At 46.8% G+C, this 72,089-nt stretch overlaps 2 protein-coding genes across 2 annotated transcripts; one reads left to right on the top strand and one right to left on the bottom strand.

The window, feature by feature from the left end:
* The first annotated feature begins 32,426 nt into the window (after positions 1-32,426).
* LOC124687787 (outer envelope pore protein 37, chloroplastic-like) lies at positions 32,427-36,137 on the top strand. The gene is made up of 6 exons (XM_047221534.1): positions 32,427-32,980; positions 33,201-33,290; positions 33,933-34,103; positions 34,187-34,281; positions 34,824-34,944; positions 35,639-36,137. Exons 1-6 carry the CDS (start codon positions 32,495-32,497, stop codon positions 35,768-35,770), a joined length of 1,095 nt encoding a protein of 364 aa, XP_047077490.1. The 5' UTR covers positions 32,427-32,494; the 3' UTR covers positions 35,771-36,137.
* A 528-nt stretch (positions 36,138-36,665) lies between these two features.
* Positions 36,666-37,814, bottom strand: LOC124690346 (cyclin-F2-2-like). Its single transcript, XM_047223738.1, has one exon. The coding sequence runs from the start codon at positions 37,812-37,814 to the stop codon at positions 36,666-36,668; it is 1,149 nt and encodes a 382-aa protein (XP_047079694.1).
* Between the last annotated feature and the right edge of the window lie 34,275 nt (positions 37,815-72,089).

Here is a 72,089-nt window from a genome sequence, read left to right as displayed (position 1 = left end):
AGAAAAGGTTGGAAGGAGTGTCACCCAAAAATAAAAATTTCATGGGAGCCGCTCTTTGAAAGTCTGTCTGGCAAGGGGGTTAGAGTGCCCACTACCATTCGTTGACAACAACAAACACCTCTCAAAATTTTACTTTTATGCTCTCTTTATGATTTCAAAACTTGAAAATCTCTAGCACATGATTTATCCCTGCTTCCCTCTGCGAAGGGCCATTCTTTTACTTTTATGTTGAGTCAGTTTACCCACTTCTTTCTATCTTCGAAGGAAACACTTGTGTCAACTGTGTGCATTGATTCTTACATGTTTACCTATTGCACTTGTTATATTGCTTTATGATGACAACTATCCATGAGATATACATGTTACAAGTTGAAAGCAACTGCTGAAACTTAAATCTTCCTTTGTGTTGCTTCAATGCCTTTACTTTGAATTTATTGCTTTATGAGTTAACTCTTATGCAAGACTTATTGATGCTTGTCTTGAAAGTACTATTCATGAAAAGTCTTTGCTATATGATTAAGTTGTTTAATCATTGTATTTACCATTGCTTTGAATCACTTCATTCATCTCATATGCTTTACAATAGTATGATCAAGATTATGATATCATGTCACTTAAGAAATTATCTTTGTTACCGTTTACCTACTCGAGGACGAGTAGGAACTAAGCTTGGGGATGCTGATACGTCTCCAACGTATCTGTAATTTCTTATGTTCCATGCTACTTTTATGATGATACACACATGTTGTATACATACTTTATGTCATTATTATGCATTTTCCGGAACTAACCTATTGACAAGATGCCGATGTGCCAGTTCCTGTTTTCTGCTGTTTTTGGTTTCAGAAATCCTAGTAAGGAAATATTCTCGAAATTGGACGAAATCAAAGCCCAATATCTTATATTTCACGGAAGCTTCCAGAGAGCCAGAGAGGGACCAGAGGGGAGCCCTGGGGCCCCACACATGGTGGCGGCGCGGCCAGAGGGGGGGGCGCGCCCCCCTGGTGTGTGGCTCCCCCGTGGCCCTTCCGACTCCGACTCTTCGCCTATAAAAGCCTCCCTGACCTAAATCTTCGATACGAATAAGCCACGGTACGAGAAACCTTCCAGAGCCGCCGCCATCGCGAAGCTAAGATTTGGGGGACAGAAGTCTCTGTTCCGGCACGCCGCCGGGACGGGGAATTGCCCCCGGAAGGCATCTCCATCGACACCACCGCCATCTTCATCACCGCTGCTATCTCCCATGAAGAGGGAGTATTTCTCCATCGAGGCTAAGGGCTCTACCGGTAGCTATGTGGTTCATCTCTCTCCCATGTACTTCAATACAATGATCTCATGAGCTGCCTTACATGATTGAGATCCATATGATGAGCTTTGTAATCTAGATGTCGTTATGCTATTCAAGTGGATTTTACTTATGTGATCTCCGGAGACTCCTTGTCCCACGTGTGTAAAGGTGACAGTGTGTGCACCGTGTGGGTCTCTTAGGCTATATTTCACAGAATACTTGTTCACTGAGTTATGATTTGAGTTGGATGTCTCTATGAAATTGTGGTGTGTTAGTACCTCCTATGAATGCTCACAGTGACAGCGTGGGGTGTTTATTAGTACTTGGGAATACATCTTTAAGGTTTGCCTACATGATGAATTAGAGTTCGTTATCTTGCCAGAGAGTAATTCAGAATAGCATAGTGAAGTGCTTATTTATATTCCATTATGATTGCAATGTTGAGAGTGTCCACTAGTGAAAGTATGATCCCTAGGCCTTGTTTCCGAACATCGAATCTCCGTTTATTTACTGTTCGGTTGCATGTTTACTCGTTGCCATATTTATTTCAGATTGCTATTACCACTCATATCCATCCATATTACTTGTATTTCACTATCTCTTCGCCGAACTAGTGCACCTATACATCTGACAAGTGTATTAGGTGTGTTGGGGACACAAGAGACTTCTTGTATCGTGATTGCAGGGTTGCTTGAGAGGGATATCTTTGACCTCTTCCTCCCTGAGTTCGATAAACCTTGGGTGATTCACTTAAGGGAACTTGCTGCTGTTCTACAAACCTCTGCTCTTGGAGGCCCAACACTGTCTACAGGAAAAGAAGCCAACAGTAGACAGCACCTTCCTCCTCAGCGCGGTGTCGACCGCCATTCTTGATAGCGCGCGGCGCCAACCACCTCACTCGTTTCCCATCGGCCGCCGGCTGCCATCCTCGTTTCCCACATGCCAACTCTTAGCCTTCTAAGAATCTGATTTTGCATCTAGGTCTAGGTGCGCTTCTTCATTTCAAGATAAATCGGGAAAACCTGGACTCGAATTTTTGGGCACCTGAATTTTCAGGTTTCGATAATTTAGGGCACATGTCAGGTGTTACATCTTGAAACCCCAACTATTAAACCCCGAAAAATCCGACCTGAAAATTCGAATGCCCACCGTGGGGTGTTATATCTTGAAACTCCAACTGTAAAAAACCCTAAAACTCCATCCGAGAATTCGAATGCCGAATCCTTCACAACACCGGAGAAAAACACCCTGCCCCCGCGTCGCTCCCGCTGGGGCGACTCGGGCGGCGCCCAAACCCTAGCGCTACCAGGCCCCTCCTCCCACCTTTCCCCCTCCCTTGCCGCCACCTGAGGTGACCGCCAGAAAGCCGCACGGCTGCTGAGGACGGTGGCGGCAAGGATCTCGTCGCTCTGCTTCGTTGCGGAGGACTTCAGGACCGAGGCGGCGGCCCTTCAGGCGAGGCGACGACACGCGCGGCAGGCATCGGCGTGGGCGACGACGCGCGCGGCAGGCATCGGCGTGGGCGACTCTAGCCGTTGGCCGTGACCTCTTGGGAGGTTGGACCGCGGTGGGTGGCGGCTGCGGCATGGGGGCCCCCTCCCCATCAGATCGAGGTTGTTCCCCTCTTCTCTCTCTCTCTCCTCCCTGATTTCGGCTTTACGGCGGCTTGCTGCTCGCTCTGGAATGTGGAGGGAGCTGGTGTGTGGCTCGAGACCGGGTGAATCCCTAGGTTGGCTGGCCCAGCCCAGCGGCGGCGGCGCCTGCGGGCGCCGTTCTTCCTCCTTGGAGGCGTGGCTGAGGTCCCCTGTCTCCACCCCGACCAACCTCCCAGGTGAATGCCCAAAATCTCTCATATTGGGCGGTGTCGACGTGTTGCATGCCGTATCCTCCTTGGAGGCGTCGCCTGGGGAGTGCGATGCTCTGTGAGGTTGAAGGTGGAAACTTTGGTCTCGTGCAGTTGCTCCTGGTGGCTTTCCTGCTTCTCTTTGGGCGTCCTTAGGCCGCGGCGGTTTGGTCGGTGTGGTGTGCTCCCCCTTTCCTGGTGGTCGTGTTCTGGGGCTGCCTCGGAGCTCAAGTTCAACACTTCCCTAGCTCTCGGGTGAGCTTTTCCCATGACCGATGGTTCGACGCCTTCGAGCCAAGGCGAGAGGGTAGGGGCCCTCTTCGGTGTGGGAACCGGAATGTGTCTTGGTGCTTGCAGTTAAGGGGGCCTTCCTCGCTCATGAATCTCCATCCCGCTCGTTGGCAGTGCCTCATCGCGCCTTCGCTGCTCGTTGCCCTCGGTGTCGAAGAGTTGTAGTCTTCGCTTTGCAAGTCCCTTTGGTGCTTGCTTGTAGTGTTGAGTTGTAAGCCTTTCACGGTGTGCATTTGTATCGTTCGGCCGTTGTGTTGTGTGGTGTGGTGTTGTGTGTGAGTGTGTGTTCTTGTGTAATCTCTGGCCGGTTGATGGCTTTGTTAATTCAAAGCTGGGCTCCTAGCGAGCCTACTGTTTTAAAAAAAAGAATTTGAATGTCCGCCGTGACTCCGTGATGTAGTTTTAAAAACTGGACCGGACCGGCGGTCCGACCGGAAAAAACCGGAACCAACACCTTCACCGGTCTGTTAGGCGCATTGGACCGAACAAGGAAGCGAACCGAAAATTTTGCGGTCTAACCAATGGTTTTCATCTGAACCGAAGCAAACCGGAGGCAAGTCCAACCGGTCAGAAGACACTATTTTTTAGATAAAAGGCCAGATGTGGCCCGACTTTAACTTAATAAAGCCAGATAGGTTCCCAGTAGCATACAAACGGCTGCGGCATACAGCTTAGCCAAAAGTGCGAAAGACATAAGACACACACCCTGGGGGCGGCACCCCACAAAGACCGCTCTAAGAATGGCTGGAAGAATTACGCCGCGGTCCTGGGCTTTGACTTCTTGGTCTCACGGACGCGTAGAGCTCCCTCATCTCGCTTGTCAGCCGTCTGAGATCCTCCCTGTCTCCTGGTTTTGCCTTGACGGTCCAGAGCTGCAGGAATATACAAATTTTGAAAATCAGGTTAGCGGGGTTGTTTAACAGCTTCTTCTCAATGGTAAGCTTATTGCGCACAGTCCAAAGTGCCCAAGACTGAGCAAGGAAGAGGATCCAGAGAAGTCTCCTGGCCCTCCCAGAGAAACTAGAGAGGATAGCATGGAATTGTGAAAAATTGGCAGGGCACCAATTGCAGCCCAAAACATTGCGCAGCGCGCTCCAAGAAAATCTTGCCAATGAACAGGAAAAGAGGATGTGGGACGAGTCCTCCGGGGCGCCGCAGAGTGCACACGCCCCCGAAGCGGGACCGTTTCTGCCCGCCACCAAGGTACTGGAGGGGAGCCTGTCAAGGATGAGCAGCCAGGCAAAGATCTTGATTTTGAGCGGAACTCTGGCCTCCCACACGTCCTTGTGATAAGCAACTGTCTCCCCTTGCGAAAGTTTGTGGTACATGGATTGGACGGAGTAGAGACCAGAAGGGGACATGTGCCAAATCACCCTGTCATGCACTTCAGAGGCAGAGAAAGACTGAAGTTGGGCGGTGAGCAAGTTCCATTGATTCATACCCTCTCGGTCCAAGGAGCGACGGAACCTGATGTGTGGCCCACCCGGGGCACATACGGAGGCAACCAATTGGTTTGTGTCCTCGCAGACAGAGAATAAGTAAGGGAAGGAGTCTTTCAGGGGTTCCCGCCCTATCCACCAGTCAGACCAGAAGCGAGTGCGGCGGCCATTGCCAACAGCATGCTTGGCTCCGAGCTTGAAGTAGTGCTTGATCTTGTGGATACTCTTCCAGAACTGGGAGCCACCTTGGCCCGAGCCTGAGAAGAGGTCATACGCATCCGGATACTTGGCCTTGATGATTTTGGACCAGATAGTGTCGTCCTCGTTGTACAGCTTCCAGACCCATTTGAGGAGCAGCGCAATGTTCATTTTCCTCGTACTGAGGAGGCCCAAGCCCCCCATGGCCTTGGGCCGGCACACCGTGGGCCAGTTAGCCAGGTGATACTTGCGCTTTGCCCCTGAGCCTTCCCAGAAGAACTTGGAGCGATGGGAGTCGAAGCGGGCGTGGATCCCCTCGTGAAGGAGAAACAGGCCCATGGCAAAGATAGGCGTGTTGTCAAGGCAGGCATTGGAAAGGATAAGTCTCCCACCTGAGGTGAGTAATCTGCTCATCCAGGGTTCTATCCGGTCAGCCAACTTTCTTACAAGATAGAGCCATTGTTCGAGGCGCAGTTTCCGATCAGAGATGGGCAAACCAAGGTAGAGGAAGGGGAAGGACCCCAGCTTGCAGTTCAACTTGTTGGCGACTCTGATCTTTTCATCTCTAGGTTGGCCCATGACTATGACTTCACTTTTGTGGTAATTAATCTTGAGACCAGACATGTCTTCAAAGCACATCAGAAGGAACTTGAGGTTGGCAATGTCTTCGTCCGTGTTTTGGATCAGGATGAGGGTGTCGTCCGCATATTGGAGGTGAGAGATGCCTCCAGGAAGTAAATGAGGGACAACTCCGTGGATGTGGCCCGCCACGCCAGCAGCAGAAAGAATGCCGGACAGTGCCTCCCCAATGAGGTTGAACAGTAGCGGCGAGAGAGGGTCCCCTTGACGCACACCTCGTTTGTTTCTAAAGTACGGACCGATCACCCCGTTGATAGAAATCGCAGTCTGGCCTCCGGACACAAGCTGCAAGATCCTGTGAATATAACCTTGATTGAAGCCTTTGGCGCGGAGCACTTCCTCAAGGAAGCCCCAGTTGACCCTGTCGTATGCTTTCTCGAAATCTAGCTTGAGCAAAATCCCTCCAAGCTTTTTGACCCGCAGCTCATGGACAATCTCAATAAGGGCGAGCGGGCCTTCCAGAATATTCCTTCCCCGAATGAAGGCCGTCTGGAAAGGGCTTATGATTTTGTTGGCGACGGGATCAAGGCGGGAAGCGTAGGCTTTGGAGACTATCTTGAACACCACGTTGATGAGAGCGATAGGGCGGAACTGGGACACCAAATCAGCACCAGGGACCTTGGGGATCAGCGCAAGGATCCCGAAGTTGAGTCTAGAGATGTCAATGCGCCCCAGCACAAAGTCATTAAGGATGTGGAGGACTCCAAGCTTGAGCCAAGGCCACATGCGCTTGAAGAAGATAGGAGGGAAACCGTCTGGGCCCGGGGCCATGTTGGATTTCATGTCAGCCACAATGTCCTGGAGCTCCTTCTCCGAGAAGGTTAACATGAGCTGCTCGTTGTCCATGGCAGAAACCTTGGCCGCCTCTCCCCAAACATTTGGGGCCACAGAGCACACCCTCTGAGATGAGGAGCCCAACAACTCGCGGTAGAAATCATAGATCACTTGTTGGATGATAATGGGATCCGAGGTAGGGCCTGATGGGGTGATAATAGTGGAGATGGTGCACTTGCGTCTCCTACCGTTGGCGACGGCGTGGAAATATGCAGTGTTGGCGTCCCCCTGGAGCGCCCACCTTGTCCTACCCCTTTGCTGCCAGTAATCCTCTTCCTCGCGGACGATGTGAAGGAGCTGTTCTTCAAGGGTGTACCTTTCAGCCCATTCCTCCTCTTCCAGGCCAGCGGAGTCCGCTCTAGCATCCAGCTGCTCAATCTGGGCAAGGAGCGTAGATTTTTCACGTCTCGTAGCCGCTCCCTGATTACGGCTCCAACCACGGAGATACTGTCTGAGCCCCGCGCTCATGTGGTGCCACCAATCAATGATGTCTCTACCCCTTGCATGAGAGGCCAGGTCAAACCAAAGCTGAGACAACATGGGACAAAAGTCGGGTCTCTCAAACCATCCAGACTCGAAGAAGAACCGGTTAGTGCGAGGCGGGAGCTCGTCGCCGGAGTCAAACACCAGAGGCGTATGGTCAGAACCAAGGGTGGTTTCCGCCACGAGGGAGCACAGCGGGAAGAACCCTTCAAGCTCAGGAGAGATGAACACCCTGTCCAACACCGAGCGGACCGGGTTAAGCTGTCGGTTCGTCCAGGTATACCTCGCCCCAGTGCGAGGTATTTCACGAAGGGCCCAAGAGGCCACATGCTCATTGAAGAGATTGATAAGGGGCCAGCTAAGATTGTCATTGTTCTTGTCTTCAGCAGAGCGGATGAGGTTGAAGTCTCCCCCTAGAAACAACGGTCGAGTGGCGCGGGCAACCTTAGCAGAAATCTCCTCCAGGAAGGTGCGGGATCTGCTGTGATCAGCGGGGCCGTAGATGGCCACCACCTCAAAGATACGCTTAGACGCCCTGTGAAGGATGGACATGCTTATGAAAAATTGGCCCATGTCAATTTCTCCCACCTCGAAGGAGCTGTCTTTGGCACCAATGAGCATTCCCCCAGAGTGCCCATTGGCCGGGAGCCAATGCCAAAAAAACTTGTCCCCATATTCAAGACTGCGGAGCTCAGCATCAGAGAAATCCTGCTTAATAGTTTCTTGGAGGAGGACTACGTCAATCTTGTGTTCACGGAGATAGTCCTTGAGAAGGGTGCGACGCCCCTTGTGCCCGAACCCTCTTATGTTCCAGATGAGACACTTCATTGGGAAACCATGGATAAAGCCCGTGCTCGGCGGGTGAGGGGTCTCGACCCCACAGTGGGCTGCAGCTTCTTCTTGTACGTCCTAGGTTTTTTCTTGGGGATGGGAGCTCCAGCCTCCTCCGGCACAGGCCCTTCCTGTGCTGAGGCAGTCTCCCTCTCCGCATCAGCTTTCTCCTTGGCAGCCTCCTGCTCAACCCTGAATCTGGCCACTGCCAAGTCAGCCTGTGCCAGTTCTTTCGCTTGGATAAGGGAGATGATTTCCTCGGGCGCCCCCGCCGCAGAGGGGAAAATGACACAACTATCTTGGGCCACACGCAGAAGCTTTTGCGCCGGAACATCTTGGAAGGCAGTAAAGGCAGAGAGGGAGGAGGGAGAAGAACGGACGGTACCTGGAGTGCTTGAGGAGGGCGCGTCCTTGTCGTTGGCGAGGCGCATCGCGCGGTCCAGCACCGAACCCTCCGTGCAGCCCGAACCCCTTGCGCTCTTGCGATGTGCCTCAGATGGAGTAGCACTCCTGCTTCGAGGGGCCCGGGTGACTGGAGCTCCCAGCGCAGGGATAGGGTCTTCTTCCGCCAGCGGGACGACAGAGGAGTTGTCCAGGATGGCCGGCGCTAGATGAAGGCCCAGAGCAGTGAGGTGTCTTCTTTCCTTTCTTCGGCCGGCTCGAACTGGAGCTGGGTTGCCAATTCCTTGGCCAGAATCCTGGAGGGACGATCCTGGTTGCTTTTGCTTCTCTTTTCTCGCGCGCGGAGCTCCTCCGAGGTGTCCGACGTCGCCGAGGGCGGGCTCTTCCACCCGATGGCCCGCCTGTCCTCTTCACCAAGATTCAGAGCTTTCCCAGGGGTCACGAAAGGCGTATCTTCTATGTTCGAGTCTCCAGGGGACAGGACAGAGGGCGAGAGACACTCGGTTTCCTCCAAGGGAGGGGAGGGGTGCGGGGACTTTGTGGAAACGTGCACAAACTTAGCCACAATGGGGAAAATATCACCCCGTTCAGTAAGGTTGGAGCCATATTGAGAGATGGCCGAGGCAGGCAGGAGTAGGGGTTGGAGTGGCGCATCTTGTCCAGCAGCAGCAGCCTTATGTGCGGGTCCTGCCTTGCCCCGGCCGGAGCCGAGTGCGAGGTAGTGCGTTCTTTGTGTGGGTGGCGGCCCCTGCGGCAATCCCACCTATCCTCGTCGGTTTCCTCCAGATCCTCATCTTTTTCTTCTTCTTTGTCATGAGAAGGGGGCGGGGCGTGCGGCGGTGACTCGACAGCATTGTTGGCCTCCGGGACCACCTGGATTTTGAAACCCTCCATGTTGACAAAGATCGTGATGGAGGATGGGATGAGAGCAGGGTCACGACAGCCGAAGGACATGCGGATAGGGTTGGAGGGGTGGGAGAGCGAGTCGACATCCACCCCAATAGGGCGCCCAATCTCTCTGGTGCTCAAGAGGAGTCTGTCCGCATGTCGGAGGGGCGGGGGAACCCCATGGAGGTGAACCCAGGTCTCTTGGAGGCGCTCGGAAGCCGTGGGATCACCCGTGGGAACAGTGACAATGGCCTTGATCTTGCACGCCGGGAGAGTGATGCCTCCTCCCCGGATCGCCATGCGGAGGCTTTCCTTAGAGGGAAAAACCACCGAAAAGTCCGACTCGTTGAGCTTGCAGACTTGCCACGCCCAGGTCTCATCCACTAAGTCTTTGAGCTCCTCTTCTAACTGATCTTCCTGCAAGCCGCCCTTTTCCAGGATGATGAGAGCAGCATTGGCGACAGGCTGGTACAGTTCTTCCTCCGGCACTTCACAGCAAAAGAAGCCTTGTTGTTGACCACCAAAACCGGCCCAGTAGGGGTCTGGCCCTTTGGAGAACAGCGCACACATCGCCGTGGGGTGGCCCGCTTTGTTGCACTTGACGCAGAAGGCTTCAGACTTGCACTCCGATTGCATGTGGCCTTGGTTCCCACAGTTGTAGCAGGTGATGCGCGCCGCCTCCGCCCCGACGGAGGCGGTGGAGTTTGCCGCGGTGGCGTTGGCGCCCTGAATGGATGGTCCCGCACCCAGCAGAGACCTGGACGCCCTGGAGGAGTACTTTTTGTGCGCTCCCCGGCCCTGGTCGCGCCCTCGCGGAGCCGGGGGAGGGGGAGGAGGGCGGGGAGGGTGTTGGTCGTCCCCATGACGCCAGCCAGAGGAGCTTGCTCGTTCACGGTCGTAGTAGCGCTGTTGACGATGCTGCTCGGCTTGCTCCTTATCGAGCCGCTGGCGGAGATCCGCGTCGCGATCTCTGGCGTGGCTGCCGTCCATGTCGCCAAAGGGGCGCTTGTTGCGGCTGGAGCGGTCGCGGTCGCGGTCCATGGGCAGCAGGTGGCGGCGAGACTCGCCGGAGGTGGGGTCGGTGGAGAGGGACAGGAGCTTCGCGTGCTTGCGGTAACGGCGGATGTCGCGGGGAGGCGCAGGAAACCCTAACTCTGGATCTAGGATTCCAGAGGGGATCCACAGCCACTTAAAAGGCGGCGGCTGGAGGGTAGAAACGTCCGAGGCAGCCCTTTCCCCGAAACCCTCCATCGTGGCCGTCACACTTTGCCCCTGGGCCACGTGGCGCCCATCCAGGAGAGGGGAGACCGAAACGGGTCGCGGCCCACCAGGCCCGTCCTGGGCCAGACCGAAAAGGCCCGGTGGGACCTGGCCCATCAGGCCCACCGAGGGAGCGGGCGAGGAGCACGCAAACCCTACCCCCGATGACCCCTTGTTCGCCGGCGGCGGCGCAGGGACGGCGGCCGGAAGAGGGACAACCAGCACTCCCACCAACACTCCACCCTGAGGAGGTTGGGGAGGCCGCGCCGCGGCGGAGGAGGCGCAGATCTGGACTCCCGCGCACCCTCGCGACGGGAGCAGAGGGAAGGCCTCGGGTCCCCAGATCGGAGGAGCAGATCTTGCCGGAGAAGGAGCCGGAGATTTTGCCGAGGGCTCCGGACGGCACTGCGAGGCGCGAAGAGCACCAGCGCAAGCACGGTCGAGAAAGGAGGCAAACAGCACCGGAGAGAGGGAGGGGGAGGGGGAGGGGGAGGGGAGCGGGGTCGGAGGAGAAGGCACCTGCGGGTCGACGGAGGATTCTTCTCCGTCGGAGGCTTCGTCTTCGAGGGCGGAGAGCACAGCAAAGCGATTCCTAGCGGTCCATGACGAGGGCACCCCGGCGCGCCGGGCACGGAGGCGCTCCGCCGGGCGCAGGATGCGACGCGCGGCGGCGGCCCCGACGTCGCCTTCGCCCGAGGGGCACGGGCGTCTAGCCGTTAGACACATCCTCGATCGTCGTTTTCAGCTCCTAGCGGTTCCTAGCGGTCAGAAGACACTATTATGCTTGCGAGGGGAAAAAGAAAGTGCTCACGCTGGGAATCGAACCAACCACTCCAAGCTACTTTTGTGATTATAACATGGAATTCATCCTATTTGATGGTATTTCTCTGTTATATTACTAAAAATAACAATTGATATTTAATTACCGGTCTAACTATTGAATCGAGCGAACCAACGGTTGGACCAGTGAACCGTGAACCGGATTCCCAGCGTGGCAGAAAACTTGCCCGTGACTGCACAGCGATGGGTGCGCGACTGCGCGGGCAAAGCCGCGTCCTCGTACGCGGTTCATGGATTCCTCGCAAGCACCGCTAAGGTGGGATTTGCGAACACTGTCGACGAGACCACGGCGAGGTTTCCAGTTTCCAAAACGCGAGCATGTCCCTCTCCATATATCAGCCAGCAATGGATTTAGATGCCTCCACCTCCGACCTCGTTTCTGCTCCTCCACTCGTCGGCCCCTTCTCAGGCTGCGCCGCCGCCCACCAGACCGAGTTTGACGACGACTACCTCCGGGCCATCAGCGCACGGCCTCCGGCGTCTCGCTAGCTGTCCGCCGCCGCCCTCGGCGCGCACGTTACCCAGCCCGCCGTCAGGTGTCCGTGCAGCAGCGAGGCTGAAACCCGCGTCGCTCGACATCGCCTCGCCACCACAAAGAATTCAGCCAAGCCGCGCCCGCGGCGCTCGCCGGCCGGACAACCTGAAGACGGTGCAAGCAAGGAGGTCGGATGGACCACCAGACGCGCGCCAGCCTCGTGTCCTGGATGGACGGCTTCACCCGGCGCTTCGGCTTGGCGCCCGGCACGCCTCGCCGCGCCGCCTCCTACGTCGACCGCGTCATGTCGGCGCGAACCCTGTCAACCACTCCTCTCAGCGACTACGAGCTCGGCCTGCTGGGCGCAGCCGCCGTCTTCGCCGCTGCCAAGTACGAGGACGGGAGCACTGTCTCCAAGCTCAACGCCGCGGGCATCGCCAGTTACTGCGGGTTCGCCACGAGCAAAGAGGTGATCCGCGCGGAGCGCGAGATGTTGGCGGCCCTCCGGTACGAGCTCGGCGGCCCCACGGCCTGCTACACCGTCACCCCGGACAACGAAGGAGAGCCGCAGGACTTGGAGATTCAGAAGCTGGCACCTCAGGCTCAGGTCGCTGAAGATTCACAAGTTGGCACCTCGCTCTTCGACGACGGATTCCTGCTGCAGCTCATGCCGTCCGCCGTGGCGGCCTCAGCGGTCTTCTTCGCCATATGCGTCGTTTTTGCATTATTTTCGGAGTGTATTTCTATGGAAAATCTTGTGTTTCAGCTTTGAATCATCATTCTAAAGTGCAGAGAATTTATACTTACGTCGGAGCAAATTTCTATGTAAGATCAATCTTGTGTCTGAACTCTGAATTATTCGAAAATGCATAGTCCCTGCTGTCTGTGGGCGATTTGTACCACTATTTTTACAACTGACCACCTTTCCCAGCATGACACTCAACCGGACGGCAATGTGAGTATGCACTACCATTGTTAACTGATGCAAGGTGCTCCCTCGTGAAATTACCGGAATTCTGTTTTGACATTCTCGCTTAAGTTAAGAGTAGCTGCGATGTAAATATGCAAGGTGCTTTCGGGAGTTTGCAATTCATCGGCTGAGCGTTTAGCAGAACATTTCAGCAAAACTTTACTTATCGGCAAATCTAAAAATTAAGTGGCTAGGGGCTTCTTCCAATGCGAAAGGCAAGTCGCGTGGTACACGCGATAAGCTACTCTCGGACAAACAATGCTAAAGGCAAGAACCAAATTTTGAATTTTTTATCCCATCGCATGAACCGGCCACTTGATCACCAGGGACAGGGAAGGAGAACAAGACTTGGAGATTCAGAAGCTGCTGCCTCAGCTCGCCGAAGATTCAGAGGTTGGCACCTAGCTCTTCGACGGGTGATACCTGCTGCAAGCTCATGCCATCCGCCGTGGCAGCGTCAACGGTCTTCTTCGCGTTGTGCATCATTTTTGCACTGTTTGCGGAGTATACTTCTATCGAAAATCTTGTGTTTGAGCTTTGAATCATTCTAAAATGAATAGAATTTATACTTTGGAGCATATTTCTGTGTAAAATCTTGTGCCTGAACTCTGAATTATTCTGAAATGCAGAGTCCCTTTGGAGAACACGATATCTGCTCTTTTGTGGGCGATTTATTCCGATATATTTACAACTGATCAACTTTTCCAGCATGACACTCAGCTGGACTGCTATGTAAACATGCAGTACCATTGTTAACTGATGCAAGGTGCAACCGGACTGCAATATAAACATCGAGGAATTCAGTTTTGCCATCCTCGGTTGAGTTGAGAGTAGCTGCAATGTCAATATGCAAGGTGCTTTTACAGTTTGTAGTCATCAGCTGTGACCCTTAGAGCATCTCTAGCAGAGCCGTAAACGGGCCAAAATCGAAAAATAATCACCAGTTTACAGGTTCGGGCTGAAAAGTGGCGCCGATCAGTGACCCTAAAGGAAGCGAAAAACTTTTTTCGGGTCGAGACCGACAACCCAAAACGGCCTGTATTTGCAAGGTCGCTCGAGCGAACCGAATGCTCGATCCCTATCTAGGGCGCGCTGAAATTTCACCTGACGCAACCGCTCGCTCTCTCCCTCCCCACGCCGCCACCACACTCCGCCGCCGCCGCACCGCCTAGTTCGCCGGAGCCCCGCATCCCGGAGTTAGCGCAGGTCGCCCCGCATCCTGGAGTTAGCGCAGGTCGCCCCGCACGCTGTTTCTCGCCCAACTCCGGGTGCCGCCCCCGCCGCCGCGCCGTCCGAATCGAGGATGAGCTCGGGCGACGAGTTCGTCGATGTCGATCTGTCGGATTCGTCGAGCTCGGACGATTCCAACCTCGACGAGCTGCTACAGGACGAACAGATGGAGGCCACCATGCTCCTCCTCTCCGTCAAGGAGCTGGAGGACCGCGCGAAGCTGCTGAATCGGAGGCGTGGATCCGTGTTGGGGCGGAACCACATCCAGCGGAAGGTTTGCAAGCAAGGTTTGCCATTGTTCGTGGCCCTGCCCGATTTTGGGACAAGAAAACTCTTGTCAACATCATGACATGTTAGTGTGATTCTTCACAACATGATCATCGAGGATGAAAGAGAGTTGAGCTTGCCCTGCTTCTATGACAATGTTGGCACCCGAGTAGAACCCCAACGCAAGCTTTCCTTGAAACTCATCGGCAGATTGAGAATGCAGTACCCATGCCCAGCTCATCTGTCGCCTTTGATCCTACCAGTCCATTCATTTGTTTGTCACATGTATCATTGTTGAGATATTTGTTCATTTGTTCAATTTTCCGAGAGTTGTTGTAATTTGGTTGAGACATTTTTCATTTGTTCAATTTTCCCAAAACTGTTGTAATAATTCGGTTTAGACTATTGTTTATGTGTTGTAATAATTTGGATGATTGTTTGATTAATTTATGATCGATTGTTGTATGTGTTGCATATGAATTCTATGAAGAACCATGCCTTTACGGGTTTGAAATCCGTTGGCGCAGAACAGAGCCCGTAAACCAAAACTGAAAAACAAAATATTCTATTTTTCAGTTTTGATTATAGGCTCTGTTCTGCGCCAGCCATTTTCCGGCCCGTAAACATGAGTTCGGTGCACTGAATTCCGGGTTTCCAGTTCGCGTTTTTACGGGCTCTGCTAGAGATGCTCTTAAGAGCATATCCCAAAAACCGCAAACCCCATATCCGGCTATCCAGGCCACCCCAAACGCGATTTGGGGTAAAAAAATGGCCGCGCAGACCAGACGCGCCAAACATGGCCCGCATAAATGATGCGGGCCATGTTTGGCGCGTCTGGTCTGCGTGGCTTTTTTTCGGCCCGCAAACAAAGCCGGATACAAAAGGGTTTTGCAAAATAACACAATCTAAATTATTACACAAATTGATATGACAAATACAACAATAATCTGACTTACTACACGAACAATATGAATCAAATGATACAACAATAAGTGGTACAACAACAAATGAAGCAAATAACAAATTGGAACACAAATAAATCCTAGGTGTCGTGCCTTTGCCAATGGTGGTGAACAAGATCTTCCTGGAGCTGTGTTGAATCCTTGTCATTCTCAATCTGACGATATGATTCAAAGAATGCTTGCACAGTATCAAAGAAAAATGACAAGTTCAAACCCCTCTCATCCTCAGTGAACATATTATGTAGAACGACACATGTGGTCATGATGTCCTTCAGTGTGTCCATATCCCAAAATCGGGCAGGTCCTCGAACTATTGCAAATCTAGCTTGCAAAACACCGAAAGCTCGTTCTATATCTTTTCGAGCTGTCTCTTGTGCTTTTGCAAACTCAGTTTCAGCTCTGTTCCCGGGCTCTCGGATGGTTTTCACAAATGTGGCCCAATCTGGTTATATACCGTCAGCAAGGTAGTACCCCATTGTGTACTCCCTCCCGTTGACGGTGTAGTTGCAAGCCGGGCATCACCTTTAGCAAGCCGGGAAAGAAGATGGGATCGATGCAAGACATTGATGTCATTGAGTGAACCGGGCAAACCAAAAAAACTGTGCCAAATCCAAAGATCCTGTGATGCAACGGCCTCAAGAACAATTGTTGTATCACCGCTCCGGCCACAATACAAACCTTGCCAAGCTTTTGGACAATTTTTCTATGTCCAATGCATACAATCTATGCTTCCTAGCATGCCCGGCCACTCCCGTTGTTTGTTCTCCACCATTAATCTTGCGGTGTCTTCGTCATTGGGAGCTCGAAGATATATCCGCCCATACACGCGCATCATAACCTTGCAAAAACTCTGGACGGACTCCAACGTCGTATCCTCGCCTATGCGAAGATACTCATCGGCATAGTCCGCCGGAATACCGTATGCAAAGGTGCGCATGATGGAGAATAGTTTTTGATGCGCGCTAAATCCCAAGAGGCTGATGGCGTGTATTTCACACGTTCGTTGGGCAACCCCAAGAGGAAGGTATGATGCGCACAGCAGCAAGTTTTCCCTCAGAAAGAAACCAAGGTTTATCGAACCAGGAGGAGCCAAGAAGCACGTTGAAGGTTGATGGCGGCGGGATGTAGTGCGGCGCAACACCAGGGATTCCGGCGCCAACGTGGAACCCGCACAACACAAGCAAAGTACTTTGCCCCAACGAAACAGATGAGGTTGTCAATCTCACCGGCTTGCTGTAACAAAGAGTTAACCGTATTGTGTGGAAGATGATTGTTTGCAGAAAACAAGTAGAACAAGTATTGCGATAGATTGTATTTCAAGTAAAGAGAATTGGACCGGGGTCCACAGTTCACTAGAGGTGTCTCTCCCATAAGACGAACAGCATGTTGGGTGAACAAATTACAGTTGGGCAATTGACAAATAAAGAGAGCATGACAATGCACATACATATCATGATGAGTATAGTGAGATTTAATTGGGCATTACGACAAAGTACATAGACCGCCATCCAACTCGCATCTATGCCTAAAAAGTCCACCTTCAGAGTTATCATCCGAACCCCTTCCAGTATTAAGTTGCTAACAACGGACAATTGCATTAAGTATGGTGCGTAATGTAACTAGTGACTACATCCTTGAACATAGCACTAATGTTTTATCCCTAGTGGCAACAAGCACAACACAACCTTAGAACTTTCTCGTCACTGTCCCGGTGTCAATGCAGGCATGAACCCACTATCGAGCATAAGTACTCCCTCTTGGAGTTACAAGCATCTACTTGGCCAGAGCATCTACTAGTAACTGGAGAGCATGCAAGATCATAAACAACACATAGCATAACTTTGATAATCAACATAACAAGTATTCTCTATTCATCGGATCCCAACAAACGCAACATATAGAATTACGGATAGACGATCTTGATCATGTTAGGCAGCTCACAAGATCCGACAATGATAGCACAATGGGGAGAAGACAACCATCTAGCTACCGCTATGGACCCATAGTCCAGGGGTAGACTACTCACACATCACACCGGAGGCGACCATGGCGGCGTAGAGTCCTCCGGGAGATGATTCCCTCTCCCGGCGAGGGTGCCGGAGGCGATCTCCCGGATCCCCCGAGATGGGATCGGCGGCGGCGGCGTCTCCGGAAGGTTTTCCGTATCGTGGTTCTCGGTACCGGGGTTTTCGTCACGGAGACTTTTATAGGCGGAAGGGCAGAGTCAAGAGGCGGCACGGGGGCCCCACACCACAGGGCCGCGCGGCCAAGGGGGGGGGCCGCGCCGCCCTATGGTGTGGCCCCTCCGTGGCCCCTCTTCGTCTCTCCTTCGGACTTCTGGAAGCTTCGTGAGAAAATAGGCCCCTGGGCTTTGATTTCGTCCAATTCCGAGAATATTTCCTTACTAGGATTTCTGAAACCAAAAACAGCAGAAAACAAGAATCGGCACTTCGGCATCTTGTTAATAGGTTAGTTCCGTAAAATGCACGAATATGACATAAAGTGTGCATAAAACATGTAGATAACATCAATAATGTGGCATGGAACATAAGAAATTATCGATACGTCGGAGACATATCAGCATCCCCAAGCTTAGTTCTGCTCGTCCCGAGCAGGTAAAACGATAACACAGATAATTTCGGAGTGACATGCCATCATAATCTTGATCATACTATTTGTAAAGCATATGTAGTGAATGCAGCGATCAAAACAATGTATATGACATGAGTAAACAAGTGAATCATATAGCAAAGACTTTTCATGAATAGCACTTCAAGACAAGCATCAATAAGTCTTGCATAAGAGTTAACTCATAAAGCAATAATTCAAAGTAAAGGCATTGAAGCAACACAAAAGAAGATTAAGTTTCAGTGGTTGCTTTCAACTTGTAACATGTATATCTCATGGATATTGTCAACATAGAGTAATATAATAAGTGCAATAAGCAAGTATGTAGGAATCAATGCACAGTTCACACAAGTGTTTGCTTCTTGAGGTGGAGAGAAATAGGTGAACCGACTCAACATTGAAAGTAAAAGAATGGTCCTCATAGAGGAAAAGCATCGATTGCTATATTTGTGCTAGAGCTTTGATTTTGAAAACATGAAACAATTTTGTCAACGGTAGTAATAAAGCATATGCATCATGTAAATTATATCTTATAAGTTGCAAGCCTCATGCATAGTGTACCAATAGTGCCCGCACCTTGTCCTAATTAGCTTGGACTACCTGGATTATCACCGCAATACATATGCTTTAACCAAGTATCACAAAGGGGTACCTCTATGCCGCTCTGTACAAAGGTCTAAGGAGAAAGCTCGCATTTGGATTTCTCGCTTTTGATTATTCTCAACTTAGACATCCATACCGGGACAACATAGACAACAGATAATGGACTCCTCTTTTAATGCTTTAAGCATTCAACAACAATTAATTCTTTTCTCATTAGAGATTTGAGGATGTTTGTCCAAAACTGAAACTTCCACCATGGATCATGGCTTTAGTTAGCGGCCCAATGTTCTTCTCTCACAATATGCATGCTCAAACCATTCAACTCAGTGTAGATCGCCCTTACTTCAGACAAGACGAACATGCATAGCAACTCACATGAAATTCAACCAATGAATAGTTGATGGCGTCCCCAGTGAACATGGTTATCGCACAACAAGCAACTTAATAAGAGATAAAGTGCATAATTACATATTCAATACCACAATAGTTTTTAAGCTATTTGTCCCATGAGCTATATATTGCATAGGTGAATGATGGAATTTTAAAGGTAGCACTCAAGCAATTTACTTTGGAATGGCGGAAAAATACCATGTAGTAGGTAGGTATGGTGGACACAAATGGCATAGTGGTTGGCTCAAGTATTTTGGATGCATGAGAAGTATTCCCTCTCGATACAAGGTTTAGGCTAGCAAGGCTTATTTGAAACAAACACAAGGATGAACCGGTGCAGCAAAACTCACATAAAAGACATATTGAAAACATTATAAGACTCTACACCGTCTTCCTTGTTGTTCAAACTCAATACTAGAAATTATCTAGACCTTAGAGAAACCAAATATGCAAACCAAATTTTAGCATGCTCTATGTATTTCTTCATTAATGGGTGCAAAGCATATGATGCAAGAGCTTAAACATGAGCACAACAATTGCCAAGTATCACATTACCCAAAACATTTATAGCAATTACTACATGTATCATTTTCCAATTCCAACCATATAACAATTTAACGAAGAAGAAACTTCGCCATGAATACTATGAGTAGAAACCAAGGACATACTTGTCCATATGCTACAGCGGAGCGTGTCTCTCTCCCATAAAGTGAATGCTAGGATCCATTTTATTCAAACAAAACAAAAAACAAAAACAAACCGACGCTCCAAGAAAAAGCACATAAGATGTGATGGAATAAAAATATAGTTTCGGGGAGGAACCTGATAATGTTGTCGATGAAGAAGGGGATGCCTTGGGCATCCCCAAGCTTAGACGCTTGAGTCTTCTTAGAATATGCAGGGGTGAACCACCGGGGCATCCCCAAGCTTAGAGCTTTCACTCTCCTTGATCATGTTGCATCATACTCCTCTCTTGATCCTTGAAAACTTCCTCCACACCAAACTCGAAACAACTCATTAGAGGGTTAGTGCACAATATAAATTGACATATTCAGAGGTGACACAATCATTCTTAACACTTCTGGACATTGCATAATGCTACTGGACATTAGTGGATCAAAGAAATTCATCCAACATAGCGAAAGAGGCAATGCGAAATAAAAGGCAGAATCTGTCAAAACAGAACAGTTCGTATTGACGAATTTTAAAATGGCACCAGACTTGCTCAAATGAAAATGCTCAAATTGAATGAAAGTTGCGTACATATCTGAGGATCATGCACATAAATTGGCTTAATTTTCTGAGCTACCTACAGGGAGGTGGACCCAGATTCGTGACAGCAAAGAAATCTGGAACTGTGCAGTAATCCAAATCTAGTACTTACTTTTCTATCAACGGCTTAACTTGGCACAACAAAACACAAAACTAAGATAAGGAGAGGTTGCTACAGTAGTAAACAACTTCCAAGACACAAAATAAAAACAAAGTACCGTAGGTAAAAACATGGGTTGTCTCCCATAAGCGCTTTTCTTTATAGCCATTAAGATGGGCTCAGCAGTTTTGATGATGCACTCGCAAGAAATAGTATTTGAAGCAAAGGAGAGCTTCAAGAGGCAAATTCAAAACACATTTAAGTCTAACATGCTTCCTATGAAGAGGAATCTTGTAAATAAACAAGTTCAAGAAGCATAATGCAACAAGCGTAGAAAGATAAAACGAGTGTAGCTTCAAAAATTTCAGCACATAGAGAGGTGTTTTAGTAACATGAAAATTTCTACAACCATATTTTCCTCTCTCATAATAATTTTCAGTAGCATCATGAGCAAACTCAACAATGTAACTATCACATAAAGCATTCTTATCATGAGTCTCATGCATAAAATTATTACTCTCCACGTAAGCATAATCAATTTTATTAGTTGTGGTGGGAGCAAATTCAACAAAGTGGCTATCATCATATATAGGAGGCATATTGTAATCATAAAAGAAAATTTTATCCTCAATGCTTGGGGGACTAAAAAGATCATGCTCATCGGAGCCAGCTTTCCCAAGCTTAGAATTTTCCATAGCATTAGCAACAATGGTGTTCAAAGCATCCATAGTAATAACATTCCCATTAGCATGCATATAAAGTTCCATGGGTTTTTTAATTCTCTCTTCAAACACATCATGTCCTAATTCAAGATAAAGTTCATAAAGATCTCTCATATTTTTGTTGTTTTCCATTATGCTTAACTAGTGAAATAAAAACATGCATGATATTAAGTAAAGTAAAACAAGTAACTAATTTTTTTGTGTTTTTGATATAGCAAACAAGATAGCAAATAAAGTAAAACTAGCAACTAATTTTTTTGTATTTTGATTTAGTGCAGCAAACAAAGTAGTAAATAAAACTAAGCAAGACAAAAACAAAGTAAAGAGATTGAGAAGTGGAGACTCCCCTTGCAGCGTGTCTTGATCTCCCCGGCAACGGCGCCGTAAAAAGAGCTTGATGGCGTGTATTTCACACGTTCGTTGGGCAACCCCAAGAGGAAGGTATGATGCGCACAGCAGCAAGTTTTCCCTCAGAAAGAAACCAAGGTTTATCGAACCAGGAGGAGCCAAGAAGCACGTTGAAGGTTGATGGCGGCGGGATGTAGTGCGGCGCAACACCAGGGATTCCGGCGCCAACGTGGAACCTGCACAACACAAGCAAAGTACTTTGCCCCAACGAAACAGTGAGGTTGTCAATCTCACCGGCTTGCTGTAACAAAGAGTTAACCGTATTGTGTGGAAGATGATTGTTTGCAGAAAACAGTAGAACAAGTATTGTAGTAGATTGTATTTCAGTAAAGAGAATTGGACCGGGGTCCACAGTTCACTAGAGGTGTCTCTCCCATAAGACGAACAGCATGTTGGGTGAACAAATTACAGTTGGGCAATTGACAAATAAAGAGAGCATGACAATGCACATACATATCATGATGAGTATAGTGAGATTTAATTGGGCATTACGACAAAGTACATAGACCGCCATCCAACTCGCATCTATGCCTAAAAAGTCCACCTTCGAGGTTATCATCCGAACCCCTTCCAGTATTAAGTTGCTAACAACGGACAATTGCATTAAGTATGGTGCGTAATGTAACTAGTGACTACATCCTTGAACATAGCACTAATGTTTTATCCCTAGTGGCAACAGACACAACACAACCTTAGAACTTTCTCGTCATCGTCCCAGGTGTCAATGCAGGCATGAACCCACTATCGAGCATAAGTACTCCCTCTTGGAGTTACAAGCATCTACTTGGCCAGAGCATCTACTAGTAACGGAGAGCATGCAAGATCATAAACAACACATAGCATAACTTTGATAATCAACATAACAAGTATTCTCTATTCATCGGATCCCAACAAACGCAACATATAGAATTACAGATAGACGATCTTGATCATGTTAGGCAGCTCACAAGATCCGACAATGATAGCACAATGGGGAGAAGACAACCATCTAGCTACTGCTATGGACCCATAGTCCAGGGGTAGACTACTCACACATCACACCGGAGGCGACCATGGCGGCGTAGAGTCCTCCGGGAGATGATTCCCCTCTCCGGCAGGGTGCCGGGGGCGATCTCCTGGATCCCCCGAGATGGGATCGGCGGCGGCGGCGTCTCTGGAAGGTTTTCCGTATCGTGGTTCTCGGTACTGGGGTTTTCGTCACGGAGACTTTTTATAGGCGGAAGGGCAGGTCAAGAGGCGGCACGGGGGCCCCACACCACAGGGCCGCGCGGCCAAGGGGGGGGCCGCGCCGCCCTATGGTGTGGCCCCTCCGTGGCCCCTCTTCGTCTCTCCTTCGGACTTATGGAAGCTTCGTGAGAAAATAGGCCCCTGGGCTTTGATTTCGTCCAATTCCGAGAATATTTCCTTACTAGGATTTCTGAAACCAAAAACAGCGAGAAAACGAGCAATCGGCACTTCGGCATCTTGTTAATAGGTTAGTTCCAGAAAATGCACGAATATGACATAAAGTGTGCATAAAACATGTAGATAACATCAATAATGTGGCATGGAACATAAGAAATTATCGATACGTCGGAGACGTATCAGAGGCCGACGACATTCCTTTTGCGCTTGAAGTAGCGCGTGTTGTCCTCACGCATTGCGATGATTTTTTTGAACAAAGATCGCCGCATTCGGTACCGGCGGCGAAAAAGATGGGGCGGGTATGTCGGTACCTCGGCGAAGTAGTCGCGCATGAGCAAGGTGTGGCCGAGAGCGCGATTCCGCGGGATGCACATCCGCCCCATGGTCGAGCCCTTCCTCTTCCCCGGCCGCACGCCCGTGGCCGCTGCGAGTATCACCGTCGTCTGCTCGAGGTCGTCGTCGAGCAGCTCCTCCAAGTCGGAGTCATCGGAGGAGGACGAATCCTCCAACAAAAACAGCACGCACGGGTCCATCTGCAAAGGCGCTACAACCACAGCGAACAATTAGAGCTACGGCGGCAGACCCGCGGTTGCGATGAGCTTGGGAGAAGCTTACCGGCAAGGCGGGCGCGGCGGCGTCGATTCCATCCGATTGGTGCCCGATTCGCGCACGCTGGTGGGCGGAGCGAAGGCGGCGGGGCCGCGCGCGTGCTTCTACCAGCCGAATTCGGAGGGGAAGGGCGGGGAAGGCCGGGATCTGCGAGGGCGCGCGGCGGCGGCGGTTGGCAGGAGGAAGAGGGGAAGGGGAGAATTGAAACCTCCTTCGCGCCAAGGGGCGGAAATGGATGGAGGCCAGCCAGCCTCGCACAGCCCCTCCGGCCCGGGAACTTGGGGGTCGTGCGGCGCGAATCGGGACGGCCCGGATTTTTTTTGGAAATGGGGTCTGATACGGGATGTGAACGATGCGTTTTTTGCTCTCCGAACCGGAAATCGGCGGTTATTATGCGGATGGGGGTCGGATGGAGGATCTGCTAGAGATGCTCTAAGCAGAACACTTGAGCATAACTCTGCTTATCGGTGAATCTAAAACTCACATGGCTAGCTACGAGTCGCTTCTTCCCGTGCGAAACGCAAGAACCAACATTCGACATTTTGTTGTTTGTAAGGGCATCTCCAACGGGGCGACGCATGTCGGATGACGAAAGTGGTCGCGCACGTCCGTTTTCATCGCCCCGCGGACACGAAAATAGTCAGCTTTTGACCGCGTGTTCGTTTACGCCTGGTGGTGCCTCTAGCGGGACACCGCATTTGGCCCGTGGATATTAATTTGGATGTTCAAACAACAAAATAAATAGGTTTAAAGTAGTCAGTTATTACATCCAAATTTTTGAAAGTCTAAATGAAAATGCGGTGATATTGATAACTACACCATGTCTTCATGGTCAGTCAATGTCCACTGATGCTCAATCAAATCCATCTATAGGCGTTTGGATATGTTCTCCTCAGTGACTTTAACATTCATATTCATTCAGGATGATGCCCCAGGAATTGACACGACCAACTCACCCTGGAAATCCCATAGGTGCTCATTGTGGCCATCAGGACGCTCGTTCTCAACGATCATGTTGATAGATGCTATCAACAAGATAATATGGCTTGTCATATTCATTTTCATTGATCTCGTAGCTTGCCTGAGGAGCTTTGCCTTGCATAAGCATGTTGAAAACCGGTGATCGATGCAACACATTGATGTCATTGTTGGAACGACCATGCCAAAAAATAAATGCCAAATACATAAATCTTGAGATATCACCGCTTCAGGAATGCCAGTGCATCCCTCCGCATGGCCGCTGTACTGACCCTGCCATCCAAATGGACAATTCTTCCAATTCTTGTGCATGCAATCTATGATCTGAATGCATGCGCTCGGAGTGGATGCAATCTATGCTGCCAATCATGCCTAGGAACCCTCTAGACTCGTTGATAGACAACAACCGCCTTGTGTCCTGAAATGTTAGCTCCCTCAAGTAATATTCTCCGAACACGTAAATCACGGCTTGGCAAAACCGCTACATGGCCTCAAGACAGGTACTCTCACCCATTCGAAGATAATCATCGGATATATCAACATCCATTCCATAGGATAGCATGCGAATAGCTGCGGAACATTTTTTGTCGGAGGTGAAGCTTAGCGCACCTGTTGCATCGGGCCTGCATTGAAAGTACGGATGGTAGTCTCTGACGCCCCGTAGAATGACCATGAACATTTCCCTTGACATCCTGTGCCAGCGCCGAAACAATTTTTCCATGAACACCAGAGCGCTGCGGTCGAAGTAGTCCTTGTAGAGTTCGAGGGGCTCTTCCACTCTGTTGCGCGATAGGTTTTTTGAGCGGCCCTTCATAGAGCCCCGGTGCACCGGCATCTTGCTGACATTGTGGTCGTGAAGGACGAAGGCCGCAGCAGAAGCCTTGGATGGGTAAGGTTATGTCCTATGCGGCAAGACTAAGCCTTGTCAATGTGTGTCTCTCCAATATTCCCATGCATGCCAGGGGGTTTGCATGTTAGAGGATGGGGTTCATTAGGTTATGAACAAACATCTTACGCGATTTTATTGGGAGGCCAATGGGCCTAATTAAACGCAAATACCACTAGGTGAGGTGGGATGCAATGTGCAAACCCAAGTCTTTGGGAGGACCGGGATTATGTATACGAAGACCATGAAGAGTTTCCTAATTGCTAAGTGGATTTAGAAGTTGTACTGGTAGTAGGGTGGGCATAAAAAACGAGCATGGAACACCGAACCGAACTAATCGGAACCGAATACACCGAAACCGAATTAATTACAAATTCGGTTTTTACCATCTGTTAACCGAATGACCTTAGAAACCGAGATACCGTTAACAGATAGCATAATCATCTCATACAGAGATGCACTGTCAATCGTTTGAACTAATTTCTCTGCCCAATAAGCATACTCCAAGCAGACCAAAGTCCCAAAGTCAAAGGGCGCCTCATGCACGTATAAAAGTTCCCCCCAAAAAAGTCCCCCCCCCCCCCACACCCCAAAATAGTATGATATACAAGCATATGTCTAATTTCATTTTGCTTCATCTAGCAATGTACGCTTAGTTTGCTACTACATGGTTGTATGGTTCTTGGAGTTAGGAGGAGCACTCATAGTATATAGTATATACGTGCTCAACAGTTCTTGTCGTACGTGGACCTAGCTTCTAGCCACGGCAACTCGGCAACTGCCAAGCTACTGCGTGCCATCATACGCTACTTGACTTGTTATTTATTTGTCAAAATTAGGTTAAATCAGTTAAAAACCAAACACCGAACCGAATTGTCGGATAACCAAATTATAAATTCATGAGGAAACCGACAGAATTTCGTTTCTCATTTCTTATTACCCGAATTATCAAAAAACCGAAAAACCAAACCGATTTTTCGGTTAAAACCGAATGCCCAGGTCTAAGCAAGGCTTGAGGGCTGACATCATCAGGAACAGAAGTCATCCGGTCTAAATACTTGTTAGTCAATTACTAGTTTATCACCGTCTCGGTTCCCAATTTTTGAACTCGCTTCAAAATATTAAAGGGGTGTTTTGCTTGGATGGATCGGTGACATGGGACATGCCCCTTCAAGGATAGATTTCCATCCTTTGACCCTGTTTGTTTGGGCTGGAGTTTGAGCTTTTACTGCTTTTGGGTCCTTAGAAGCACAAGTCCAAACAAACACCTAACTTTTGGATGTGGGTTTTTTTAAGCGCTTTAACAGATTTGCACTAGAAGCTGTGAAGCACGTCCTAGGATGCTTTCCGCAGCTTCCCGCGGCTTGTTCCTTTCTTTCTCTCCCTGAAGCCTTATCCCTTCGCCTCCTTGAGAGTCGCCCTTCCAAATCCGGGCCGTCCTGATGCCTGCCACGGCGGCGCTGCCGTCCGGTGGAGGCTAAGGAAAGGCGCCGGGATCCCCTCTGTACATACTAGCTATAGCTATGGCAGCCGTAGTAGCAGGTTTCGGCTAGATGCCGGTTTTCGGCTTAATGCCGGGAGGAAGGTACCGGTTCTTTACGGCCAGGTCTGGTACCAGCCGGCGGTCGTTCTTCTCGTCGTGGTGCTCCTGTGGATGGAGCCGAAGGCGGTGAGGAGAGGTGCTGCTGGCTACTCCAACAATAAAGCCGTTGCTTGCAGTTGGGCTTCATTTGCAGGTGTTGTTCTGCGTGCTTCTCCAAGTTGCTCTGGTGGCGGAGGGGAGAAGAAGTGGGGTAGTGCTGCTCCTGAAGTTCGACTGTGCTGGAGTAGGGATACTGCAGATTCTAGGAGAACAATCTCGGCAGCTAATGTCTGCTGGCCGACTCCGATTGCCATCAGGTGGCTTACCAAGCCGGTGGTGAAGTCCGGCGATTCAACCTCCAGGTGGAGGCCCGATGAAGGTCTAGCGGCGGCGACATGCTTCTCTCCAGAGCCAAGTGGTGTAGTCCCCGGAGCTGGTGAAGAAGGCCGCTGTTCAAGGCCTCAATGTTCAGGCGGCAGGGATGGATCAGATTGCTTTTTACAAATTTTCTTCAGGGTCCTTTTCGTAATACATAGGGACTACTTTGTAATAGTTTTATCCTTTGAGGTTCCTACTGTAACTTGTACCTGTACCGCTGGTTATTAATGAGAGTATCCAGGCCCTTCGGGGCGCTCCAGGTTCAAAAAAAAAAAAAAATCCGAATCGGTATACCATATTGCCCATAAAGTTGGAGTTATATACGACCAAATGCCACCGTCTAGAAAAAACGAATCAGCCCCAAATCCCACCCAACCCTTTCCTGCTCCCGACCCGCACCAACCTGCACGTGAGAGCAGGGCCTCCCAACCCCGCCGCCGGCTGGCCCTCCCAAACCCGCCGCCAGCCCTCCCGGAGCTCCTCCCCGTCGACCCTCCCTTCCAACCCCATCACCGGCCGGCCTTCCCAACCCCGCCACCGGCCCTCCCTCTCAATCCCGCCGTCGGCCCTCCCTCCCAATCCCGTCATTGGACCTCCCAGAGCTCCTCCCCGTCGATCGTACCTCCCAATCCCGCCGCTCGCCGACCCTCCCTCCAAACCCCGCCGCTCGCCGGCCGGCCCTCCCAACCTCCCGACGGCCCTTCCTCCAAATCCCACTGTCGGCCCTCCCACAGCTCCTCCCCGTTGACCCTCCCTCCCAACCCCGCCGCTCGCCGGTCCTCCCTCCCAATCCGGCCACCACTACCTCCTGCACGCTACCGGTGACCTGTCATGGGCTCTGGCCGATCGCCATCCATCGCCATCTCAGATCTGTGATGTTTCTATGATCTGTGATTTGTGATATTTGTATGATTTTATACTGAATATTAGTAATGTGTTTCTTTTAAATATTGTTAAATATTGGAGATATGTATGAGTTTTGTTAACCATGTAAATAAATTTTGGAAACGTAATTCTTTAAATAAGCTAGTATAGCACATAATCAACTTAATTATGTTAGATCACTATTTAAACATCATCGTCGGTACAGGGTATTTCAGACATTTTTTACCAGCTACATGTCCACCAGCCGTTCTAAAAGCAAGTTGCCAAACACCACTTTTGTATTTCACCAACTGTCCAGCTCCAGCTGCTTCTCAGACTCTGCTTCTCGTTCAGCTGCAGCTCAAACAAACAGGCACTTTATGCCATCACAGCTGAACTAGAGGCTTCTGTGGCATAGACCGTATGAGGAATGGATGGCGCATTCTACTGAAGTCTTTTATTGATTAAATAGCACTTACATCATAAATTAACATGGACAAAAGAAGAAAGTCCGCTTCTTGTCCTTCAACTTTTAGGAAAGTTCAATTTGTATCCTAAAAATTATTTTAAATTTAGAACAGATCTTGAACTCTTGGAATAGTTCATTTTAAATCCCTTTTCGATTGATTTGAGAAAATTGCTCATGTAGAAAGAAGAAACAGTGAAGGAGCCGTATTGGTTTGGAAATTGGAACCAAACCAAACCCAGGCTACCTGAGATGTGGAACCCAATATCTTGATGCAAAAACTGGAACCCTTGTGTCCCCATACTAGCCTCTCGCTCTCTCCCAATCTTTTATCTCTAAATAGGAAGCCCCCACTACATGATTTTTCTCAACATGCAAGCATGCCACATCATCCAACAATCTTAACCAATCCCAGTGTGCCATTTCATCATGTTATTCCACATTTCCATGTCACCAATTGACGCTGTTATTTCCTCCACAATCTCTGTCCGATCGTCATGTCCCATCTTCTTCACAACGCCTCCTACCTCTATGACGGTGCTGCCATGTAACTCCAAAATTAATATCCCTCCTATTGATTTCCTTTTCCTTTTCAGCTTCTGCGTTACTACACCAAATAAACCGTTGGATTTTCACCCCTTCCTCATCTTCTCCATCAAATAAATGTACGTATAACTGATGTGGTTGATCTCCCTTTAAATCAGTGGAGCTGCTTCGTTGTCAATTGTCATCCTGTCTCCACAACTTCGTGAGGAGAAGTTGTCGGGATCTAAAGATAATGTCCTCAAGCATTGCCCAACACAGTGGGATCAGCGAACTGCTGCCTGGCAGCTATGTGAGAGTGAGAGAATGGTGGTGCTCTCTGAAATCCGGATACCTGAGGACAACATGCAAAGATATTGTGGAGATGGCAATCTTATAGGCAGTCTTGCTCTACCCGGCGCCGGCAACAGGGATTCCACGGTCGTGCTCCTGGTGAGTTTCAGAAATTTCGATTTTCAACTGTGGCGTTTTACATGCCTGGATTGCCTTGAAGTGCCTCCAATCTGTTAATGCAAAGAGATAGTGGCGATGGCAATCTTTTAGGCACTGCCGCTCTACCCCAAGAATGCCGGCGACAGGGATTCCACACGGTCGTGCGTCCGGTGAGTTTTAGGAATTTCGGTTTTCAACTGTAGCTTTTTACATACCTGGATTGCCTTGAAGTGCCTCCAATCTATTTGATCAGTACTTCTGACATTCATGTTGTTGCTGGTAAACTGACTGGTATTGGTCTCGAATTATTTTCCAACAATGGCTTCACTTCTAAGTTCTAAGTGTCTATGCATGAGAATCTGCCTTAGTGTCGCTGGTGAACTGTTTTTGCTTGTAGGACATGGGTTGCAGACAAGATGGATTAGCATGTGGGTGCAGAAGGGGTTTTTCTATCTCCAAAATTGCTTTTTTCAACGTTGACTCAAATTCTATTCACATATCAAATTTATGATTTACTTGATAATAACATGCTTAAGCCTTAATTATTCCAGGTGTAACAGATGGATAAAAGAGAATGATGTGTCACCAGATGTTGGATTTTCAGGTTCGTCAGCTGTGTTGGAACAAAGGCTCTGTTGGGGATTTGATCATTGGAAAATTGGCTCGAGGTTTGTTTCTGTACTCAAACGTCAGTAGCAGCATCTTTTCTGGTTTGTGCTGTTGTTCTAGGCTGCATACAGAGACAACCCATTCAACTAAACGGGTGTGTTTTTATCTCCTGTTTTGTTTTGTTGTACTGATACATTTTTTTTGCATAATTATATGAAATGTTACCTCTCAGTATGCATATGCCTGTATTTTTTATGTGCCAAATGAAGCACTTCTAAATTGTTGTACACTTTCGCTTCAAAGCACTTTAGCTAAAGTTCAAAAGACAATTTGTTGTATCTCTGTTATTTTATCAACAAGGATGCGATTGTTGGCACGGGCATATGATGTCTCATGTTCAATTATTTCTTTTTTCTCACATGAAATGGGTGCAAGATCATTACTATGGCACCCAAGTTTGGAACAAGTATCAGCAAGAAATACAAACATCCATCAACTTAAATGGTTCTTTGAACCACACATATGAACTTAAACTTTTGTTATCTTCTATGAGTACTCTTCACACACAGATTTCCGCAGCAACGCGCGGGGTTGCACCTAGTTTACTTAAAGCGCCACACCACAAAAACTGGCTTGCTTTGCATATCAGCATTATCCCGCCTCTCTTCCTTGCACCGTTGCCTTGAGCTTTTTTGCCATCCAATGGTAGATATTTGACTGGCTAACCAGGATAAGGACTAAAAGTGAATGATCATGGGTGTTGCGGGTTTATTTTAAACTAAAGGAAAGTTTTCTTTCACTAGAATTTAAGGACTAGAAGTGGACTTTCTTCCGGACAAAATAGAAGCGGGTGGATCCTCAAACCAAGCATTTGGTTCCGTATCACACTGCATCCCTAGAGCAATAAGTAAAATCTATTTTTATGAATAACTTGGCTTGAATATAAATATCTTTAACAATTTGTGCCGTTGCCATCGCTGTGAAACCTCCATCCTTTAATATCTCAATCATCTTCAAGATATCCAATTAAATCATGAGCTTATTTGCCCCGAGTTGATTCGCTAAGTACATGCTATACCCGATTGCCAACAGTTCCGTAGTAGCTGAATCAAGAGCAAAATCATTAAGTTCATTATAAGCTACAAAAAATTCCCTTTTATCATCCCGAATCATAACATCCGTTGATCCTCTTTTGGTTTCTCGATTGAAAGCTGTGGGCAACAAGTTTGAAGACCTAGCAAAAACGACTTGCCCCAGCAAATTGCAATTTTTCCACCCTCCTCCTCTCTCACGTTGCTATAGTACCTGAGGGAGGATTTCTCCTCGCCGGGCCAAACCGAAGCTGACCTCGCCGGTGATGCCGGCCGAGGGAGGCGGAGGGGAGGCACCGGCTTCCACTCTGTAGATATTAGGTTTAGGTTTTGGTAAGTTGCCAGTAGTTGGTTTAGTTTAGGTGCAGCCCCAGATTGGTTCGGCGAGATCTGGAGGCTAGGGTTCTTCCTCGCCTTGCTTCAGCTCCCCTGGCCGGAGTTGGGAACGATGGCGGAGACCACTGCATAGTTGAATAATATCGCTGGGATTCTTCTCTTGTAGGTATAGTTTGGTTTTTCTGTGTTCCCCTCTCTTGCCGGCCGAGGTGGCGGGGGGATCTGGGCTCACACATCATCGGCTGTTCTGGCGACGGCGTACCGAGCTGCAACACCCACTCCGGCCGGCCATGGTGGCGAGGGGAGGTGGTGCTGCGGGTCAAGCACGCCCAAACCAGCAAGGGTTCGGGCTGTTCGGACTTCTGGTTTGTTGTATCCCTCCTCTCTTCTTCCTCTGGACGGCCGAGGTGGCGAGAGGAGAACTAGTGGGGAGGTGATGCAGGAATCGAAGCTCCAACGGCACTTGGTTACCATGAAGCTCAATCTGCGGCGGATCCTAAGCGTCGGCGGCTTCAGCCGCCGCTATTTTAGGCCAAGGGGGCCTCGCCGTACGTCGGGAGTTTCTGCTCCGGGGAGAATCAACTTCCTCCAGGCCTTAGTGCTGTGGTGGAAGATCTACAATCTCAGCTCGGTGGTCCATCCTGGCGGCAAACCAAGTGGCGTACCCCGGCATCGACGCCAGCGACTGTAGCCTGAGATCAACCAACGGCGCGGTGGAGAAGAATGATCTGATTGCTTTTTTTCTTTTTCTTTCTGAGGTCCTTTCTGTAATTTTCCAGAACTCTTGTGCTATTACTACTCAAGCCAGGTCCTTTATGTACTTATGCCCACTGTTTAATGGAGCTTCTCGGCCCTTCGGGGCCTTACCTGTTCAAAGAAAAAAAACAAGTTTGAAGTTATTTCTGGTAGGAAGGAGGGAGTACAGAATTTGTAATCGCATAAAAACAAGTAATAACCCCGAACTCCAAGCCTCGCGCACGCCGACCCCCACCATTTCTTCAACTTCCCTCTCCGTCCATTCGATTCTTGTTCTTCCCACCGCTTCCTCCGCCCATGGCGGCCGCCACCACCGCAACGCCCTCCTCCTCCTCCTCCACCACCAAGAACCCTAACCCCTTCAATCTGCCGCCATGGCTCCGCTGCCCCCTCACCTTCCTCTGCCCGCCCCCTCCTCCTCCCCCGCCGCCCCCTCCCCCGCCTCCCCCACCGCCCCCACAGCCAGCGGTGGTGCCTCTGGAGCCGCGGCGGAGGCTGCCGGGTCTGCGGGTGACCACGGAGTACGACAGCGAGGAGGCCGTCTTCGCGCACAAGGTGTCGTGCAAGCTCGCGGGCGGGCTCGCCAAGCTGCGGCTGTCGTTCCAGAGCGAACCGCAGGGGCAGGGGGAGGACCCGCGGCAGCTCTTCTCCACCCCCGTACTCGGGTTCGTCACCAAGCACTTCTCCGCGATGTATGACGTTGAGCGCAACAACACGCTGCTCCGCGGCAACGCCTCGCTCCCCGGTGGCGCCGTCCAGCTTCGCGCCTCGCACGATGTCAAGGTATATTGCCCTGAATTGCATTCCCATTTCGATTCTGTCTAGTTACTACTCAATTGTGTTCTGAAGGACAGTATGCTATCCTATGTGTGTGTGTGTGCATTTTTGTTACTCTTGGGGTTGGAAAGTGTACTCCCTTTAGATATCTGTTTCACTCACTGATAAAGTTTCCTTTCTACCTCCACTCTCATGAGTCATTTTTCTGCTACTGGTGTATTCTCAGGAGCAAGAAGGAGAAGTTGCTGTGATAACTAGGTTGGGTGATCCATCTTATAGACTTGAGATATCATCTTTGGTGCCTTACAGTGGCTTGGTGAGTTCATAAGCCCAATTGTTTTTTCTATTTCTTATATGAAAATAAGCGTATATGCAGTTGAGAAATTCCAACAAGGTTCATTTTCTCTTTGATCTGTCATAGCTCAAAAATGTACTGTAGTCGTCACTCCTTAGTGAGCTTAGATGCCACCTTTATTTTTTGGAGGAATTGTGATGTCACATGAGATTAAAAAAAGGCTGAAACCGTTTAGTAGTCATAGAGAGCTTGCAAATGTTTATTTCAAACTTCATGTTGTTTAGTAGCTTAGTGCTTACCACTGTACTCTATTGTATATACTCCTGTATGCAGCAGACCATGTATGAGCTTTGAGGCCACCTGTATGTATCCAGGTCATAGCTCTTTGACATGCTATTTCATATAAAAAAAAATTGATATAGCATTGAAAACACTGGATGCTCATATGACTTTATTGAAGGTCTATCTGAAAATTTCTTGTTGTTTATGCTTCATACCTCCATCGCCATACTTGATGTTTACTCTAAAGCTGAAATTAGAAGTTTGTGTATGTTGTAGAAACTTATGTTCTAAGTAACAAGAACGAAGAATCCGTGATGAAAATTTCCAAGAATACGGGATAAATCCCAGTTATATGTTTAGTTAACCCTGATATTTGTGCAGCCAAGAGCAACACTCCATTTTCCAATCGGTCAAGTTTCAGTGGAAGAGAGGACAACTGAAGACGACCAGAAAATGTTGTCTGTGTATGGGGCTGCAAAAGCTGATTTTTTAGATGGCATTCTTACTGCCCAATACAACGAGAATGATCTGAATCTGAGATATTGTTATAAGGTGATTTATCGCTAATATTGTATTTTGTTCTGTTTTGAGACCACCGGCTTTACCTGATTCTATTATTCCATTCTTTGTGCCAGGACAGCGAAGTAACTTTAATTCCAAGTGTCTCCTTGCCTTCCAATGCCGTATCGATGGACTTCAAAAGGCGTTTTGGTCCTTCTGATAAGTTAAGGTCAGCATATTGCCACTTTTGCCCTGTCCAGTAACAAATGTATCCTCCACCTGTTTCTCCTCTCGAAATCTCTACAGTAGTAATGCTTCTACTCATGAATTTTCTAAGTTTCTATTAATAATATATGTTCAGATCAAATTCTACATGCTTTTTTTATGCAACATTGTACAAATTCTATTGAGAATCTGCAATAACCAAGCATTCTCACACAGTTTCTTTCCTACCCAATGTCAGACAGTCTCCCTCTGGTTTGTCTTTTCCCTACAGTTAGTTCACATGTAGTTCCAGCTTGGTCGGAAGACTTGAACAACATATTGCCAAAGTAAAGTTTTAGCCAAACGTTTACATTCAGTTAAGGATGCAGGAATTACTGTATAGGACCTGCATCATATATATTCCTTATTTCCCCGTGAATCCTTTCGTTGATTCAGTTATGTGCAAGGATGCAGTAGTAATGCATCATATAAATTTTAGCCAAACGGTTAAATTCAGTTAGCTTATTTCCCAGTGAATCCTTTTGTTAATTTATCCCTTCTTTTCAGCTATCATTTTAACTTCGACACTGATGACTGGAATGCTGTTTATAAGCATACGATTGGTAAAAGTTACAAATTGAAAGCTGGTTATGATTCAGAGGTGCGAGTTGGATGGGCTTCGATTTGGGTATGTACATTGCGGCAACTCTGTTTTGCTCAGCATCCTATTTTATGTACCATAGAGCGCGTGGATTAGAAAATAGGCAGAATTAGCAACTCAGTCTTTCCTATCTCTTAATGATTGCATATTGGTAATCATAATTGGCCTGAAGGTTTCAGCTGTTGCTTGTCTTTATGTTATATAGTGGGGAGAACTCTTATACCTTTTTATTCAACATTGAAAGAAGATTGTGTATTGATATGTAACTTTCACTTCAATTCTGAACCTGAAATACACATGCTCCCTAAGTTTGATTGCTGTTTGGTTACCTGAACTATCCTTGGTTACTATAGTTTCTCTTTTTTTATGACACTTTGCACTTGGTTACCTAAAACCACCTTTTATCTCCTGCAATGTATACTAACTGGTGTTCTGCATATGCACATGTTATTGAGAAAACAATCATTATATATCAGTAGTATTTTCATGAACTGCATGTTTAAGCTTCTACAATATGGCCAGTCTTTCAGTATGGCCACTTTGGTAAAATAGCTGCTTAAGAGTATTTAAGACAGTAGCGGAGTTTTGTTGTAGCATTTTACGGTCAAAGTCTAGTGATCTGTCCATTGAAAATATCAAATTGTTGTCTTCTGATGTTATAGAACACAAACAACCTTTCTGACCGATTCATGACCCAATACACATATTGTTTTGATGTTAGGCTGGACAAGAAGAGGGCAAAGCGAAGACTGCACCGATGAAGATGAAAGTTCAGCTGATGCTTCAAGTGCCCCAGGACAATTTCCGCAATCCTTCTGTACTATTTCGCGTGAAGAAAAGGTGGGATCTGTAGACTGGCACATTCCTCATATATGGAGATGCAGTGCTGGGTACCGAGGCTTTGTCTAACCTTTCGTGTAAACATCATATGTCATCAGTGGCTACACATGCTGCAAGCCCTAACTATTTTTATCATTTATTCTAGCTTATTGTGCATAATGGCATCGGTCCACTCTGACTTCATTTACAAAGTGTATCGATGTCAATGGTTACAAGGCCTCGTAATTCTTGTCTGGATGAAAGGTTCCTTAGTGTGGGTGTGGGTGTTATTGCTCTAGTGGGTAACATATCCAATTGAGAATCTGCAGACATCTGTGGGTGCACACTTTCTGTAGGAATTCTGTTCAGGCTGTGTTGTAGAAGAAACCCTTTCCTTTTTACTATAATCCCCGTCTGTGAGTACAACCAACTGCGATGAAATGACCAAACCCATTCCTCATAACAGAACTGGACTCTGCATCCTTTCTTGCTAGATCAAGAGAACCATCTCTATCACCCAGAGCTGAGTTTTTTTTTCCCCAATCAAGACGAGCTTTATTACTCAGGCAGGGAACATAATTACAATCCATGGCCATGGCGCCTACTTATCAAAAAAAAAAAAATGAAACCGTGTCTAGGAGAACTAGACACTTTTTGATATAGTAGAAGCGGGACTTGGCGTGACAATTCCGAAATTCGTCCCTGACAGGAATCGAACTCCAGTCGTTAGGGTGCGCCACTGCGATCCCAACCACTGGGCTAAGCCCACGTCGCCTACTTATCAGGAGCATCTTGCAACCACAAGTCGGTGCACGACTCTGTTCTAACTGATTTAAACTACAAGACATATCAAGTTATCAACATACCAAATGTAGATTCGAACATCATTTACAATTCAAGATTCAGGTACCTCTCCAGACCTAAATCTTTCAATACAATTCATATTCTTCTTGCAAGAAAACTGGCCAGATCTCGAAGCGAGGATCGGGATTGCTGATGTGCAAGGACTGAATGCCAAGGATGAGGTCCGTGGGCTTGTACCCCGTCAGCTCCTCAAAATCTTTGTTCCACTGCCGCACCTGGATGGCCTTGGGGTTTAGGATTAGCCTCGCAAGGAAGACCGCAGACGCCGCCACTGCGGACGGCAGGAGCTGCAGCAATTCGTAGTCGATGACCGATGATTCGGCGAGGTCATGCGCCAACCGCTGGATCTCCAAGTCTTGCTCTCCATTGCTGTGCCTGGTGAAGTGTTCGACAAAGGTGTAGACCGTCGGTCCGCCGAGCTCGTACTGCAGCACAGCCAACATGTTGGACTCCATGTCGGTCACATCCTTGGCCGTGTCGAACCTGCAGAGTTCGGCGATGCCCACGGCGTCCAGATTGAATTTTGTGCACCGCTCCTCGTATTTGGCGGCGGTGTAGAGCGCCGTGGCGCGGAGTAGACGGAGCTCATAGTGCATGTCAGCCGTCGACAGGGTTCGCAATGAGAGGAAGCGGTCCACGTAGGAGACGGCGCGGTGAAGCGTGCCGGGGGCGAGGTCGAAGTAATGGCTGAAGTCGTCAATCCAGTACACGAGGTCTTGGCGAATGGACCTGCTCATCTGATCTCCCTGCACCGTCGTCAGGTAGTCTGGCGAGGGCCGCTGCTTGACATTCTTCTCCATCTCCCGGAGGTTGGCGTCCATGTGGGCGTTGTAGTCGGGCAGCAACGCGCAAGTCCGCGGGCGCTTGGCGGAGTTCTGTGAGGCGGCGACGCCCGAGGCAGGAGCAGCGCGTTTTCTTTGGACTGGGTGCCTGGGTGCCATGAACATCTCGACGGCGGGCTGGAGCTCGATAACGTGGGCGTCGAGGAGGGCGGCGGTGAACAGCTCGCGCATCGCCGGGAGTTCGATGGAATCATGGAGTTCTGCGGCGTGGTGGACGGGTGCGGGAGCGAAGTGGAGAGGTGGAAGCGGATCATGAGCATCGATGGCCCGGAGATAGGCGTCGTCAAACTCCGGCGTCCGCTGGTTGCCGCAGGCTAAGAAGGCGGCGGAGAGAGGAGAACCCGGAAGAAACTCAAAGGTGCAGGGATCCATGGCAGGCATACTTGATCGAGAATTCGAGATGGAGAAGAGAAGTGACCGACTCTTGGATCTAGGGTACCTGAGGAGGAAGGGGGCAGCAGGGACCAGGGAGTCTCGATCGAGTCCTACTTATTTATCCTGCATGGTTACGTCCGTCGCCGGTTGCTTCCGCACATTCGGAAACCAGTTCGCCACCGGTCTCGTAATAGTCAAAATAGTGGGTTTAATCGCAGTGTAAGAATTACCATTCCAATTGCAACCGTGGAAGCTACGCTACTGCCTTTTGCCGTCAGTAAATTTGAATACAAGCGCTGCGCGGAACCGAAACACGTGAGCGTTTGATTATTGTTTATTGCTTACTTGATTATCTGAAAAAATATGTTTGGAGAATACCCTGGCTACCAGTGAAACCGAACGAAATCAACGTATTTCTTGCTCACAAAATGCACACCAGACAATGGGTGTGAGCAGAGCAAAGTGCCACTGCACAAGAGCACCCCATAGCCATCCCAATAGTTATTTGGACTTCGGCGTTTTTTTTAACCACACCGGCGTATTTTCGAAGTAGCCGGTCAATTTTGGAGCCCAATACAATCAGAGGCAACCCCGTGCCGATCCCTTCGGGGGGGTGTCGAACGGACGCGATGGCGCCTCAGACCACGTCTTTTGTGCATATTCAAACCCTAAAAACTTTTGGGGATCTATTTTTTAGAGTCGTCGGTGTGTGCACCCTCTCGTTGAATTGGGAAGAAGGTGCCGGCGCCCCAATAGAACGATATTGGCGCACCTGCCAGCACCTATTTGAGGCACACCGGTGAAGATGCTCTTGTTAGATGTATATATCTGTCTATTGTAGTTTCCCCATATGTTAGGGGGCTTTCTGCATATGTGCACCTGTACATGTACTATATATTGTGGCCTTTGGCCCCCTGGTAATACAACAAGCATATTATCATAACATGGTATCAGCGCAAAAATTGATTCTCTAGTTTCTCCCGGCCGACGTTACTTGTTCATCTCCTTCCGTCGCCCGTCCGTCCGCTCCAATCTGCTGCTCTTCCTCCCGACCTGCTCGATCTGGAGACCTCCTCCCGATCTGATTTGATGTTGATCCCGCTCGGCCCGATCTTCCGCTCGGCCCGATCTCCCTATCGCCGGCCACTCCCCGACGATCGGCGCGCTGCGCTCCCGCTCCCGATCGGCCACTTCTTCTACTCCTGATCGGCGTGCTGGCCCTGCTCCCTGGCTGCTGGCTTCCGATCTCCCCTGCCGCCGGCCGCTTCTTCTGCACCCGAACGGCTGGCTGGTTGCTCTTGGTCTGCGCCTGCTCCCGCTCTGTTCCCCGTCGCGCCGATTTCGCTCCCGCTCTGCTCGTCTCCTTGCCCGTCTGCTCACGCACGTCCCGCACGTGCGCCCGCCCCGGCCGATTTCACCTGCCGGCATCTGCTCTCTGATTCCCTGGCCGATCTCCTCATCGTGGCCTGCTCGCCCGCCGCCGGCTTGGCTGGGTCGCCAGATTGGAGCGCCAGGCTCCCATGCTGCCGGCCCGATTTGCTGGCCCGTTGACTTCGCTCTGAAGTAAAAAAAAACAATTTTTTTTTTTGTCGTCGGCTGTTGTTATTCGATGTCTTCTTCCGCCGATCCCGCCTTATCTTTGGGCCTCCCTTCGATACTTGGTATTTGTCCGTTGCCTTCATGTATGACGGCTAGCCATTCTTCGTCACCGTTTGCGGCCTCTTCACGCGGCTCTGCCCGCGCTTCACCGACTCCGTCTACGTCGGCTTGCCGCTCTATACCGACTTTCGCGGCCTCTTCCCGCGGCTTTGGCCGCGCTTCGCCGATTTTGTCTCCCTCGGTCTGCCGCTCTACATCGACTTTTGCGGCCTCTTCATGCGGCTCTGCCCGCGCTTCGCCGACTTCGTCTACGTCGGCCCGCTGCTCTACATCGACTTTTGCGGCCTCTTCCCGTGGGTATGGCCGCGCTTCGTCGACTCCGTCTACGTCGGCCTGCCGCTCTACACCGACTTTCGTGGCCTCTTCCCGTGGTTATGACCGCGCTTTGCCGACTCCGTCTTCATCGGCGTGTTGCTCTCCGTCGCCCCCTTTGGTGGCCTCTGTGCGTATGGGTGCTAGCTCCTCGTCGGCACCTGATTGTCCGTCGACCTCTCCAGTAGCGCCCCTCTCTGCGCATGAGATAGCGCAGCTTCACTGCCTGCTTGATGCTTGGGATTCCAGTTTACATCAGCAGCCTCGCGGTCCGAGTCTCCGCCCTCGTCCTCATTACACCTACTGTGGCAAGGTTGGCCACACTTCCTCCACCAGCTGGACGCGAGATCCCAGTTTACGTCAGCAGTTCCAGGCTCGTCAGCAGGCTGTCTCTTCAGGATCTTCTGCAGTTGCACTCTCTGATCAGGACATTCTCAGGGGTCTTCGTGGTCTGCTCGCTACTCCAGACTCTTCCTCGCCGGGCGCCGCGGTTCCGTGGATCGGCTCTTCCGGCACCGCACGACCACCACTTTCTACACGGTCGAGTACGTCCCCGTGGTATCCGGATTCCGGAGCTTCCTTTCATATGACGTCCGAGTCTTCTATTCCGTCTCGCTCTTCGGTCTCTTATTTCTCCTGTCCGTGTTGTCACGGCTGATGGTACCTCTATTCCTGTTTCTAGTACAGGCACCCTTTCTACTCCCTCTTTCTCTGTCCCTGATGTTTCTCATGTTCCTCGCCTTCAGCTGAACCTTTTCTCTGCTAGCCAGCTCACCGATTCTCGGTTGTCGCGTCATTCTTGACGCCGAGTCTTGTGCGGTTCGGGATCGTCGCACACGAGCCCTGGTTGGAGCTGGCCCTCGTAGCCGTCGGTCTCGGGGCTTTGGGAGTTAGAGCGGCTTCGTGTTCCTTCCGCTGCCACTTCATCTCGCGGTTCTCCTCCGGTTGTTGCCTCTGTCACCGGCTCTTTTCAGCGAGTGGCATCATCGTCTTGGTCACCTTTGTGACTCTCGCTCGTCGTCTTTGGTTCATCGTGGCCTTCCGGGGTCTGTCTCGGAGATGGGTCGTTACACTGTCAGGGTTGTAGGTTAGGCAAACAGATTCAGCTTCCCTATCCTACTAGTGTGTCTGTCTCTCAGCGACCGTTCGATTTAGTCCATTCAGATGTTTGGGGTCCGGCTCCCTTCGCTTCGAAAGGGGGCCATCAATACTATATCTTATTCATTGATGATTTTTCACGGTACACCTGTGTGTTTTTCATGCGCTCTCACAGTGAGGTGCTCTCTATTTATCAGCGTTTTGCGGCCATGGTCCGCACTCAGTATTCCTCACCCATTCGCGTCTTCCGTGCTGATTCTGCTGGTGAGTATATCTCTCAAGCACCTTCGTGGTGTCCTTGCCGAGGAGGGCACCCTCGCTCGGTTTTCTTGTCCCGGCGCGCATGCTCAAAATGGCGTCGCCGAGCATAAGCATCGTCATCTTCTTGAGACCACCCGTGCTCCGATGATTGCCTCTTCTCTTCCGCCACATTTCGGGCTGAGGCTGTCGCTACGTCGGCCCACCTCATTAACATTCAGCCTTCCGCTGCTCTACGAGGGTGGCATTCCTCTCGAGCGTCTCTCCGGTGTTTCTCCGGACTACTCGACTCTCCGTTCATTTGGTTGCGTCCGCTATGTCCTTCGCCTCCTCGCGAACGCACCAAACTGACCGCTCAGTCTGTTGAGTGTGTTTTTCTTGGATACAGTGATGAGCATAAAGGCTATCGCTGTTGGGACCCCGTTGGTCGTCGGATGCGCATCTCTCGTGACGTCACATTTGATGAGACGCGTCCCTTCTACCCTCGCCCCACCTCGGGTACTTACCCGGTGGATGATATCTCTTTTCTTCTTTTTCCGGATGCACCCCCTGCTGTCCCTCCCCTCCCTCCTCCTTCTGATGCGCCCCCTTCGGCGCCATCCTCTCGTTCGTCTAGTCCACATAGTACTCCTTGTTCTCCGGCTTCGGCTCCTTCCGATGTTGTCCCTTCTTCCTCTTCTTCTGATGACTTGTCTTCTGCAGATGAGCTTCCCCCTTCCCGGCCTGTTCGTCAGCGTCGTGCTCCAGCTCGTTACTCTCCTAGTCAGTATGGTCTCTCCGTCGTTTCCGAGCCGACTTCTTATCGGGATGCCGAGCGTCATCCTGAATGGCAGCTTGCCATGGCTGAGGAGATCGCTGCGCTTGAGCGCACTGGCACTTGGGATCTTGTTTCTCCCCCTTCTGGTGTTCGTCCCATCATGTGTAAGTGGGTCTATAAAATTAAGACTCGTTCTGATGGATCTCTTGAGCGCTATAAAGCGCGTCTTGTGGCTCGTGGTTTTCAACAGGAGCATGGCCGTGACTATGATGAGACTTTTGCCCCTGTTGCTCATATGACTACTGTCCGTACCCTTCTTGTTGTTGCTTTCGTTCGCCGCTGGTCCGTCTCCCGGCTTGATGTTCGGAATGCTTTTCTTAATGGCGAGTTGAGTGAGGAGGTTTACATGCAGCCTCCTCCTGGGTATTCTGTTCCCGATGGGATGGTTTGTCGTCTTCGACGTTCTCTCTATGGTCTCAAACAGGCCCCGCGTGCCTGGTTTGAGCGCTTCGCCTCTGTCGTGACTGCTGCTGGTTTCTCTCCTAGTCTTCATGATCCAGGCACTTTTCGTTCACACTTCTCCTCGTGGACGTACTCTTCTTCTTCTCTATGTTGATGATATGATCATTACCGGTGATGATCCCGACTATATTGCCTTCGTCAAGGCTCGTCTTCGTGATCAGTTTCTTATGACCGATCTTGGTCCTCTTCGCTATTTTCTTGGCATTGAGGTTTCCTCCACTTCGATGGCTTTTCTATCTCTCGAGAAAAGTACATTCGGGATCTTCTTGCTCGTGCTGCTCTTGGGGATGAGCGCACCGTCGATACTCCTATGGAGCTTAATGTTAAGCTTCGTCCCTACCGATGGTGATCCTCTTCCCGATCCCACCCGTTATCGCCATCTTGTTGGGAGTCTTGTTTATCTTGCTTGTCACTCGTCCCGATATTTCTTATCCTGTTCATATTCTCGAGTCGGCTTGTCTCAGCTCCTACCACTGTTCACTATAGTCATCTCCTCCGTGTTCTTCGTTATCTTCGTGGCACGATCACTCGTCGCCTTTTCTTTCCCCGTTCCAGCTCTCTCCAGCTCCAGTGCTATTCGGATGCTACATGGGCGAGTGATCCTACGGATCGCCGTTCGCTTTCTGCTTACTGTGTGTTACTTGGTGGTTCGCTTGTTGCTTGGAAGACGAAGAAACAGGTCGCAGTTTCCCGTTCGAGTGTTGAGGCTGAGTTGCGGGCTATGGCTTTGTTGATTGCTGAGGTGATTTGGTTACGGTGGTTGCTTGCAGATTTTGGGGTCTCTGTTACGACACCCACTCCACTTTTGTGTGATAGTACATGTGCTATCAGTATTGCACGTGATCCGGTCAAGCATGAGCTGACAAAGCATATTGGTGTTGATGCTTTTACACACGTGCACAGGTACAGGATGATGTTGTTGCGGTTCATTATGTGCCTTCAGATTTGCAGTTGGCGGATTTCTTTACGAAGGCACAGACTCGAGTGCAGCATGATTTCTTACTCTCCAAACTCAGTGTTGTGGATCCACCATGAGTTTGAGGGGGGGTGTTAGATGTATATATCTGTCTATTGTAGTTTCCCCATATGTTAGGAGGCTTTCTGCATATGTGCACCTGTACATGTACTATATATTGTGGCCTTTGGCTCCCTGGTAATACAACAAGCATATTATCATAACAGCTCTAACAAAGAGCAATGTTGAAGGCAGTGAGCTTTCGCAGAAACACGAGTATTTCGAGTAGGCCATTTGAATTGTAACTATTATTTGCCGGCTTGTAGGCCACATAGATCGCGATATGTGGACCGAAAAAAGCATCCGCAGACTAGATATGGTAAACTGTATTTTTTTTTAAAAAATCACCGGAGACAGAACATGAGTTCTATTTGACATTTGATGAGTGCATACATACAACGATTTTGCATAAAATTGGAACTAAACCTACGGAAATCGTCAGCACGGCAAACTAAGTACCAAAATTCGGCTCATGGATGCTCATAAAAATTACATATAAAAACTTTAAAACAAACTTAAACTACTTCTTCTTCCTAGATGGCCACGCCTCATCATCGTGGCGGCGACGCTTTCGGCTCGTCACCTCCTCCGAAGAGCCGATGTCCTTCGATGTGTCGGAGGAAGTTGAGTCCTCCTCGTCATCGAAGGTGCTCGCCGGCTGAGCCTTCGCCTTCGCCCGGGTAGCCGCATCCTCAGCATCTTCCTCCTCCTCCTCGTCGTCGTCATCCCATTCCTCCTCGCTGGCCGGCGGCGGGGAATCGTCGCTGCTGGACGATGCAGCTCGATCCCACCAATGGTGCCATCCAGGCGGCTTCCCCTCGCTGTCGGTGTCCGATGGCCAAGAGAGATCGCTCATGGTGACAGAGGATGGTGAGGAGAGAAGAGATGAATGGCGTCGGCCGTCAGAAATCGTATATGTAGGTCTATCGACGAAGAGAGCGGTGGTTGCTCTTCCGTGGAGTTCGTGCTCCATTACAGCGGTTTTCGCGTCGAGACCACTTCGATCGACGAGGCGTTTGGCCTCCCTAGACCACTTTGCGGACCATTATGGCGGTTCAATGCGTCGAGGCCACTCCGACGGTTGCCCTTTTCGGCGACTGCACCGTCACTATGCACGCGGTGGGTGAGCGTTAGAAGGCGACTATGGACTCATCGCTGTGAAAATGAGCCTTGTCAGACAAAAAATACACGCATCCGGCCCTAAATAGGGCCGGATTTCCGCTGGGGAGCCCAACGGCTGGGATGCTCTCAGCGCGCACGGATTCCGGACGCGTCCATGGGTCGCCCGCATCGAGCAGCTCTCAGCGCAAGTCCGGTGCGTCCACACACGCGGGCCCCTCACGATGGCCCACGGAGGAGCAGGCCGACAGCGCCGAAAGCGCATCATCGCCAGCGTCTGGTGCCGCGCACGAGCCGCCCCGGCCACAAGCGCGCCCTCACCCGCGTCCGGTGCGCCTCACGCTCCTGCCTTCTGGATTGCCCACTAGCCAGGAGAGGACAGGCAGGCCCACTGCTGGGCAGCAAACGTTGCCAGGATCTTCTGCCCCAAATCAGCCTGAAGCCCCTCCTGCAGCAACAGCAAGAACACGGTTACACACAAGGGTATTCATAAACCAAAAACATATATGTTGTGTTTGGTTGCAATAAATTGGGCTCTGAATTGGGGAATCTAGAATTGAGTTCTGATGTTTGGATGTGCTAGATATTGGTGTGTGGAATTGCTGCCCATTCTAAGCGCAGGCCCGCGCGAGGCAACTTATGCCGTGCCCCAATTCAGAGCTCCCGACCTCTCTATTCCCTCTGAATCGAGCGACGGGTTCGGTCTCTCCCGAAAAAGTACGAGGCGCTCCTCCGTTCGCCCTCCTCCGCCCTCCTGGTACATCGCCGGCCGTCAGGTACATCGCCGCCCCCTCTCTCCCTCCGTCCCCACTCCGGCCGCCCTCCTCCGCCCTCCCATCCCTCTCCCCCTTGGTCCCCTTCCCTCTGGCTGCCCACTGCCCGCAACCCGAACCCTAGGTAACTCCCGTCGTCGGCCGCCGGTGGTAGAGAGGCGGCGGGAAGTGGTCAGCGACGGGCGGCGGACGCGCGGTGGCCTCCCCTCTCGCGGACGAGCGGCGGCCTCCCTCGCGCGGACGAGCGACGGCGTCCCCTCGCGCGGACGCGCGCCGTCCTCCCCTCGCGCGGACGAGCGACGGCGTCCCCTGGCACGGATGCGCGGTGGCGTCCCCTGTGTGGACGAGCGAGGGCCTCCCCTCGCGCGGACGCGCGGCAGCCTGCCCTGTGTGGACGAGCTGCGGCCTTGATGACCCACAAGTATAGGGGGTGTATCGTAGTATTTTCGATAAGTAAGAATGTCGATCCCAACGAGGAGCAGAAGGTGTTGACAAGCAGTTTCGATGAAGGATTCACTGTAAATGCTCACAGACAAGTATTCGGGGGTTTTGATGTAACAGTTGAATAAAGTACGAGTAAGTAAAGTGCGAGAGTAACAATTGCAGCGAGTGGCCCAATCCTTTTTAGCATAAAGGACAAGCCGGTTTGTTTACTTATAATGACCAAACGTTCTCGAGGACACACGGGATTTTAGTCTAGTGCTTTCGCTACATACGGCTAAATAATCTTCATTGTTATGATAAGTGTTGTGTGGGTGAACCTATGCTAATGCACCGCCCTTCCTAGGACTAATACATACTTGTGATTATACCCCTTGCAAGCATCCGCAACTACAAGAAAGTAATTAAGAATAAATCTAACCACAGCCTTAAACTCTGAGATCCTGCTATCCCTCCTACATCGATATACCAACGGGGTTTAGGTTTCTGTCACTCCGGCAACCCCGCAATTGGCAAACGAGTACAAGATGCATTCCCCTAGGCCCATAAATGGTGAAGTGTCATGTAGTCGACGTTCACATGACACCACTAGAAGAATAACACCACAACTTAAATATCATACCATTGAATATTACTCAACCATAGTTCACTACTAACATTTAGACTTCACCCATGTCCTCAAGAACTAAACGAACTACTCACGAGACATCATATGGAACATGATCAGAGGTGATATGATGATGAATAACAATCTGAACATAAACTTGGTTCAATGGTTTCACTCAATAGCATCAACAACAAGTAGAGATCGATACCGGGAGAGTTTCCCCTATCAAACAATCAAGATCAAACCCAAATTGCTACGGCGGTGACGGTGTCCAGCGGTGGAGACGGCGGTGATGATGGTGGAGATGATGATGATGGTGATGGAGATGATGTCCAGCTCGATGACGGTGACGATGGCGTCGATTTCCCCTCCGGGAGGAATTTCCCCGCGGATTCCTGCCCGCCGGAGAGCTCTTTTCTCTGCGGTGTTCTCCGCCCCGCGAGGCGGCTGTAACTCCTCGCGAGGTACCCTCCGTGGCTTAGGTTTTCGGGACGAAGGGTTTCGCGAAGAAAAGGAGGCGAAAGGGGCTGTGGGGCCCCCACACCACAAGGTGGCGCGGCCGGAGCCATGGGCCGCGCCGGCCCGTGGTCCGGCCCCACCTTGGGCCTTTTCAGCTCCCCCTTCTGGCTTCCTTCGTCATCTGGAAAAATAGGATTTTTGGTATAATTTCCTTCCACAGTTGATCTTCCGAAATATTGCGTTCTGACGGTGCTTTTTCCAGCAGAATCCTGGCTCCGGTGCTTGATCCTCCAATAATGATGAAACATGCAAAATAGATGAAATAACATAAGTATTGTGTCCCAATATGAAATATATCAATGAATAACAGCAAATTATGATATAAAATAGTGATGCAAATTGGACGTATCAACTCCCCCAAGCTTAGACTTCGCTTGTCCCCAAGCGAAACTGAACTCAGTAAACAGGACCACATGTTTATGGAGTGAAGAGTCGATAAATAAAATACGGACAAGAAGCATCATATTCACTCACACAAGACATTCTAGTAAACAACTTCCTCATATAATTCAACTTGAAACAAGTATAAGGTAATCACAAATAAAGGTGCATAAGAAATCATAGTTGGTGATGGCAAACTTCGTTCTTGGTCAGAGAACAATTAACAGATTATATTTATCTCATTGAGCAGCGCTCTCATGTTAAAGTTTATATGGCACAACTTGCATACTCAATCATAATGGTCTCCTCATAATCATTGATAACTTGCAAAGTTATATTCATTCAGATAAAACTTGTACTAAACAAAGAAGAATAAAAGACATGATGAAGCAAATCACAATATAATGGTTTGATCACAACTACTCAAATGCTTGCTTGAGATGGAGGGAAATAGGTTTACCGACTCAACATAAAGTAAAAGACAGGCCCTTCGCGAGGGGAAGCAGGGATTAAATCATGTGCTAGAGCTTTTTCAGTTTTGAAATCATATAAAGAGAATAAAAAATAACATTTTGAGAGGTGTTTGTTGTTGTCAACGACTGGTAGCGGGTACTCTAACCCCCTTGCCAGACAAACCTTCAAAGAGCGGCTCCCATATTATTTTCATTTTATGTGGCACTCCTTCCAACCTTTCTTTCACAAACCATGGCTAACCGAATCCTCGGGTGCACGCCAACAATCTCATACCATGAAGGAGTGCCTTTTTATTTTAGTTTTATTATGATGATGACACTCCCCCAACCTTTGCTTACACAAGCCATGGCTAACCGAATCCTTCGGGTGCCGTCCATCAATCACATACCATGGAGGAGTGTCTATTTAGTTTAATTAATTTGGGACTCGGGAATCCCATTGCCGGCTCTTTTTGCAAAATTATTGGATAAGCGGATGAAGCCACTAGTCCATTGGTGAAAGTTGCCCAACAAGATTGAAAGATAAAACACCACATACTTCCTCATGAGCTATAAAACATTAACACAAATAAGGGATACTAAGTTTTGAATTGTTTAAAGGTAGCACATGAAGTATTTACTTGGAATGGCAGAAAATACCATGTAGTAGGTAGGTATGGTGGACACAAATGACATAGGTTTGGGCTAAGGTTTGGATGCACGAGAAGTATTCCCTCTCAGTACAGGTTTTTGGCTAGCAAGGTTAATTAGCAAGCATAAGAGTTGAAGGAAACAAACAAATATACATGTGATAGAAACAATCATGCATCTTCCTTGTAAGCACAAACAATTTTAACTTCAGAATAGGCTATGAGCTAACAAGAAAGAAAGACAATGAAACAGCTACATGTATTTCTCTTTTCTACTTAAACCTCAAAGTGTTGTTGCTATTGACCAATGCTAAGTTTGCCAAAACCAAATAGATTTATTCAATGCTCCCAAAGTGATACCAATACTAACAACAAGGTAAATCATATAATAGAGATTGCAAACTAAAATAAGATGTGCAATATGTAAATGATAAGACTTCTCATTAATATTCCATAACGATAACTCACACCAAGGGATACATAGATAACCAACTAAAGGAGAGATACTTCCAAGCGCAACCCATCTTATATGATAACTTCCCTACTCATGATATGACACTACTTGACAATAAAAGTAAAAGGTAGTGATAATGTGATACCGCGACACTCCCCCAAGCTTGGAACAAACCAAGGGGATGCCAATACCGATGATGAATTACTCCTGCGGCGATGGTGGTGATGAACTCCTCCCGCGCTTCTTACAGATCTCCTTCAGCTTCAGTTTCTCAGCTTGGCAATTCGCACTAAGACTCGAAGAGATTCATTGTTATACGAAGTTGGCGATGATGACCTTGTGATGTGAATCGAGTGGTATTCCGGCATTCTTCGGAGACGGCAATTCTCCTCCTGGAGTATCTCCACTTCTCTTCTTAGAGCCCGATATTGATCACAAAACTCATCGGTAGTTCGTAGAGCTTCTTCCAACACAGGGAAGGAGTCGAGGCTAAGAGCGGGTGGTAAAGGTCCCTGCAAGTTATGAGAAAAAGAACGTCGAGTGTCAACAGATCCCACCAAGATTTGCTTGCTCCCAACGGCTTGCTGGCTCTTGTCTTGATGGCACCCTCTTCACTTCTTCCTCCGAAAGCCCCTTGCCCTTGTTGTTGGAGGCCATGGTGCTTCTAGACCGAAAACGAGATCACTGCGAAACAGCTCGAAACAAAACACGTCGAGAAAACGATATACGGACCTCCGGGGGTCCGGGGATTATATAGCAAAAAATTTCACGACAAACGGAAAGTACCAGATCGAACCAGAGTCGGAAAGGGGCGACGAGGTGGCCAGACCATAGGTCGGCGCGGGCCCAGGTCAGGCCGCGCCGGCCTATGGTGGCACGTCCTCGTGCGTCCTTTCCACTCCGTTTCGAACTCGTAATTTTTCATATTTTCCAAAAACAGCGAAAATATTGTTCGGAAAGTAAATTGCGTACTTTTCATTACCAGTACTGTTACCTATTCAAAGTCGGGTTCTGGCGGCCTGTCAATTTGCCCTTTGATGAAAGCCTCCGGTGTTTCCACTTGAATAATATCAACATCAACATTATAGGAATCACCTGAGATATAATGCTTGAGTCTTTGTCCATTCACCACTTGCGTGGCATTGCCTTGGAGAGAGCTAATTTTAATTGCTCCTGAACGATACACCTCCTCAACAACATATGGTCCTTCCCATTTCGAGAGTAATTTCCCTGCAAAGAGTCTGAGACGAGACCGATACAATAGGACTTTATCCCCAACATTAAATTCTCTTTTAATAATCCTTCTATCATGCCATTTTTTAACTTTCTCTTTAAAGAGTTTAGCATTTTCATAAGCTTCACTTCTCCATTCATCTAGAGAACTCAATTGCAACAACCTCTTATTACCGGCAAGTTTAGGATCTTTATTTAATTCTCTAACAGCCCAATAAGCTTTGTGCTCTAGTTCTAAAGGTAAATGACAAGCTTTCCCATAAACCATTTTATAAGGTGACATTCCCATGGGATTTTTATAAGCGAGTTCTATAAGCCCATAGTGCATCCTTCAATTTAATAGCCCAATTCTTTCTAGTTTTATTAACGGTCTTTCCCAAAATAGATTTAATCTCTCTATTTGATAATTCTACTTGACCACTAGTTTGAGGATGATAAGCGGAAGCAATTCTATGATTAATACCATACCTAGCAAGAGTTTTTCTAAAACCTCCATGAATAAAATGAGAACCTCCATCGGTCATAATATATCTAGGAAAAATAATGTCTAAAAGCATTCTTAAAGAGGTCTCACCATCGGCACTTTTTGTAGGTATGGCTTCCACCCATTTAGTAACATAATCAACAGCAACAAGTATATGAGTGTTACCTTCGAAGACGGAAAAGGTCCCATGAAGTCAAATCCCCAACAATCAAACGGTTCAATAACAAGAGTATAATTCATAGGCATTTCATTACGTCTGGAGATATTACCAACCCTTTGGCATTCATCACAAGATAAAATAAACTTTCTCACATCTTTGAAGAGAGTTGGCCAATAAAAACCTGATTGTAGAACCTTTTGCGCGGTTCTTTCTCCGGCGTGATGTCCTCCATAAGCACTACCATGACATTTACTCAATATCTCTTGTTGTTCATATTCAGGAACACATCTTCGCATAATACCATCCACTCCTTCTTTATATAAGTGTGGGTCATCCCAGAAATAGTGCCTCAAGTCATAAAAGAATTTCCTCCTTTGCTGAGCTGAAAAAGTTGGAGGCAAGTACTTGGAAACAATAAAGTTAGCATAATCGAGCATACCAAGGACTGTCTCGCGAGCTCACCTTTATTACAGCCAATTGTTCATTTGGAAAACTATCATTAACGAGAACAGGATCATAAGCAATATTTTCCAATCTAGACAAATTATCGAGTAATAGGATTATCGACACCTTTCCTATCTACAATATGTAAATCGAATTCTTGCAAAAGAAGTACCCATCTAATAAGCCTCGGCTTAGCATCTTTCTTAGTCATAAGGTATCTAATTGCAGCATGATCAGTATGAATCGTAACTTTTGAATCAACAATATAAGATCTAAACTTATCGCAAGCAAAGACTACAGCTAATAATTCTTTTTCAGTTGTAGCATAATTTCTTTGAGCAGCATCAAGAGTTTTACTAGCATAATGAATAACATTCAGTTTTTTATCTACTCGTTGTCCAAGAACAGCGCCTACAAGTAAAATCACTAGCATCACACATAATTTCAAAAGGCAAATTCCAATCGGGAGGTTCAACTATAGGAGCAGTTGTTAAGGCTTTCTTAAGAGTTTCAAAAGCTTCCTTACAATCGTCATCAAAAACAAAAGGTACGTCTTTTTGAAGAAGATTAGTAAGAGGCTTTGAAATCTTGGAGAAATCTTTAATAAATCTCCTATAAAACCCAGCATGACCAAGAACACTACGAATACCTTTAACATCCCTCGGATAGGGCATCTTCTCAATTGCTTCAACTTTAGCTCTATCAACTTCAATACCTTTCTCGAAATTTTATGTCCCAATACAATTCCTTCATTAACCATAAAGTGGCATTTCTCCCAATTAAGAACAAGGTTAGTTTCTTCACATCTCCGCAAAACTTTATCAAGGTTTCGCAAGCAACTATCAAAAGAATTCCCATAGACGGAAAAATCATCCATGAATACCTCTACAATACTCTCACAAAAACCATGAAAAATAGCGGACATGCATCTTTGAAAAGTAGCAGGAGCATTACATAAACCAAAAGGCATACGTCTATAAGCATAAGTTCCATAGGGACAAGTAAAAGTGGTTTTCTCTTGATCTTTAGTTTTAACAGCAATTTGTGAAAATCCAGAATAACCATCAAGAAAGCAAAAATGAGTATTTTTAGACAATCTTTCTAGCATTTGATCAATAAATGGTAAAGGGTAATGATCTTTCTTAGTAACTTTATTAACTTTTCGAAAATCAATGCACATTCTATACCCTACAACTACTCTTTGAGGGATGAGCTCATCATTATCATTAGGCACAACGAGTCATTCCTCCTTTCTTGGGAACGCAATGCACAGGACTAACCCATCTACTATCAGCAATAGGATATATAATACCAGCTTCAAGAAGTCTTAATACCTCATTCCTTACCACTTCCTTCATCTTCGGAATTAGACGACGCTGATGTTCAATAACAGGCTTCGCATCATCTTCCATATTAATAGCATGTTGGCAAATAGAAGGAGAAATCCCCTTCAAATCATCAAGAGTATAGCCAATAGCTCCTCGGTGTTTCTTCAATATTTCCAATAACCTTTCTTCTTCAAACTCTGTAAGCTTAGAACTAATAATAACGGGATATATTTTCTTATCATCAATATGAGCATATTTAAGATTATCGAGCAAAGGCTTTAAATCAAAAACAGGATCTTCCTTTGGTGGCGGTGTTGTACCCGGATCTTCCACCTAGGTAAATCATGCTTAAGAATAGGTTGGCGAAGAAAAATTTCCTCAAGCTCATCTCTTTCTTTCCTAAAAACTTCACTCTCGCTATCCTCCAAATGTTCGTTGCAAAGGATTGTTAGGAACAAGAACAATAGATGCACATTGCTCCATTTTAAAATCATCACTAGGCAAATCAGCTTTATAAGGAGTTTTGGTAAATTTAGAGAAGTTAAACTCATAAGATTCACCAGACAAATTTAGTCAAAATTTTCTCTTTCTTGCAATCTATAATAGCTCCACAAGTATTTAGAAAAGGTCTACCAAAAATAATAGGACAATAATCACTAGCAGCGGAACCAAGTACCAAAAAGTCAGCAGGATATTTAATCTTACCACATAGAACTTCCACATCTCGAACAATACCAATTGGAGAAATAGTTTCTCTATTAGCCAGCTGAATAACCACATCAATATCTTCAAGTTCACAAGAATCAATTTCGTGCATAATCTCCGTGTAAAGCTCATAAGGAATAGCACTAACGCTTGCACCAATATCACATAATCCATAATAGCAATGATCACCAATTCTAACGAGATAGCATAGGAACACTAACTTGTTTGGGTTTATTAGGATGTGAAACAATATTAGAAGCATCTTCGCGAGAAAATAATATGACCATCCTCCACATTTTCGAGTCACAAGATCTTTAACTATTGCAACGAGCAGGTTCAACTTTTATTTGTTCTTCAGGTTCTACAGGTTTCTTTTCACTTTTATGAACCGCACTATTTATAACGAGTACTCCTTCATTTTAGCGAGGAAAGGAGTTTTTTCAATATAAGCTTCAGGAATAACATGATCAGCGAGTTTCAACTACAACGCATTTATTAATAGATGAATCAATTTTATCTTTATACGGTTCATGATACTTATCAAAATTCTTCTTTGGCAATTCATAATGAGAGGCAAAAGCTTTATAAAGATTTGCGGCAACTTGAGAATCAAGACCATATGTAGCACTCATATTACGAAATTTATCAGTATCCATAAAAGCTTCAATGCATTTATAATCATAAATTATACCTGATTCTCTATCCTTGTCGTTCTCCCAACCTTCGGTATTTTCTTGGATCCGATCAAGAAGGTCCCTTTTAAACTCTTCTTTGTTGCGTGTAAATGATCCGGAACAAGAAGTATCCGAGCAAGGTCTTGTCTTGAAAAGAAAGTCTTGCATAGAAGTTATCAATAATAACATTACCAGGAAGCTCATGAATGGGGCATTTGAGCATTAATGACTTCAATCTCCCCAGAGCTTGGGCAATACTCTCTCCATCATGAGGCCAAAAATTATATATGCGATTCCGATCCTTGTGAATTTCACTTGGAGGATAGAACTTAGAATAAAACCGGGGCACAATATCATTCCATTCAAGAGAATCCCCATTATCCAGTAATTTATACCAATGCGCCGCCTTACCAGACAGCGATAAAGAGAATAGTTTCTTCCTCACTTCATCCATAGCAATACCTGCACACTTGAATAAACCGCATAATTCATGTAAGAACAATAAATGATCCCCAGGGTGGACAGTTTCATCCCCTTCATAGCGGTTATCCATAACACGTTCAATAATTTTCATAGGTATTTTATATGGTATCACTTCCTCACCTGGCGCCTCATCCACTACCATTGCAGTAGTAGTAGATTTCCCAAATAGAAATTGAAGAGAAGATCTCTCCATAATGACTTATAGCAGCAGGCAGAAATAAAATCAGCACAAACAGTAAAGATTTTCCTTACCAATTCCACTTACCAATAGCACAGAGCTCCCCGGCAACGGCGCCAGAAAATAGTCTTGATGACCCACAAGTATAGGGGGTGTATCGTAGTATTTTCGATAAGTAAGAATGTCGATCCCAACGAGGAGCAGAAGGTGTTGACAAGCGGTTTCGATGAAGGATTCACCGTAAATGCTCACAGACAAGTATTCAGGGGGTTTTGATGTAACAGTTGAATAAAGTATGAGTAAGTAAAGTGCGAGAGTAACAATTGCAGCGAGTGGCCCAATCCTTTTTAGCACAAAGGACAAGCCGGTTTGTTTACTTATAATGACCAAACGTTCTCGAGGACACACGGGATTTTAGTCTAGTGCTTTCACTACATACGGCTAAATAATCTTCATTGTTATGATAAGTGTTGTGTGGGTGAACCTATGCTAATGCACCGCCCTTCCTAGGACTAATACATACTTGTGATTATACCCCTTGCAAGCATCCACAACTACAAGAAAGTAATTAAGAATAAATCTAACCACAGCCTTAAACTCTGAGATACTGCTATCCCTCCTGCATCGATATACCAACGGGGTTTAGGTTTACGTCACTCCGGCAACCCCGCAATTGGCAAACGAGTACAAGATGCATTCCCCTAGGCCCATAAATGGTGAAGTGTCATCTAGTCGACGTTCACATGACACCACTAGAAGAATAACACCACAACTTAAATATCATACCATTGAATATTACTCAACCATAGTTCACTACTAACATTTAGACTTCACCCATTGATACGTCTCCGACGTATCGATAATTTCTTATGTTCCATGCCACATTATTGATGTTATCTACATGTTTTATGCACACTTTATGTCATATTCGTGCATTTTCTGGAACTAACCTATTAACAAGATGCCGAAGTGCCGATTCTGTTGTTTTCTCGTTGTTTTTGGTTTCAGAAATCCTAGTAAGGAAATATTCTCGGAATTAGACAAAATCAACGCCCAGGGGCCTATTTTGCCACGAAGCTTCCAGAAGTCCGAAGACGAAACGAAGAGGGGCCACGAGGCAGCCAGAGCATAGGGCGGCGCGGCCCCTGCCCTGGCCGCGCGGCCCTATGGTCTGGGCCCCTCGCGCCGCCTCTTGACCTACCCTTCCGCCTACTTAAAGCCTCCGTGACGAAACCCCCAGTACCGAGAGCCACGATACGGAAAACCTTCCAGAGACGCCGCCAACGCCGATCCCATCTCGGGGATCCAGGAGATCGCCTCCGGCACCCTGCCGGAGAGGGGAATCATCTCCCGGAGGACTCTACGCCGCCATGGTCGCCTCCGGAGTGATGTGTGAGTAGTCTACCCCTGGACTATGGGTCCATAGCAGTAGCTAGATGGTTGTCTTCTCCCCATTGTGCTATCATTGTCGGATCTTGTGAGCTGCCTAACATGATCAAGATCATCTATCCGTAATTCTATATGTTGCGTTTGTTGGGATCCGATGAATAGAGAATACTTGTTATGTTGATTATCAAAGTTATATCTATGTGTTGTTTATGATCTTGCATGCTCTCCGTTACTAGTAGATGCTCCGGCCAAGTAGATGCTTGTAACTCCAAGAGGGAGTATTTATGCTCGATAGTGGGTTCATGCTCGCATTGACACTGGGACGATGCGAGAAAGTTCTAAGGTTGTGTTGTGCTTGTTGCCACTAGGGATAAAACATTGATGCTATGTCTAAGGATGTAGTTGTTGATTACATTACGCACCATACTTAATGCAATTGTACTGTTGCTTTGCAACTTAATACTTGGAGGGGGTTCGGATGATAACCTCGAAGGTGGACTTTTTAGGCATAGATGCGAGTTGGATGGCGGTCTATGTACTTTGTCGTAATGCCCAATTAAATCTCACTATACTCATCATGATATGTATGTGCATGGTCATGCCCTCTTTATTTGTCAATTGCCCAACCGTAATTTGTTCACCCAACATGCTGTTTGTCTTATGGGAGAGACACCTCTAGTGAACTGTGGACCCCGGTCCAATTCTCTTTACTGAAATACAATCTACTTGCAATACTTGTTCTATCTGTTTTCCGCAAACAATCATCTTCCACACAATACGGTTAATCCTTTGTTACAACAAGCCGGTGAGATTGACAACCTCACTGTTTCGTTGGGACAAAGTACTTTGGTTGTGTTGTGCAGGTTCCACGTTGGCGCCGGAATCCCTGGTGTTGCGCCGCACTACATCCCGCCGCCATCAACCTTCAACGTGCTTCTTGGCTCCTCCTGGTTCGATAAACCTTGGTTTCTTTCTGAGGGAAAACTTGCTGCTGTGCTCATCATACCTTCCTCTTGGGGTTCCCAACGAACGTGTGAGTTACACGCCATCAAGCTAGATTTCTGGCGCCGTTGCCGGGGACCTGAAGAAAAGCTACACCACAAAGATTTCTATCTCCCACGCCAACTTCACGCCAGCAGTAAATTTCTGGCGCCGTTGCCGGGGAGATCAAGACACGCTGCAAGGGGAGTCTCCACTTCTCAATCTCTTTACTTTGTTTTTGTCTTGCTTAGTTTTATTTACTACTTTGTTTGCTGCACTAAATCAAAATACAAAAAAATTAGTTGCTAGTTTTACTTTATTTGCTATCTTGTTTGCTATATCAAAAACACAAAAAAATTAGTTACTTGCATTTACTTTATCTAGTTTGCTTTATTTATTGTTGCTAAAATGGCCAACCCTGAAAATACTAAGTTGTGTGACTTCACAACCACAAATAATAATGATTTCTTATGCACACCTATTGCTCCACCTGCTACTACAGCAGAATTCTTTGAAATTAAACCTGCTTTACTGAATCTTGTTATGCGAGAGCAATTTTCTGGTGTTAGTTCTGATGATGCTGCTGCCCATCTTAATAATTTTGTTGAACTATGTGAAATGCAAAAATATAAAGATGTAGATGGTGACATTATAAAATTAAAATTGTTCCCTTTCTCATTAAGAGGAAGAGCTAAAGATTGGTTGCTATCTCCGCCTAAGAATAGTATTGATTCATGGACTAAATGCAAGGATGCTTTTATTGGTAGATATTATCCCCCTGCTAAAATTATATCTTTGAGGAGTAGCATAATGAATTTTAAACAATTAGATACTGAACATGTTGCTCAAGCTTGGGAAAGAATGAAATCTCTCGGTTAAAAATTGCCCAACCCATGGACTCGACTACTTGGATGATCATCCAAACCTTCTATGCGTGGACTAAATTTTTCTTCACGGAATTTATTGGATTCAGCTGCTGGAGGTACCTTTATGTCCATCACTCTTGGTGAAGCAACAAAGCTTCTTGATAATATGATGATCAACTACTCCGAATGGCACACGGAAAGAGCTCCACAAGGTAAGAAGGTAAATTTCGTCGAAGAAACCTCTTCCTTGAGTGATAAGATTGATGCTATTATGTCTATGCTTGTGAATGATAGGACTAATATTGATCCTAATAATGTTCCATTAGCTTCATTGGTTGCCCAAGAAGAACATGTTGATGTAAACTTCATTAAAAATAATAATTTCAACAACAATGCTTACCGGAACAATTCTAGTAACAACTATAGACCTTATCCTTATAATAATGGCAACGGCTATGGTAATTCTTATGGGAATTCTTACAACAATAATAGGAGTTCACCCCCTGGACTTGAAGCCATGCTTAAAGAATTTATTAGTACACAAACTGCTTTTAACAAATCTGTTGAAGAAAAGCTTGGGAAAATTGATATACTTGCTTCTAAAGTCGATAGTCTTGTCTGTCGATGTTGATCTTTTGAAATCAAAAGTTTTGCCTAATGAAAATCATCATAATAAAATTGTTACTACAGCAAATTCCATTCAAGTTAGAATTAATGAGAATATAAGATTAATGGCTGAACTGCGTGCTAGGTGGGATAGAGAAGAAAATGAAAAACTAGCTAAAGAGAAGAATGTAGCTAAAGTTTGGACTATTACCACCACTTGTAATGCTAATGCTACACATGTTGCTGCACCTCCTACTAATAATAATAAAAGAATTGGTGTTAGCAATGTTTCCACTTCTAATGCAAAGCGCGAAAACTCGCTCAAACTCGCTAAAACTGCTGAAACCGCCTCGTGATAAAGCTGCTGAAATTTTTTTCCAACATTGGGGATGATGATCCCATTGCTTTAGATTATAATGGTTTGAATTTTGATGATTGCCACATCTCTGAAGTTATAAAGTTCTTGCAAAAACTTGCTAAAAGTCCTAATGCTAGTGCTATAAATTTGGCTTTCACGCAACATATTACAAATGCTCTCATAAAAGCTAGAGAAGAGAAACTAGAGCGTGAAGCCTCTATTCCTAAAAAGCTAGAGGATGGTTGGGAGCCCATCATTAAGATGAAGGTTAAAGATTTTGATTGTAATGCTTTATGTGATCTTGGTGCAAGTATTTCGTTATGCCTAAGAAAATTTATAATATGCTTGACTTGCCACCGCTGAAAAATTGTTATTTGGATGTTAATCTTGCTGATCATTCTACAAAGAAACCTTTGGGTAAAATTGATAATGTTCGCATTACCGTTAACAATAACCTTGTTCCCATTGATTTTGTTGTCTTGGATATTGAATGCAATGCATCTTGTCCCATTATATTGGGAAGACCTTTTCTTCGAACTGTTGGTGCTATTATTGATATGAAGGAAGGTAATATAAAATATCAATTTCCTCTCAAGAAAGGTATGGAACACTTCCCTAGAAAGAGAATGAAGTTACCTTTTGATTCTATTATGAGAACAAATTATGATGTTGACACTTCGTCTCTTGATAATACTTGATACACACTTTCGCGCCTAGCTGAAAGGCGTTAAAGAAAAGCGCTTATGGGAGACAACCCATGTTTTTACCTACAGTACTTTGTTTTTATTTTGTGTCTTGGAAGTTGTTTACTACTGTAGCAACCTCTCCTTATCTTAGTTTTGTGTTTTGTTGTGCCAAGTAAAGCCGTTGATAGAAAAGTAAGTACTAGATTTGGATTACTGCGCAGTTCCAGATTTCTTTGCTGTCACGAATCTGGGTCCACCTCCCTGTAGGTAGCTCAGAAAATTAAGCCAATTTACGTGCATGATCCTCAGATATGTACGCAACTTTCATTCAATTTGAGAATTTTCATTTGAGCAAGTCTGGTGCCATTTTAAAATTCGTCAATACGAACTGTTCTGTTTTGATAGATTCTGCCTTTTATTTCGCATTGCCTCTTTTGCTATGTTGGATGAATTTCTTTGATCCACTAATGTCCAGTAGCATTATGCAATGTCCAGAAGTGTTAAGAATGATTGTGTCACCTCTGAATATGTTAATTTTTATTGTGCACTAACCCTCTAATGAGCTGTTTCGAGTTTGGTGTGGAGGAAGTTTTCAAGGATCAAGAGAGGAGTATGATGCAACATGATCAAGGAGAGTGAAAGCTCTAAGCTTGGGGATGCCCCGGTGGTTCACCCCTGCATATTCTAAGAAGACTCAAGCGTCTAAGCTTGGGGATGCCCAAGGCATCCCCTTCTTCATCGACAACATTATCGAGTTCCTCCCCCGAAACTATATTTTTATTCCATCACATCTTATGTGCTTTGCTTGGAGCGTCGGTTTGTTTTTGTTTTTTGTTTTGTTTGAATAAAATGGATCCTAGCATTCACCTTATGGGAGAGAGACACGCTCCGCTGTAGCATATGGGCAAGTATGTCCTTGGTTTCTACTCATAGTATTCATGGCGAAGTTTCTTCTTCGTTAAATTGTTATATGGTTGGAATTGGAAAATGATACATGTAGTAATTGCTATTAATGTCTTGGGTAATGTGATACTTGGCAATTGTTGTGCTCATGATTAAGCTCTTGCATCATATGCTTTGCACCCATTAATGAAGAAATACATAGAGCATGCTAAAATTTGGTTTGCATACTTGGTTTCTCTAAGGTCTAGATAATTTCTAGTATTGAGTTTGAACAACAAGGAAGACGGTGTAGAGTCTTATAATGTTTTCAATATGTCTTTTATGTGAGTTTTGCTGCACCGGTTCATCTTTGTGTTTGTTTCAAATAAGCCTTGCTAGCCTAAACCTTGTATCGAGAGGGAATACTTCTCATGCATCCAAAATACTTGAGCCAACCACTATGCCATTTGTGTCCACCATACCTACCTACTACATGGTATTTTCCGCCATTCCAAAGTAAATTGCTTGAGTGCTACCTTTAAAATTCCATCATTCACCTTTGCAATATATAGCTCATGGGACAAATAGCTTAAAAACTATTGTGGTATAGAATATGTAATTATGCACTTTATCTCTTATTAAGTTGCTTGTTGTGCGATAACCATGTTTACTGGGGACGCCATCAACTATTCATTGTTGAATTTCATGTGAGTTGCTATGCATGTTCGTCTTGTCTGAAGTAAGAGCGATCTTCCACCTTATGGTTAAGCATGCATATTGTTAGAGAAGAACATTGGGCCGCTAACTAAAGCCATGATCCATGGTGGAAGTTTCAGTTTTGGACATATATCCTCAATCTCAAATGAGAAAATTATTAATTGTTGTTACATGCTTATGCATAAAAGAGGAGTCCATTATCTGTTGTCTATGTTGTCCCGGTATGGATGTCTAAGTTGAAGAATAATCAATAGCGAGAAATCCAATGCGAGCTTTCTCCTTAGACCTTTGTACAAGGCGGCATAGAGGTACCCTTTGTGACACTTGGTAAAAAACATGTGCATTGTGATGATCCGGTAGTCCAAGCTAATTAGGACAAGGTGCGGGCACTATTAGTACACTATGCATGAGGCTTGCAACTTATAAGATATAATTTACATGATACATATGCTTTATTACTACCGTTGACAAAATTGTTTCATGTTTTCAAAATCAAAGCTCTAGCACAAATATAGCAATCGATGCTTTTCCTCTATGGAGGACAATTCTTTTACTTTCAATGTTGAGTCAGTTCACCTATTTCTCTCCACCTCAAGAAGCAAACACTTGTGTGAACTGTGCATTGATTCCTACATATTTGCTTATTGCACTTATTATATTACTCTATGTTGACAATATCCATGAGATATACATGTTACAAGTTGAAAGCAACCGCTGAAACTTAATCTTCTTTTGTGTTGCTTCAATGCCTTTACTTTGAATTATTGCTTTATGAGTTAACTCTTATGCAAGACTTATTGATGCTTGTCTTGAAGTGCTATTCATGAAAAGTCTTTGCTTTATGATTCACTTGTTTACTAATGTCATATACATTGTTTTGATCGCTGCATTCACTACATATGCTTTACAAATAGTATGATCAAGGTTATGATGGCATGTCACTCCGTAAATTATCTCGTGTTATCGTTTTACCTCGCTCGGGACGAGCGAGAACTAAGCTTGGGGATGCTGATACGTCTCCGACGTATCGATAATTTCTTATGTTCCATGCCACATTATTGATGTTATCTACATGTTTTATGCACACTTTATGTCATATTCGTGCATTTTCCGGAACTAACCTATTAACAAGATGCCGAAGTGCCGCTGTCGTTTTCTCGCTGTTTTTGGTTTCAGAAATCCTAGTAAGGAAATATTCTCGAATTGGACGAAATCAACGCCCAGGGGCCTATTTTGCCACGAAGCTTCCGGAAGTCCGAAGACGAAACGAAGAGGGGCCACGAGGCAGCCGGAGCATAGGGCGGCGCGGCCCCGCCCTCGGCCGCGCGGCCCTATGGTCCGGGCCCCTCGCGCCGCCTCTTGACCTACCCTTCCGCCTACTTAAAGCCTCCGTGACGAAACCCCCGCACCGAGAGCCACTATACGGAAAACCTTCCGGAGACGCCGCCAACGCCGATCCCATCTCGGGGGATCCAGAGATCGCCTCCGGCACCCTGCCGGAGAGGGGAATCATCTCCCGGAGGACTCTACGCCGCCATGGTCGCCTCCGGAGTGATGTGTGAGTAGTCTACCCCTGGACTATGGGTCCATAGCAGTAGCTAGATGGTTGTCTTCTCCCCATTGTGCTATCATTGTCGGATCTTGTGAGCTGCCTAACATGATCAAGATCATCTATCTGTAATTCTATATGTTGCGTTTGTTGGGATCCGATGAATAGAGAATACTTGTTATGTTGATTATCAAAGTTATATCTATGCGTTGTTTATGATCTTGCATGCTCTCCGTTACTAGTAGATGCTCTGGCCAAGTAGATGCTTGTAACTCCAAGAGGGAGTATTTATGCTCGATAGTGGGTTCATGCCTGCATTGACACTGGGACAAGTGATGATAAAGTTCTAAGGTTGTGTTGTGCTTGTTGCCACTAGGGATAAAACATTGATGCTATGTCTAAGGATGTAGTTGTTGATTACATTACGCACCATACTTAATGCAATTGTCTCGTTGCTTTGCAACTTAATACTCGGAGGGGTTCGGATGATAACTCGAAGGTGGACTTTTTAGGCATAGATGCGGTTGGATGGCGGTCTATGTACTTTGTCGTAATGCCCAATTAAATCTCACTATACTCATCATGATATGTATGTGCATGGTCATGCCCTCTTTATTTGTCAATTGCCCAACTGTAATTTGTTCACCCAACATGCTGTTTGTCTTATGGGAGAGACACCTCTAGTGAACTGTGGACCCCGGTCCAATTCTCTTTACTCGAAATACAATCTACTGCAATACTTGTTCTACTATTTTCTCGCAAACAATCATCTTCCACACAATACGGTTAATCCTTTGTTACAGCAAGCCGGTGAGATTGACAACCTCACTGTTTCGTTGGGACAAAGTACTTTGGTTGTGTTGTGCAGGTTCCACGTTGGCGCCGGAACCCCCGGTGTTGCGCCGCACTACATCCCGCCGCCATCAACCTTCAACGTGCTTCTTGGCTCCTCCTGGTTCGATAAACCTTGGTTTCTTTCCGAGGGAAAACTTGCTGCTTGTGCTCATCATACCTTCCTCTTGGGGTTCCCAACGAACGTGTGAGTTACACGCCATCAAGCTAGATTTCTGGCGCCGTTGCCGGGGACCTGAAGAAAAGCTACACCACAAAGATTTCTATCTCCCACGCCAACTTCACGCCAGCACCCATGTCCTCAAGAACTAAACGAACTACTCACGGGACATCATATGGAACATGATCAGAGGTGATATGATGATGAATAACAATCTGAACATAAACTTGGTTCAATGGTTTCACTCAATAGCATCAACAACAAGTAGAGATCGATACCGGGAGAGTTTCCCCTATCAAACAATCAAGATCAAACCCAAATTGCTACGGCGGTGACGGTGTCCAGCGGTGGAGACGGCGGTGATGATGGTGGAGATGATGATGATGGTGATGGAGATGATGTCCAGCTCGATGACGGTGACGATGGCGTCGATTTCCCCCTCCGGGAGGGAATTTCCCGGCGGATTCCTGCCCGCCGGAGAGCTCTTTTCTCTCTGGTGTTCTCCGCCCCGCAGAGGCGGCTGTAACTCCTCGCGAGGTACCCTCTGTGGCTTAGGTTTTCGGGACGAAGGGTTTCGCGAAGAAAAGGAGGCGAAAGGGGCTGTGGGCCCCCCACACCACAAGGTGGCGCGGCCAGGCCATGGGCCGCGCCGGCCTGTGGTCTGGCCCCACCTTGGGCCTTTTCAGCTCCCCCTTCTGGCTTCCTTCGTCATCTGGAAAAATAGGATTTTTGGTATAATTTCCTTCCATAGTTGATCTTCCGAAATATTGCGTTCTGACGGTGCTTTTTCCAGCAGGAATCCCGGCTCCGTGCTTGATCCTCCAATAATGATGAAACATGCAAAATAGATGAAATAACATAAGTATTGTGTCCCAATATGAAATATATCAATGAATAACAGCAAATTATGATATAAAATAGTGATGCAAATTGGACGTATCAGGCCTCTCCTGTGTTGTACCGAGTATGTACTGACAACAATTTTATTTCGATTTTTGCAGAAGTTGAGGAGAACAAGTGCTGAGACCAATTCGTGTTGCGACCAAGGTTCGAAATTCATGTTTTGTGTTATGAGATATGAACTTGGGCTATGCAAAATATGAGATATGAACTTGGGCTATGCATACTTTGTTGTTCATAATGTTAATGCTTCCATGTTAATATGAATTTGGGCTATGCATATTTAAATTTCAAACTTTGTTTGTGCATTGTAGAATCATCATGTCTCACCAAGAATTGGTTCATTACATTTGTGAAGAGAACAAACGAAGAAAAAGAAAAAGAATAATGCTCACAAAGATGTATTTTGAGGTGTCTATGGTTGCATTAGCATATGCTAGTACCCAGAGGTCACCGAGGCACCTAGGTGCCTTCGATGACTTCGAGAAGAAGGTTGCATATAGAAAGTATGTATTGGCAAGAACATACAATGGGACGGAGACAAGATGCTATGATGAGTTGCGTTTAACCAAAATAAATTTCCATAATCTTTGTGCTATGCTGCGTGAGAAGAATGGTCTCAAAGATACAACCTATGTCACGGTAGAAGAACATGTTGCTATGTTCTTACAAGTAGTTGGGCATGGAACTAAAATGCGGATGATTGGCTATGAGCGGTCTTTAGAGACAACCAGTAGGCACTTCGGTAATGTGTTAACTGCCATCTTATCTCTAATTGGGGAGTTCATCAAGCTTCCTGAGCCTACTGCCACCCCTCCCGATGATTACAAATGGAAGTGGTTTCCCAATGCACTTGGAGCTCTAGATGAGTGTCATATTGATGTGTTTGTTAGGGTGGCTGACAAAGGGAGGTATAGGAATAGAAAACAAGACATCACCACTAATATGTTGGGTGTGGTTGATTGGAACATGAAGTTTCTCTATGTTCTACCTGGTTGGGAGGGCTCGGCATCGGACTCTAAAGTGTTGAAAGATGCCATGAGAATTGACCGCCAAGATGCATTTGTTATACCAGATGGTACCTCTCTTTGCTCTTGGCTTTCTTTTTCTCATGTTTAATTCATAACTAACTTACTTATTTGATGCATATAGGGAAGTACTACCTAGTTGATGCGGGTTATACAAATGGACCAGGATTCCTATCTCCATTTCGGTCCACTAGGTACCACTTGAAAGAGTGGGCTGCTAGTATACTAGGGCCCCAAACTGAAAAGGATTTGTACAACTTGAGGCATTCTCGTGCTAGAAATGTAGTGGAGAGATGTTTTAGGCTATTGAAGAAAAAATGGGACATCCTACGTTCTTGTTCTTTCTTTTCCATAGAAGACCAGGTAATACATGTCGGTATGGTTTGTACATGATTTGGGTTGTTGAAAAACAATTGCTAACTATGACATAAATATTTGCAGATTCGAATTATTAATGCTTGTTGTGTGTTACACAACTATGCAAGGGATAGACAACATTTGAGGGATGATCTATTGCTGCAGGAGATTGACGCTGAACTAGCAGCTACGGTCCCTGAACCTGCAGATGATGTCGCACTAATTAGAAGTGTGCAGCTAAGCGACACATGGACCACGTTTAGGCAGGATTTAGTTGATGAGATGTTTGCTGAGTACCTTGTGACACATGACGAACTAGCAATGGAGTAGTGTTCGACTAGAAATCTAGCTTGTGGTGTCTTTTTTTGCTAGCTAGATGGTGATGCTTTTGCCATTTGTGTGATATTTCCTACATGAAACCTTTGGCTGAATATATATATGTTTTAACTATCTATAACTTGCTATTTCTCCTTACTTGTATTATATATGTCACTTGTAGAAGCATGGCTGAACCAAAAAAAATAAGAAGGCTAGTAGGACTTACCTTGTGTGGACTAATGAGATGGACACTGCATTATTGTCCGTTCTTGTTGACCATCACAACAGAGGTGACCATGCAAAAAATGGTTGGAAGCCACATGTGTACAATGCTTGCATAAAGCATGTGAAGGAGACATGTAATATTGTCATCAACAAAGACAAGATAGTAGCAAGAATTAAAACATTTGACAAGCATTATGAAGTCATCAACAAGATGCTTTCCCAGAGTGGCTTTGGATGGGATTGGGATAATAACATGGTGAGTGTTGACAGTGATGAAGCGTGGGCTAGATATGTGGAGGTATGTAACATACTATTTTTTTGCAACTTGACTATGCATTCTTTTGCAACTTGAACATCATCTCAAATATATGTGCATATTATGTAGGCAAACAAGGATGCAACTCCATATAGGCACAAGGAAGTGAAGAATTGGCAAGCTATCTCTACTATATATTCAAAAGACCATACCACGGGTGCAAGTGCAAGGACAGGAGGTGAGTGTGCTCAAGTTGGATCCTCATCCGTTCCTCAGGTGGTGGTTGAGGATGATGAAGAAACTCCTGAGCTGCCTAAGAAGAAGAAGCAACACACTGCTGATGCTATCATGAGCATGGTGGGAGAGCTAAGAATGACGTTTGAGGAGGCTTTGAACTCAATCGCCCTACTACCACCACCACCACCACCACCAGCACCAAAGGTTACTCCTTCATCTGAAATCCTGGTTGAACTGAAGAAAATACTAGATTTGGTGGGTAATGAGCTGTTGATAGCTTATGGGAAGGTCACCGCCAACGAGCGCACCTTCGAATCACTCATGGCACTACCCATGGAACTGAGGAAGGCATGGCTCATGACCTTGCCTTGATGATTGCTACCATGTTATTTTCTTTCATGTTTATGAATTGTTTAACACATAATGTATTCACTTTGTGCTATTTGTGAGACGTAATGTATCCACTTTGTGCTATTTGTGAGACATAATGTATCCACTTTCTACTATTTGTAAGCATAATTGTAAGCAAAATGTTTTAAACAACGCTACGACATAGACTATGAGGATACTTTTAGTCCAGTTGTAAAAGCTGCTACTATTCGTCTTCTTTTGGCTATTGTTGTCTCCAGGGGCTGGGATCTTCGACAACTTGATGTCAAGAATGCATTCTTACATGGCATTCTGGAAGAGGAAGTGTACATGCGACAACCTCCTGGGTATGAAGATGTTGATGCCCCTCGTCACATTTGCAAACTGGACAAAGCTTTGTATGGTCTCAAGCAGGCACCGAAAGCATGGTATTCACGTTTGAGCACCAAACTGTAGCATCTTGGGTTTCGGCCATCATGAGGAGATACGTCATTATTCATTTACAACAAGCCAGGTATCACGGTTTTTTTTCTTGTTTATGTGGATGCCATTGATACGTCTCCGACGTATCGATAATTTCTTGTGTTCCATGCCACATTATTGATGATATCTACATGTTTTATGCACACTTTATGTCATATTCGTGCATTTTCTGGAACTAACCTATTAACAAGATGCCGAAGTGCCGCTCCTCGTTTTCTGCCGTTTTTGGTTTCGTAAATCCTAGTAACGAAATATTCTCGAATCGGACGAAATCAACGCCCGTGTTCCTATTTTACCCGAAGCATCCGTAACACACGAGAACCGCGCAGAGGGGGCACGAGGCCACCCAAACCCTAGGCCGGCGCGCTGCCGGGGGCCCGCGCCACCCTATGGTGTGGGCACCCCTTCGACCCTCCGGCGCCGCCTCTTCGCCTATTTAAAGCCTCCGTCGCGAAAACCCCGATACGTTCGACGAAACCCACGTAAACCTTCCGCAGCCGCCGCCATCGCGAGGCCAAGATCCGGGGACAGGAGTCTCTCGTTCCCAGCACGCCGCCGAACGGGGAAGTGCCCCCGAAGGCTTCTCCATCGACACCGCTGCCATCTCCACCGCCATCTTCATCACCGCCGTCGCTCCCATGAGGAGGGAGTAGTTCTCCATCGAGGCTCTGGGCCGTACCGGTAGCTATGTGGTTCATCTCTCTCCTATGTACTTCAATACAATAATCTCATGAGCTGCCTTACATGATTGAGATTCATATGATGATGCTTGTAATCTAGATGTCGTTATGCTAGTCAAGTGAATTTTACTTATGTGATCTCCGTGAGACTCCTTGTCCCACGTGTGTAAAGGTGACAAAGTGTGTGCACCGTGTGGGTCTCTTAGGCTATATTTCACGTATCACTTATTCACCGTTGAATGGCATAGTGAGGTGCTTATTTATATCTCTTTATGATTGCAATGTGTTTGTATCACAATTTATCTATGTGCTACTCTAGTGATGTTATTAAAGTAGTTTTATTCCTCCCCGCACGATGTAATGGTGACAAGTGTGTGCATCCGTGTTAGTACTTGGTTTATGCTATGATCATGATCTCTTGTAGATTATGAAGTTAACTATTGCTATGATAGTATTGATGTGATCTATTCCTCCTACATAAGCATGAAGGTGACAAGTAGTGCATGCTATGTTAGTACTTGGTTTAGTCTTTTGATCTATCTTACACTCTAAGGTTACTTAAATATGAACATTGAATTGTGGAGCTTGTTAACTCCGGCATTGAGGGTTCGTGTAATCCTACGCAATGTGTTCATCATCCAACAAGAGTGTAGAGTATGCATTTATCTATTCCGTTATGTGATCAATGTTGAGAGTGTCCACTAGTGAAAGTCTAATCCCTAGGCCTTGTTCCTAAATATCGCTATCGCCGCTTGTTTATCGTTTTATCGCGTTACTATCGCTGCAATACTACCACCATCAACTACACGCCGCAAGCTATTTTCTCGGTGTCGTTGCTATCGCTACTATTTATTCATACCACCCGTATTTCACTATCTCTTCGCCGAACTAGTGCACCTATTAGGTGTGTTGGGGACACAAGAGACTTCTTGCTTTGTGGTTGCAGTGGTTGCATGAGAGGGATATCTTTGACCTCTTCCTCCCTGAGTTCGATAAACCTTGGGTGATCCACTTAAGGGAAAACTTGCTGCTGTTCTACAAACCTCTGCTCTTGGAGGCCCAACACTGTCTACAGGAAAAGGAGGGGGGCGTAGACATCAGCCATCATAGTCACAGGGTCATCAAGAGAAGCTATATCTACACTTGTTAGAGATCTTAACCAAAAAAAATTCTATGAAGGATCTTGGAGACTTGCATTTTCCCTAGGTATTGAAGTAAAGAAAATTCATAACGGTATAGTCCTCACTCAAGGAAAATATGAACTGGATCTTCTTGAAAAAGTTGTTATGACTAAATGCAAATCTTCTCCTACACCATTGTTGGCGTCTGAAAAAATGTCTGCACATGAGGGTGAGGCTTTGGGACCCGATGACTTTACAAGGTATAGGAGTGTGGTAATTGCTTTGCAATATTTGACATTAACAAGGCCTGATATTTCTTTTTCGGTTAACAAAGTTTGTCAGTATTTGCATGCACCTATCACCACACATTGGACAGCCGTGAAAAGGATTTTAAGATATGTTAAAGATACTGTCACTACAAAATCGGTTTCCACCTTGACTAGTGCATTTTCAGATGCAAATTGGGCAGGTTGTGTCGATGACAGAAGATCTACAGGTGGTTTTGCCATATTTTTTTTTTGATCAAACCTTATATCCTGAAGTGCTCGAAAGCAACCAACTGTATCTAGATATTTAGATCAAGCACAGAAGCTGAGTACAAAGCTTTGGCCAATGCTACGACAGAAGTCATATGGCTAGAAACTCTCCTCAAGGAACTCGGCATAAAAATTCATGAAGTGACAATATGGGTGCCACATATTTCTCTGCGAATCATGTTTTCCACGCAAGAACAAAACAAATTGAGATTGATTTTCACTTTGTAAGAGAAAGAGTTGCTCAAAAACGTCTTGACATAAGATTCATTTCATCACAAGACCAAGCTGCTGATGGCTTCACCAAACCGCTTCCATCCATAGAATTAGAGGAATTTAAACATAATCTCAACTTGTACAAGTTTTGATTAAGGGGGATATTAGAGTTATTGCAAATCTGTAGTTTCCATGATTGTAACCGAATATGCTGGAATATAAGGCATATTCGGATTTCCCTGATCTCCCCCTTAATTCATCACAATCCCTGTAATTCAGATGTACCAAGTATGGCCTGTTGGGCCTGATTATTAACACGTAACCGATGCTGAGGTAAAGGCAGCGGGAGTTGCAGTTGCTTTGAGTTAATTTTGAGTGATTAGTCCTTAGGGCATGTACAACAGTGTCCACTCAGCTGTCTGTAACATGTGCCACCTAGGAGTTTATATGACGTGTAAGAGAGAGAAGGGAGAAAAGGCAGAAGTCTGTCTGTAAAATTACAGACGGTCTGTTCCATGTAAATCGCTGCATACAGACAGCCTCTTCTCCCATTGTAGAGAACTCCTCGGCTGTTCTCAAAGATCGTGGTGGGCCTTTAGGAATAACATACAATAGATGAACTTTTCTTCGTCGATGCCGGATGGGCGCTCGTAAGAGCAAGTCCAGCAGAGACCCTATATCCCTCCCGATAGCAAATATAGGGGAGAAAAACGAAAAAACGGCGTCCAGCAGGTCCCCTACCGCCCTCCCGAAACATAGGCGCCCCCGACGCAGACCCTCCCTCTCCCCTACACTTCGGGGCAGTGGAGGCGCCCCCGATCCATCGCCCCGAGCAACCGCTCGCTCTCGGAAGCCTCCTCCCGCCACCACGCTCCTAACCAGGTTCGTCCCCCTGGGTAATTTCTTTAATTTCGCTCGAATTCGAACTCAAAATCGAGTTCTAGAATCCAGACCAAACGGGATCTAGGGAGAGGAAGAAGAGTAGAGGGGAGGGGAGGAGTTGGCGAGGCAGGCGACCTTGCCGCCGTCGGGGCGGAGGCTCCGGTACTCGACGGCGCCCGCCACGGCGTGGAGCTCCGTGAGCGCCCCGTCCAGATGCTTGAGCGCATCGGGGACGCCGCCGTTGAGCGAGTCCAGGCGCGGCCTCGTGGTCGTCTGCTTGTCCGCATACCGTCTCCCGCAGGACCTCTGTTCTTCTTCGATTTCACTCTGCGTGTGTCAACTTTGCTCTGAAATTATTGTTGCTAGTTGGATAATTGCTTTAAATTGTTGTCCAATTGCTGGGGAAATTCTTGTTACTACAATTTTGCTGTGTAATTGATGCCTAAATTGCTGTCAAATTGTTGTTCAATTCGCTACTACAATAATGTTGCAGATTGCTAGGCAATTTTTGTCCTAATATTACTATCTACAATATTGATGCAGAAATCTTTTGATGGCGGACCAATCATATTGTGATCTTTTGCGGAGTCAGATCATTGCTCAGAACTCATCTATTTGAGCTTCACAAGTTGCGCTGAATAGTTGGGCTGTTAAGATTAATGTGTTGTATGAACTATTTCTGGTGGTCTTTATGTGTTGTATGAACTATCTCAGATCATTGCTTGGTACTACTCTTTATTTTGTCACAGTTATGAAATATAGTCATTTGAATTCTAGCGGTTACAAAACTAACCGTTTACAAAGTTAGTTACAAATTATTGTTAAAATATATGTAAATGTGATATAGGGGAGCTGCTGGAAGTGGACAATATGTAGGGAGGGAATCTATTTAGGGGTGTCCCCTACATGGAGATG

This window comes from Lolium rigidum, chromosome 2 (assembly GCF_022539505.1).
Source record: "Lolium rigidum isolate FL_2022 chromosome 2, APGP_CSIRO_Lrig_0.1, whole genome shotgun sequence".
Lineage (NCBI taxonomy): Eukaryota > Viridiplantae > Streptophyta > Magnoliopsida > Poales > Poaceae > Lolium > Lolium rigidum.
Note: the sequence above shows the minus strand (reverse complement) of the source record. Positions and strands in the feature narration are given on the sequence as shown.

Bases quoted from the DNA above. Each gene is read 5' to 3' on its own strand.
- LOC124690346 (XM_047223738.1), bottom strand. From the start codon at position 37,814: ATGGATCCCTGCACCTTTGAGTTTCTTCCGGGTTCTCCTCTCTCCGCC.
- LOC124687787 (XM_047221534.1), top strand. From the start codon at position 32,495: ATGGCGGCCGCCACCACCGCAACGCCCTCCTCCTCCTCCTCCACCACC. The intron at 32,981-33,200 runs GTATATTGCCCT...GTGTATTCTCAG, and splicing joins GCGCCTCGCACGATGTCAAG to GAGCAAGAAGGAGAAGTTGC. The intron at 34,104-34,186 runs GTGATTTATCGC...TCTTTGTGCCAG, and splicing joins ATCTGAGATATTGTTATAAG to GACAGCGAAGTAACTTTAAT.